The sequence below is a fragment of the Suillus paluster genome (assembly GCF_016628075.1).
Source record: "Suillus paluster strain FC165 chromosome Unknown EDB91scaffold_131, whole genome shotgun sequence".
In the NCBI taxonomy this organism is placed as follows: domain Eukaryota; kingdom Fungi; phylum Basidiomycota; class Agaricomycetes; order Boletales; family Suillaceae; genus Suillus; species Suillus paluster.
Window position 1 is genome coordinate 1 of NW_024537691.1, and position 66,075 is coordinate 66,075.

At 47.0% G+C, this 66,075-nt stretch overlaps 20 protein-coding genes across 20 annotated transcripts; 5 read left to right on the forward strand and 15 right to left on the reverse strand.

The window, feature by feature from the left end:
- Nucleotides 1-1,422: 1,422 nt before the first annotated feature.
- EDB91DRAFT_1255212 (uncharacterized protein) lies at nucleotides 1,423-2,785 on the forward strand (the record flags this gene model as incomplete). Its single annotated transcript, XM_041323939.1, has 5 exons — nucleotides 1,423-1,740; nucleotides 1,873-1,992; nucleotides 2,048-2,153; nucleotides 2,210-2,323; nucleotides 2,730-2,785. The coding sequence occupies 5 exons, from the start codon at nucleotides 1,423-1,425 to the stop codon at nucleotides 2,783-2,785; spliced, it is 714 nt and encodes a 237-aa protein (XP_041170467.1).
- Nucleotides 2,786-2,942: 157 nt separating this feature from the next.
- Nucleotides 2,943-4,474, reverse strand: EDB91DRAFT_1087451 (uncharacterized protein; the record flags this gene model as incomplete). The annotated part of the gene is made up of 9 exons (XM_041316213.1): nucleotides 2,943-3,026; nucleotides 3,294-3,365; nucleotides 3,424-3,495; nucleotides 3,682-3,753; nucleotides 3,941-4,012; nucleotides 4,061-4,132; nucleotides 4,191-4,247; nucleotides 4,315-4,335; nucleotides 4,394-4,474. The coding sequence occupies 9 exons, from the start codon at nucleotides 4,472-4,474 to the stop codon at nucleotides 2,943-2,945; spliced, it is 603 nt and encodes a 200-aa protein (XP_041170468.1).
- A 3,095-nt stretch (nucleotides 4,475-7,569) lies between these two features.
- On the forward strand, nucleotides 7,570-9,302 carry EDB91DRAFT_141253 (ketopantoate reductase PanE/ApbA-domain-containing protein). The gene is made up of 7 exons (XM_041326204.1): nucleotides 7,570-7,707; nucleotides 7,797-7,871; nucleotides 7,928-7,990; nucleotides 8,052-8,347; nucleotides 8,409-8,754; nucleotides 8,803-9,014; nucleotides 9,065-9,302. The coding sequence occupies exons 1-7, from the start codon at nucleotides 7,629-7,631 to the stop codon at nucleotides 9,140-9,142; spliced, it is 1,149 nt and encodes a 382-aa protein (XP_041170469.1). The 5' UTR covers nucleotides 7,570-7,628; the 3' UTR covers nucleotides 9,143-9,302.
- Nucleotides 9,303-9,462: 160 nt separating this feature from the next.
- EDB91DRAFT_1062846 (kinase-like protein) lies at nucleotides 9,463-10,358 on the reverse strand (the record flags this gene model as incomplete). Its single annotated transcript, XM_041314562.1, has 4 exons — nucleotides 9,463-9,933; nucleotides 9,998-10,035; nucleotides 10,088-10,118; nucleotides 10,167-10,358. Coding segments are annotated over 4 exons (732 nt in total), but the record flags the coding sequence as incomplete, so codon positions are not given.
- A 1,208-nt stretch (nucleotides 10,359-11,566) lies between these two features.
- EDB91DRAFT_141320 (uncharacterized protein) lies at nucleotides 11,567-13,003 on the reverse strand. Its single transcript, XM_041326205.1, has 3 exons — nucleotides 12,623-13,003; nucleotides 11,740-12,558; nucleotides 11,567-11,674 (listed from the first exon to the last, which is right to left on the reverse strand). Exons 1-3 carry the CDS (start codon nucleotides 12,869-12,871, stop codon nucleotides 11,615-11,617), a joined length of 1,128 nt encoding a protein of 375 aa, XP_041170471.1. The 5' UTR covers nucleotides 12,872-13,003; the 3' UTR covers nucleotides 11,567-11,614.
- An 844-nt stretch (nucleotides 13,004-13,847) lies between these two features.
- EDB91DRAFT_1087455 (uncharacterized protein) lies at nucleotides 13,848-14,395 on the reverse strand (the record flags this gene model as incomplete). The annotated part of the gene is made up of 4 exons (XM_041316214.1): nucleotides 13,848-13,865; nucleotides 13,895-14,026; nucleotides 14,077-14,279; nucleotides 14,323-14,395. 4 exons carry the CDS (start codon nucleotides 14,393-14,395, stop codon nucleotides 13,848-13,850), a joined length of 426 nt encoding a protein of 141 aa, XP_041170472.1.
- Nucleotides 14,396-15,359: 964 nt separating this feature from the next.
- On the reverse strand, nucleotides 15,360-16,412 carry EDB91DRAFT_1269165 (uncharacterized protein; the record flags this gene model as incomplete). Its single annotated transcript, XM_041324543.1, has 3 exons — nucleotides 15,360-15,877; nucleotides 15,934-16,324; nucleotides 16,389-16,412. 3 exons carry the CDS (start codon nucleotides 16,410-16,412, stop codon nucleotides 15,762-15,764), a joined length of 531 nt encoding a protein of 176 aa, XP_041170473.1. The 3' UTR covers nucleotides 15,360-15,761.
- Nucleotides 16,413-19,352: 2,940 nt separating this feature from the next.
- On the reverse strand, nucleotides 19,353-19,952 carry EDB91DRAFT_1062823 (uncharacterized protein; the record flags this gene model as incomplete). The annotated part of the gene is made up of 1 exon (XM_041314557.1): nucleotides 19,353-19,952. The coding sequence occupies one exon, from the start codon at nucleotides 19,950-19,952 to the stop codon at nucleotides 19,353-19,355; it is 600 nt and encodes a 199-aa protein (XP_041170474.1).
- A 984-nt stretch (nucleotides 19,953-20,936) lies between these two features.
- EDB91DRAFT_1170850 (uncharacterized protein) lies at nucleotides 20,937-21,596 on the reverse strand. Its single transcript, XM_041320193.1, has 2 exons — nucleotides 21,296-21,596; nucleotides 20,937-21,237 (listed from the first exon to the last, which is right to left on the reverse strand). Exons 1-2 carry the CDS (start codon nucleotides 21,556-21,558, stop codon nucleotides 21,126-21,128), a joined length of 375 nt encoding a protein of 124 aa, XP_041170475.1. The 5' UTR covers nucleotides 21,559-21,596; the 3' UTR covers nucleotides 20,937-21,125.
- Nucleotides 21,597-25,001: 3,405 nt separating this feature from the next.
- On the forward strand, nucleotides 25,002-25,705 carry EDB91DRAFT_1062835 (uncharacterized protein; the record flags this gene model as incomplete). The annotated part of the gene is made up of 4 exons (XM_041314559.1): nucleotides 25,002-25,098; nucleotides 25,152-25,285; nucleotides 25,336-25,426; nucleotides 25,479-25,705. Coding segments are annotated over 4 exons (549 nt in total), but the record flags the coding sequence as incomplete, so codon positions are not given.
- A 3,060-nt stretch (nucleotides 25,706-28,765) lies between these two features.
- EDB91DRAFT_141459 (uncharacterized protein) lies at nucleotides 28,766-29,461 on the reverse strand. The gene is made up of 4 exons (XM_041326206.1): nucleotides 29,169-29,461; nucleotides 29,090-29,110; nucleotides 28,966-29,031; nucleotides 28,766-28,909 (listed from the first exon to the last, which is right to left on the reverse strand). The coding sequence occupies exons 1-4, from the start codon at nucleotides 29,247-29,249 to the stop codon at nucleotides 28,820-28,822; spliced, it is 258 nt and encodes an 85-aa protein (XP_041170477.1). The 5' UTR covers nucleotides 29,250-29,461; the 3' UTR covers nucleotides 28,766-28,819.
- Nucleotides 29,462-31,029: 1,568 nt separating this feature from the next.
- On the forward strand, nucleotides 31,030-31,691 carry EDB91DRAFT_1062841 (uncharacterized protein; the record flags this gene model as incomplete). The annotated part of the gene is made up of 4 exons (XM_041314561.1): nucleotides 31,030-31,126; nucleotides 31,180-31,292; nucleotides 31,322-31,412; nucleotides 31,465-31,691. Coding segments are annotated over 4 exons (528 nt in total), but the record flags the coding sequence as incomplete, so codon positions are not given.
- Nucleotides 31,692-34,813: 3,122 nt separating this feature from the next.
- EDB91DRAFT_1351017 (stress-activated map kinase interacting protein 1-domain-containing protein) lies at nucleotides 34,814-36,419 on the forward strand (the record flags this gene model as incomplete). Its single annotated transcript, XM_041326107.1, has 6 exons — nucleotides 34,814-35,439; nucleotides 35,495-35,569; nucleotides 35,616-35,871; nucleotides 35,924-36,156; nucleotides 36,216-36,292; nucleotides 36,348-36,419. Coding segments are annotated over exons 1-6 (1,116 nt in total), but the record flags the coding sequence as incomplete, so codon positions are not given.
- A 4,494-nt stretch (nucleotides 36,420-40,913) lies between these two features.
- Nucleotides 40,914-41,749, reverse strand: EDB91DRAFT_141552 (uncharacterized protein). Its single transcript, XM_041326207.1, has 5 exons — nucleotides 41,400-41,749; nucleotides 41,284-41,334; nucleotides 41,166-41,219; nucleotides 41,047-41,101; nucleotides 40,914-40,991 (listed from the first exon to the last, which is right to left on the reverse strand). The coding sequence occupies exons 1-5, from the start codon at nucleotides 41,497-41,499 to the stop codon at nucleotides 40,949-40,951; spliced, it is 303 nt and encodes a 100-aa protein (XP_041170480.1). The 5' UTR covers nucleotides 41,500-41,749; the 3' UTR covers nucleotides 40,914-40,948.
- Nucleotides 41,750-42,347: 598 nt separating this feature from the next.
- On the reverse strand, nucleotides 42,348-42,731 carry EDB91DRAFT_1062838 (uncharacterized protein; the record flags this gene model as incomplete). The annotated part of the gene is made up of 1 exon (XM_041314560.1): nucleotides 42,348-42,731. A coding segment is annotated over one exon (384 nt), but the record flags the coding sequence as incomplete, so codon positions are not given.
- Nucleotides 42,732-43,077: 346 nt separating this feature from the next.
- EDB91DRAFT_1024821 (uncharacterized protein) lies at nucleotides 43,078-43,403 on the reverse strand (the record flags this gene model as incomplete). The annotated part of the gene is made up of 2 exons (XM_041312620.1): nucleotides 43,078-43,266; nucleotides 43,314-43,403. Coding segments are annotated over 2 exons (279 nt in total), but the record flags the coding sequence as incomplete, so codon positions are not given.
- A 3,374-nt stretch (nucleotides 43,404-46,777) lies between these two features.
- EDB91DRAFT_1062825 (uncharacterized protein) lies at nucleotides 46,778-47,206 on the reverse strand (the record flags this gene model as incomplete). The annotated part of the gene is made up of 1 exon (XM_041314558.1): nucleotides 46,778-47,206. A coding segment is annotated over one exon (429 nt), but the record flags the coding sequence as incomplete, so codon positions are not given.
- A 54-nt stretch (nucleotides 47,207-47,260) lies between these two features.
- EDB91DRAFT_1255226 (uncharacterized protein) lies at nucleotides 47,261-48,118 on the reverse strand (the record flags this gene model as incomplete). The annotated part of the gene is made up of 2 exons (XM_041323940.1): nucleotides 47,261-47,541; nucleotides 47,596-48,118. 2 exons carry the CDS (start codon nucleotides 48,116-48,118, stop codon nucleotides 47,261-47,263), a joined length of 804 nt encoding a protein of 267 aa, XP_041170484.1.
- Nucleotides 48,119-48,408: 290 nt separating this feature from the next.
- EDB91DRAFT_1023468 (uncharacterized protein) lies at nucleotides 48,409-51,014 on the reverse strand (the record flags this gene model as incomplete). The annotated part of the gene is made up of 4 exons (XM_041312600.1): nucleotides 48,409-48,560; nucleotides 48,620-48,694; nucleotides 50,563-50,710; nucleotides 50,760-51,014. Coding segments are annotated over 4 exons (630 nt in total), but the record flags the coding sequence as incomplete, so codon positions are not given.
- A 5,515-nt stretch (nucleotides 51,015-56,529) lies between these two features.
- Nucleotides 56,530-57,692, reverse strand: EDB91DRAFT_1026330 (uncharacterized protein; the record flags this gene model as incomplete). Its single annotated transcript, XM_041312642.1, has 4 exons — nucleotides 56,530-56,591; nucleotides 56,639-56,864; nucleotides 57,562-57,569; nucleotides 57,617-57,692. Coding segments are annotated over 4 exons (372 nt in total), but the record flags the coding sequence as incomplete, so codon positions are not given.
- Between the last annotated feature and the right edge of the window lie 8,383 nt (nucleotides 57,693-66,075).

The window sequence follows — 66,075 nt, forward strand, 5'->3', positions numbered from 1 at the left end:
TGGACAGCCCTTCGGTGCACTTTTGCTAGCGCAGCAGCGAGGTGGGGAGTACAAGAGGATTGCTTCGGATAACAATATCATCGCGCAAGTCAAGGACCTGACTGCTGTTGGTAACATGATGGATGCCAGGATGCTAGAGATGTTGTAACTGTACGTTTCCGAAGGAGGGAGATCTCTGACTTGTTTTCATTCACACTTTGGCAGTACTAGTGCCGCATTTGTATCATATCATATGTTAGCTCACAACATGAAAGCAAACCACCACATTTGCATACTCGATTCGTTGCTGAGTACTGGCTGAGAAGGTCCCTACCGCCCAAGTATCATATCAGTGATGTCCGGTATTCATTGCGGTCGTCGTCGCTTGGTCTGGTCGTCTCTATAGGAACCCTATGCCAGTCTAGCTTTGGAATTTGTTCTGAAGCTCACGAATTGATGGAAGCTCAGCCAATGTACCCCCGCGAAATGCATGTTTAGCACAGATGCTAATGAACCCGGTTATTCCAGGACGAGTTGCCCAATGCCCATGACGTAGAGGATTATATGAGCAAGGGTGCCAGGGTCAGGCCAGTTCCGAGTTCAGGGACATCGCAAGTTTTGTGTAGGTGGCCAATGGCCATCATCCAAGATACAGACGGTTTCAGCCTCTCGTCCTCTCTAGACAGCAGTACTTGTTGTCCGATTCGTCAAGCAAGTACAGGATTAATGCATTACTCAGCTAGTGCCTTCGTTCTCTCCCAAAGGACCATAACAATGCGCAGCACTGACGCGACACGGTTAGACCGACGCGGACGACCGACAGCACAGGAGGCGTCAGAAGCACAGAGAGATAAATTTTGCTCAGCTGCGTTAAGCCATACCATTGGCTCGAGACATCTTGCTCTTCGTCTCCTGTCATCGAACCTGCATGCAAAATGAACACTAAAAATGGTCAGTATTATATATGCGTGTGTCTCATGATATCTTGTCATTATAGACTTCATTTTTCGATAGTAAATTCCTTTTTTCACACTATTGCCCATTGACTTACATATGTAGCTTGAACTTCGGAGTCGCGACGTTGATCTAACTTCTAAGCCGCATGTGTCTTTGACACTTCTCGCACTTGAAAAGAGCTAGGTCTGTGTGCCATTGCACCCTCTTCGAAAAATCACTTCGCCTCATTCCCCCATCTTACCATGCACCCACACGTGTCCAGAGTTGGTCCAGAGGAAAAGTGATATCAATTAGATTTCAACTACATCACTCATCAATAGTAATTTCCTTTTTAGCACTCACATCCCCGTCTCGTCAACTTGAACACTCTTCATCTACAACGCCAAGGTAGGTATACCGTTGTCCCTGCTGACGTCCTCTCACAATAATTTTCTGTCTAGACCGCTTCTAAATATCAACAAGACCCACCGCTAACCACCTCGGATAATGTCCAACACAGATTCAGACAGCTTTGTCAATATATCTTCCTTTCTCGGTTCGGGCAGCGACATCTCTAAAGACCAGATGAAGACGGATGTTGTCTCACCTTCCACGTCTCACGGACACAATGAAGAGCAGCTCACAGACCTTCCTAACGAATGGAAAGTTCCCTCAGATCCCCGCCTTCGGGGCTGGTTCACCTTCTGCGGCTTGTTTCTCAGACAGCCTGATCTGGAGGAATTGTGGCAGGAGGTGAGAAAGGCGAATGGCTGGAAGAAGTATAACCAGCGCTTGCGCGATGCGGTGATGTGGATCCAAGAGGGCGTGAGTTTGCCGTTCATTTATATTCTGTCTTGCAAAACTGACTTGTCCGCTTTCGCAGTAATTACTGGTTATATTTGCGGATCTTGTATTCCTGTTGTTTAAACCCCTTCAAGACCTCGACTCCGCTTCCAGCATGTTTTATTACGCGCTGATATGCATGTCGATCCAGTTCTCCTGCATGGAGTGTGTTACAGTGCGTCGTTCAAGTTCACCAGCGCGATGATGGAGGCAATTGAGGATGCCAAACAGAAGGTAGATAATTTCCCAAAGCATAGAGCACTGTCATTGACCATAAAAATTCGCTCAGGGCGAGCAAGTATCCAAGCTGATGGGATTAGAGGTCCTGTGTCACGTCGGTTGCTTTCGCATGATACGGTTTTCTCTCGCCTACTCTTCAGCGTTTCTCGCGGGTGGTAGGCTCTTTGGTTTTGGAATTCATCTTGGTTCTGACTCGTTGTAATTGTACCAGGTCTCTGTATGGTTGCTCTGGGGGTGAATGGATTTATAGCCACTGGGGTGGCCATCACGGTCGGCATACTCTCAGACGCGACTTTTATGAAGAAACGAGCCAAGGATAAGGTCGGTGTGTCGAGTAGGTGGCATTATGTGGGTTTGCACTGCCCTGCTTTACATTCTACGAAATCGTTTTACCTCTGGCGTTTTTTGGTAAAATCCGCAGCATCCATACGAACCAAATTTTACTACTTTTTGTAGATGTTCAATCGATTTGTACGCTTCGAACCAACGGTCCGTAGCTGTCCCTCTTTCCCCCCTTGAGTCCACCGTGCATACATGCACTGTTAGGGTAAAGCTCACGGGGCGGAAATTACTTGGGATCATGTATTCATGATGAGCCTGCTCTCGGCAACACAGTGTCCAAATGACGGGTGTACTTGCAATATCCGGCAGCCCACTAGTACTGACACAGTCCGCGATCTGTGTCTAAACCATATAGGTATGTGACATACTGAAGGTGCATGCTTGAGTAGTATCGACGACCGATGGCTTTGGTACTCCTCCGGACGAAATCGATGTTGATCTCTGACGCGTGTCTGCCCAAAATAGTCGATGATGCTTTTTTGTCGTACTCCCGTGTGATGTCACTCTAGGCTACCCTCATGTCAAACAGTTAGTGTAATCAAAGAACAAACGTATGTCCATTGGCTTGTGCGTCTATATATTTACCTGATGGTTTCAGTTAGTTAGGTATTGGGCGTTGAACGTTGAACGCTCGAACGTTCAACTTTGTGCTCCCGAGATATCAGGATCATTGGGATGTAGACACACTGATGATCAAGTCCTCAGAAGGTATTTCATAGCACATACTAATTTCTTCATTCGCGTTACACACTAACTCAAATTGCTCTATGGATCTAGAATTTCAAGTGGCGATTCTGCCAGTTCTGCCAGCACAGCCGGAAGAATCGGCCGTTACCTGCTTATCGTGCACCATACCCTTTGGTTTCAGATGCCGACGTCAGTTCAGTCTATGGCTTCTGCGCACATTGTGTGGTGAGGTCAGCGCGACAAGATTCAATGCAGAGAAGGCTTACCACTACGGCACGCTTCTCAAGCTCGACAGCTGTTTTCTTGCCTGGGTCATTCTCTGGCTCTGGATTGTTGCTCTGTGCACATTGTATGGTGAGTTAAACACGACGAAATTTGATGCGGGGCAAGGCTTACCACTACGGCACGCTTTTCGAGGTCAACTGTTGTTTTCTTGCCTGGGTCGTGGTTTGGCTCTGGATTGTTGCCCTGCGCATATTGTATGGTGAGGTCAACACGATGAGATTCGATGCGGAGAAGTCTTACCACTGCGGCACGCTTCTCGAGGTCGACTATTGTTTCTTGCCTGGGTCATGGTCTGGCTCTGGATTGTTGCCCTGTGCAGATTGTATGGTGAGCTCAACAGGATGATATTTGATGCGGATCGAGGCTTACCACTATGGCACGCTTGTGAAAGTCGACTGTTGTTTTTTTGCCTGGGTCGTGGTCTGGCTCTGGATCGTTGCCCTGCGCACGTTATATGGTGAAGTTAACACGATGAGTTATGATGCGGAGCAAGGCTTACCACTACGGCACGCTTCTCAATGTTGATTTTGTTTTCTTGCCTGGGTCATGGTCTGGCTCTGGATTGTTGCCCTACGCACATTGTGTGGTGAGTTCAACAGGATGATATTTGATGCGGATCGAGGCTTACCACTATGGCACGCTTGTGAAAGTCGACTGTTATTTTTTTGCCTGGGTCGTGGTCTGGCTCTGGATCGTTGCCCTGCGCACATTGCACGGTGAATTAATTTTGATGCGGAGCAAGGCTTACCACCACGGCACGCTTCTCAAGGTTGATTTTTGTTTTCTTGCCTGGGTCATGGTCTGGTTCTGGATTATTGCCCTGCGCACATTGTATGGTGAGGTCAACGCGATGGCATTTGATGCGGAGCAAGGCTTACTACCACGATACCAGTACGCTTGTCAAGGTCGACATCTCTTATGATTGCCGATGTGCCCTAGTTGCCCTGCGCACATTGTATGGTGAGATCAACATGATGACATTTGATGCGAAGCAAAGCTTACTACTCCTACGTTGCGAGAAACCTGTGGAAAATGTATCTCGATGTCAACCTGACAAGACTTGATGCGAAGCAAGGCTTACTGGGACTACTCCAGCGTTGACATCCAGAAGGGCCGTCAAGCCAAGGAGAACACAGAAACCAGTAGAGAGGCGGGCGAACATGATAGTGAGTTGATCTTTGACTAGAGAGAATTGTTGGTGCTGTCTGATCTGTGAAGATCCTCGGTTTTTATATTCCATAGAAAACTCCTGAGTCCTAACAGAGTGTTTTGGAATTTTTAAACACATGACAGTGCTGACAGAATTGATACGAGTAGTTCCGGCGGCATTCGTCAAAGGAGTTAACGCATACGTACAGGGCCCAAATCGCGGCAGGGTCATAGTTCGACAAGTGCTTTATGGTATCAAATAAATGTAGGATGAAAAGTCATCGGCAGGCACGGGAACATCGACATTGGCCCACGACATATCTCCTTGCAGAAGGCCTTGAATAACATGATGCCATCTAACCATCGTTGGTCACGAACCTTGACCAACGACGGTCAGGGGTAATTGTTGGTGTTAGTGTCACTGAGTGGATTGTGCCAGTCGATAGAAGCTGGTCTACACGCTATAAACTGCTTGCAGATAAGACATGTAGACTGATGTTGTTTAAAGATGATCGATGGGACTCATCACCGGTTCGCATGATAAAAAATTTTGCGATGTGGAAAAAAGAGCATTGGTAAAAAGGGCCATTCGAGGGACAGAAGGACAAGGTGATATTAGCCCAAGGCGACAGAGGGGTTGTGAGCGGTGAAGAAGATGACGCATTTTTATCTGGGACATCGAGTGCAAGCAGAAAGTATTCAAGCCGCTGGTGAAGCACACAAACTTGGCAGTCCATGTTGTTGGTGTGCTTCTCACGCAATGGAAAGAGACTTGCTCTGAGTGGGTCTAGAGAAACAGGTTCTGCAGCTGTCTGCAGCATCGATGCACCGAACGCTTTCTATGGCCAATTAAAATTAATGGTTTCTCATCATCGTCATCGTCGACAGCATCACGAAAGGGAGAGTACTTAAGAATTTTTAACCATAAAGCAACTCTACTCGCCACGGAGCTCGAGCACACGGTTTGTAAATAATTTTTTTCGCAGTGGCCAGATATACGTGAAAGTATCGAAACGTTGCTTGTGTCAATCAAGTACTGTCTGACGCCGAACGCAAGGTGGCACCGGACCTGCCATGACTGAGCAACTGCCACGTCGTCTTGGATTTCATCACTGGGTGTTGGCATTATCGATGGCTTGCACCGAATTTACGCCTTGAAGGAAATGTGTAGTCGGAGACTCCCGAAGATCGTTTTGAGCGACTGATGCATGACGTCGGAAACAAGATCGCAAAGAGTTCTGCCAAATCAGGTAGCCTATAGTACCATTGTTAACATGTCCGACCACGGTGGACGACAGCTGATGAGACAACGGACCAGCTGTAAATCCTTAAAAATGCAGAAGTCGCTTGAATGACCCTCGTTAAAGTGGCCAAGGGGTTGGTTATTTCTCAAAAATGTGTATAAGACTCAGCACAGCGCAGATATGTCTGAGTGGAATATCCGGAAATAACTGTAGAATGCAATGGCATGATCTAGATGAAGGAATAGGTACGATTTAGAACGCGCAATACCGCAGGAAAGTCATTCGGGACTTTACGATTTAGGACGCGCATATACGTGTGTGATATTGATAGGCGTTGCAAGTGTCTGTCACTCAACCGATCAACATGAGTCATGGTGGAAAGTGAAGACGTAGACTAGTAATGTGTGAAACTTACTTGACAGTGGCTCAAACATCTGCCCCAGGCCAGCGTGATAGGGTTGGAGGTTCCTAGTGACACTCGTGTAACACTACTACATGTGGAGCTGCGATAAAACAAATATCTGCATATTGATGTCTTCTGCGGACCTTCTCCTCATGGTCCTGCGGCAGCTCTCAGACTCGAGTATCAGTACAAAAACAGAGGGGAGTGAAGTCCATCTAGCTTGATATATCTGAATAGGCGATAGCAACATGTGTTCTTTTCTTCTTGTAGAGGGTGAGCTCCCGAACGACTAATTATGTCGCAATTCTTGCGTCGGGCACAGATTCCAAACTGTGTTTATTGTTCGCCGATTCCATTGGATCACGGCTCACGATCAGTTGTAGTCACGTGTAGTGGCCGGTTGGTTCCAATTCGATCCAATTCGTGGTGTGGAAGTGCTCCACGACAGCCTAATAATACATATGATAGAGTGGGATGATGCAATCTACTCGGTCGGGAAACGTACGTGGGGCGGCATTCTTGGTAGCATAGAATCCATCATGACAGCTGGCATGACTATGCTCTCATGGGGAGAACCGCATTTGCTGAGTTGCTAGCGCTGTAATACATCAGTGTTCCCGCAAAAAATGAAAATGACAATCTGGGAGACGATGACGTTCCGTTCAGCACATACACCATGCCCCATGCGTACCTTGTGAGGCAAAAATGGTTCGAAAATTGCGCATGGGGCATGAAGTCGTAGCCCTACGTTCGACTCATGATCCATAGCAACAATGCAGCTCGGTGTTGGGTCAATAGTATTCCTCGAAAGATCTTCAACTCCCCTGTCACGCTAACCAAGGGACTCACATACGAAATATGCCTCCCAAATACCACCACCCCACCCCCACCCTTCTCTTGCACGATCTCGACGCCATGGAAGCCTGTTACAATGGCGTTTCTTGTAGCAGCAGGAGAAACTACAAAGTATGATTATATCGAGTCTGGCTCGGTGAGAGCGCGTGGGACTGGAGTAAGGCGGGGAGGGGAGTTAGATACAACTGTGGATTACATATTCGCCTTGGGGAGGACATCTGCAACATGTAAAGCTGCCCTTATGAACAATTCGTAACCTTTCTTTTCTCCTTCTATTGATTGATGCAGATATATGCCTGGGATGGAGACAAGAATAGATCCAGGAATAGAGGCACATTGGGCGTAGTAGGTGCCAGTAGGCCACGGGTGGGGTAGGCACGGAAACGAGTGGGACCTGGTGAATGAGGTGCGTAGTGGAATTGGTTGTTTGGGCAGCTGGCAGTGCACCAGGCCCCAGATCAACTCTATGTAGAACTCTCGAGTATCACACTCAGGAATCAGAGTAGATCTCACGCAGATGACTTTGAGTTTAACGAACGAGCCAAAATTAATAGCCGATGGGTTCCGAAGCGCCGCCCGGGCCGTAAGTAGTTCTTTGGCTGCAAGATGTCGGCAAAATTCAACTATCCTCCTTCAGACCGAGCCTGCAGCCTGAGACTGTAGTCATGGCGTGTCGTGACCAATCTTGTCAAATGCTTACAAAAGATGTCCTGCTTGTTGGCCTGGGTGCAGTTGGAACAATCTGTATGTCGCGCCTCACGAACTTCACTACTAGCTTGTGACACTATTTCAACATTTCGTATCAACGATACTGATATTGGTATTAATCGTAGATGCGTATATCCTCCAAAGCAGCAAGCTTGCGCGAGTCACTGTCGTTGCCCGAAGTAATTATGATGTCGTGAATGGTGAATTATGTTATCTCATCATCAAGATTTGTCCCGCGATGTTGATCCGACTCCAGCCAAGGGTATGCACATCAGGAGCAAAAAGTATGGCACTCACGAGAGCTGGAAACCCTACCGTCGTAAGTAACTCCATATTGTCTGCGATCTCAATCGCCGTGCATTGACATTATTGGTTGATAGTGGTATCGTCGGTGGCAGAAGCCGCTGACAGGTCGTATTCCTACGTGGTCATTACAACCAAGGCAATTCCAGAGGTGGTCGAAACACCTCGTGTCCTAGAACCACTGCTTTCTCGTCCATATAGTGAAATGCACCCCCAGCCTACTTATGTCATGCTCCAAAACGGACTCGGAGTGGAGCGAGATTTGTATCATAGCGCCAAGGCACTCAATCAAGGTCAACCGAAGATCATCAGCGCGCTCGTATGGATCGCAGCGAATTTGGTGGAGAAGAACATGGTCAATCATAACCGCTTCGTGAGCAAAAATGATTCAATCCTTTCGGATTTCTGACATATATCATCTCTTACGGACACAGGATCGTCTTACCATTGGAATGTACAGACATGGAGATCACCTGACGACTACCAATTCTCCTGAAGAATATGCTATTTTGGCAGACTTTGGAACCATGCTCGAAGCAGGAGGTTCAGAAGCGATCATTGTAACAGAAATCCAGCGCAAGAAATTTGCCAAGACAATGTGGAATATTGCATTCTCCTCCTTCTCGACTCTCACTGGGTCTTCTCCTGCAGCGATGTTTCGACCTCCGCCTGAAGAAGGCCAATCATATAGTCCTTACGTCGCTTCTCAGACAGCAACAGTTGTTGAGAGAAACACTATTCCCGTTCTACGTGCGATTTTACAAGAGATGATTACCCTTGGTGATTTCTAATTGTAAGACCTCTTCGTATATCTTACCTATTTCGCAGGGCGTGCACTGGGCTACGCAGACAATGAAGATGGTCTACCTTCTTCCCTCGTCGACAGTACTATATTACAGACTGCTGAGATACACCGCGACCCTGCACATATTACTCTCCCGAGCATGCTCTTCGACGCCCAGAATGGGCTACCTATCGAGGTTGAAGTAATTGTTGGCGAGGTGGTCAGAATGGCGAAGGAGATGGGGGTAGACGTACCAGTAAGCAGTTTTTGCCGTCTCCGACATGATAACTGATCTCTGCCCCGCAGCGTATTGACACTCTATATGCTTTGTTGGCTGTTGTTCAAAACCAGACTCTTGGTGGGTTTAGACAGTGCAAACTGTAGACGCAGCAGCCCTTCAATGCCACAATATTTTGACCTGAGCTAAGCTGCTTATTGGTTTTTTGAACCTGCCAAGGATTTGGTTCTGCAAGACGGTCGATAAAGCGTACAACATTGCAATACACTGCACAGTTACACTGATGAGTCGGTGAAGATGGAGAACACTGTACATTGTCCCCCCCAGCGCCAAGGAAATTAACTTCTGATGTCTTGAATGTCGTATGCAGTGATAAAGCTGTGAGTGGTGCAATGCTGCAAGGTGTGGTGGAACATCCAGGATCTAGCATAGCGTACCATCAACAGATTGTAGTATAAAAGACGAGTCAAGAGCGGGATAGCGAGTCCAGTTCATCCCTAATCACCCTGGCAATTCCCTCAGCCGACGGACGATCCTGAATTGCAGTTGACCAACATTCCTCAATCAAAGTCCAATACTCGTCAGATAACACAGGATAGCGTGATCGTAAAGGCTTGGCCCCGATGCCTATGCGTTGAATGACTGCAGCATCTCGTAGGTAATAGTAGGGCGTAATGACGTCAGTGGGAGGACGAAGATTTCCTAGACATACATGTAGCATGATACCACCAAAGGAGTAGATGTCGCTGTATTTGCTTGGCCGTGTTGGCAATTCATTATCTGGTTCCCCGAGTAGCTCGGGAGCCAGCCATCGAAAGTTTCCGTGGAACGCCGAGGACCAGGAAGCCAGGGAGGTACTCATGGCTTCAGAGTATACCAGGGACAAACCGAAGTCAGCGAGGCAAGCTGTGCCGTCACCATGAATAAGCACATTCGGCTATGTAGAGGAGACGATGTTGACATCTGAATCGCTTAAAACGCTCGAAAAGGGAACAGCTTACCCCAGTTAAGTCACCGTGAATGACATTATTTGCGTGAACTGTCAAGAAAGCGTTATGAATCCAGTCAGGGGTATCGACACTAATACGTACGATATTGCAGGCCATTCGTAATATCTCCGAGCTAACATTGCCATCAGCCAGTGCTTAAGATATATATTACAAAACTTACAATCTGGAATCGTCTGACCATAGTAAGATGTGCATCTTGCCGCTCCAGATAGGTTGTCAGATTACCATTATCTGCCCAGGGGCTGACCATTGCCATGAACAGGCCGAAGCCATGCGTGTAGCCATACACAGGCAGAATATTGTCATGCTTAAGTCTTGCGCAAGTTCTGATTTCACGTCGTATCCTCTGCAAAACCTCTAGCGTAACTAATAAATGTAGAAATTCATCAAGACACTCACTTTGGTCTTTTTCTCCATTGCTCCGTCAAGTTGATCAGAAGCGTAAAATAGCAATGATTTCACTGCAACCTGCAAAATTGTCAACTTCGTACACGCAGGTAGAAACAATATTGCACAAACGGTGATCGGTCCCTGATCCGTTTGATAAGTACATTTCCATATCTCTCCAAATCCGCCACGGGCAACAGGATAGTCTCCAACCTTGCTAATAGATTGTGTGAGGTCTCGGAGCGTGACAGGGGGGACTGATGAACGGGACTGAAAGTAACCGACTATAGTCGTGACACTGTAAGCACTAGAGACACTCACATCTGACTCCGCTCGCACGAATGACACCTGTGGAGCGTCACGTCGATGTTGCTGTAAAAGGATGCGAGCAGTCAGAGACAGATTCAAGGTGACCTCACAGTAAACTGACTTTCTGGAGGTGAGAAGGAGACGAGTGATAAAGATCCATCCTCGAAACACGATGGTTGCGATGCGGCGTTTATGCACGCAACAAACAACTTGGTTTGGAGTGCCAATCAGAGAGATTGGAGAGATCGAGAGCATAGCTCGTTCGTTGCGAGATGTCAAGTAAAGGTTGGATTACCTTGCATATATTTCAAGCACTACTAGCTTTGGCTGAGGTGCTCGCAGAATACCAGGACTTATGAACAACAAGCTCCTCAGGCTCTAGGTTTGTGTTTTCGTGAGATTCAGCTTGTCTTTCCGACTCTTGTCTGCGTGCGTGGTGCGATATGATACTATCAAGCTTGCTGCGTTACGGCGTCAAGGGTGAACTTACTCAGTTAACTCTTTTTTTTGGGACAGGTTGGTTGAGTCCAATCCCGAGTTCCCTGCTAAGCGGGCTAGGACAAACTTCAAACGATATCTGTACTTGCTTCAAGCTTCTTTGGTGACCACCGTAGATCTCTGATCTGTGTGGCTTCCTGTCGGCGGATTCGTGTTTTATTCTGCCCTCCACGGGCACTCGCGGGACACGTCAGAAGTTATGTGATAACTATACAGCTCTCCAACATGGATGCTGCCTTGTTAGATTGGACTCGTACTGACCTATGGCATATACGAAGATTTTACTGCGCATGTCAAAAGACTTCACTTCTACTCTAGTATGCGATAGATATGTATTGGCGATGGATGTAAAAAAATGCTGGAACGTAGGCGTCGCAGATCATTCTTTTACTAATGAGCAACTCGAGCAATGCCTCACGCAAAGCTATAAACATTATGAAGATCAGGCAGCGGATGTCCTTGCAGCGGATTAGCCTATCAAAAGCATGCATACAATGCATAAGCACTCGAGCACAAAACGCATACATGAATGAACTTACAGGATACGCAACTTCATCCCTTGAAAGGCGAATTCGATGTTGGGGCAAGTACCCCTCAAGCTTTGTCCGTGCGTAAGGCAGGGAACTCACCACCTCCTCCGCAAGCAAGCGACCCGCCCTTAAAACACTCGGGTCCGTCACTAAAGCACCACGCGACCCACGACATGCCTTGGCCTCCTCTCCAGCCCATCTAACACTCGCAGGATTGAAGTCTAGAATGAAAGCTGCAGCTCGGGTCGAGGAGTCTTCTTCTGAAACTTCATCGCATGTATCATGGTCTATGTCGGTGGAAAAAGCCACCCTATAACCATCTACATCCTGCAAAGGCTCTACATCGCCCTGTTCACGGAGGACTTCGTCCATCAAGAAAACGCGGGATATCTTGGGACCCCACTCGTTCCAAAGCATCGTGCAGTCAACAGCATCTTTTCCATGAGTGATGGAAAGCAACATTGCGATATCAATAGCGATGTCCAATTGAGCTTTCTGAATGCCTATTGCAAGGGGTATCGACAGAGCCATGATTCCGCTGTTCAGTGGAAGGATCTCTCGAGGACGCTGATTGGGCTGAAGAATCCACTCCTGAAGAGCTCTGGGGAGAAGCATGCGACTGGGAGATATGGATGCCTCTGCTCGGATATGGGGTAGTTGTAAAGACAACTGAAGCGTCACGCGCCCAGACGAACACAGCTGGCTCGGCAAAATGACATCATAAAGACGGAGCATTAGACGGGAAGGGTTGGCGCTTCTGTGGATGACGGCAAGAGTACGACCGTTTATGAAGTTGAAATCGTCGATCCTGTCGGGATGAAATCCCACCTTCAAGTTACAAGTATAACATCTCAGTTAATTTGATTGTTCGGGCCGGACGATGTAGGCTTACCAATTTGAATAAGATGCCGGTTTTCCAGTTATAAAGCAAGAGCATGTTGGCATGGGGTTCTAGCTTGTTCGAAAATGAATCCCTCGTTATGATCGCGCACCAGGAACCCAGTATTCTTAGACCACGGGCGTCGAGCGGAGCGGAGAAATAGACCATTGGGCAGATGCTGGTGAAGAGGATACGGGTTGGACTAGCAGCTTTTGAATGCGGAGACATCTCTCGCAAGGAGAGGAAGCAGAGATAGGACATGCCAGTTCTCAAAGAGGTTTCTGTCAGTGTTATTCAGTTGCGCGTAAGACTACTCACCCAAGGTGCATCCGCAGCAGAACAAGAAGATCCTGCTGTACATCAGCAGCGTGTAGACGAGTAACCTCATCAGCTTGACTATGAAAGGTTGCACGTTCCAATGTATCCCCAACAACAGTCGATGCATCCCGTTTAGACACATACAAAACTACCTTCTGATAGTAGCTTGTGAAGTGGCTATCATTCAGAGTTGCACGGCAGGATGAAATGATCGGGCGCATCGTCCTCCACCTGTGTTCTCTGCACCTGAGGGAAGCCAAAGCCTGTGGAAAGGAGATGATTGGTGATGCGGATGCGGCATTATACTCAAGACCCTCCCGCTTAAGTTCATGGAGGTATGGGACGCGAACTAGGGCACATATAGCTTTAAGTTGCTTACACGTCTGTGAGAGGGTCAGATGCATGCATACGGGAGACATGAGGGTAGCTACCTTGGAGAGACTCTCGAGGTCACTCATAGTTGTTAAGTCGAGCAGATATACAAGCACGTCATCGGGGAGGTGAAGAAAGTGGGATGCATAAGACATTGGAAAAAAAAAATGGGCGACGTCCAAAGGCTGTTGGAAGAATTCATGTCATATATAAGATGAAACATCGGGTCCTGAATAGGTCGCGAAGAGAACCGTCATGAGCAACGGCCGCCGGTGGCCGGTCACTGTTCCACTTACGCTGATGCCGTAAGTATTGACATGGTTTTGGACGAGAAGCAAAGAAGACGAACTTTATGTAACAGGTGTCTCAACAGCATTAACCGTTATGTATAGATCGTCGTGCTTTAGGCCTGGGATGGACTTGTTGATGGACGTAAGTTAAACTTGTGGGCCCTGGCTGAGACTGGCTAAGAGCAGAACAGGAAAGCAATCCCACCTCCATCCTCGCTTTATTATGCAATCGGAAACCAAAAACGACAACACTATTTCTAATGTGTCCTTAGTACCTGGATAAGGTAGAATGCAGCATGCATACTATCCCGAATAGACTGTAGGGGATAGTATATGCAATTTTACCACCATCCGCCACATCCAGGCACCAAGTTATATCGTGCTTCATGAAAGGGTCTGAAGCGGTACCGGACACCCATCCAACCACGGTGCGAACCTGGAGAGTGCAGAGCCATTTTGCGATATACTGAAGGGAGCGCCACTAACTACAAGGACGTCTTGTCCGACGTCCTCGCGCGCTGCGAACTCGGTGAAAGCCCAATTTCCGCCACCATCAAAAGGAACGATCCTCGCGATATGTTGCATATCTGGGGCTACCGCATGGTCTGCAACAAGTGCCAAGTGGACTGCGGAACACTTGGCAACGAAGTTGCATATGCTGCACCAGGAGGAGTGAAAGAGGTAGCGCACTGTCAAGGGTATGAGGTCAGTGCGTTTATTGAGTAGACTTACATGTAGTGTCTACCTGGAGAGCGAAGAGATCATGCTCGAAACACAACGACGCCAACTGCAAGGATGACTTCATTGTTCACATTTCTGGCATCGTTTCAGGTGGTGGCGCCGCGACCTCAATGAATATATGTCGCATATCGGGGGCTATTACCACATGATATCTGCGACAAGTGCCAAGTGGACTGCGGACGCACACTTGGAAACGAAGTTGCCTATTCTGCACATGGAGGAGTGAAAGAGGTGGCGCAAAACCGTCGACGATACGTGGTCGGTGGATTTATTGAGCAGACCTTGTGGTGTCTCAATTCCGGGACTGCTGCAGACTCAAATACGAAAATGGCGTCAGGTAGGGATACAGATCTTGTTTGAAAACCAAAAACCTTGGCAGTCGCGTCGATGACGAATCATATCGACTGTTGTCGACATACGGGAAAGTGCGAGGTTAATCTCCGATTGAACGTGTGAGGCATGACAGGTTGTTGGAAGGGAGTTAGGTGAGAGAGCGGAAGCTTGGCGTTGGAAGGATGGAAGTGCCGGTTCTAGTGCGTCAACGGAGGAACTTTTTTGCAGCGACTCGTGTCAACGACTGTCCGTCTCTGTCACTGCTTCGGATGACACCAATAAGTAACAACATAGATCGTCGGAGATAAATCATAACATAGTCACCATCTTTGGGCCAAGTACGCTGGGGGTGTTAATAGCACGTTAGTACGGTTCATTTGAGCAAATTTGACACTAATGATCATATACCTTCGTCCATCTCCTGCGTCTCTTCATCATGCGGCACTCCGAGGTCTTCGTAAATGTGTCATGTCCACCTGCGGCGTCATCCCATGCGAGATGGAGTTTTTTGCCTACCGTGACTAGGTAGTAGTTTCGCCGAGGGATGGCGCGTGGCTAACTTATGTAAGTGGGACTGGCATGATTTCACCTGACCTTCCCAATAAGTAAGCCTTACTATACTGAGTGATTACGTGGATGGCTCAGTATTATTAGGCTTAATTACGATAATCCTCGACACCAGCGTTAAATCATGGCCTAAATCCTCCAAGTCCTCCAAAGCTCCAAGGTATTATAAGGGCATATCATTATATAATCTATGCACATATTTCACGGTTCCAATATATGCTTGTATCGTCCGAAAGCGGCAATTTTTAGTACTACCTTCGAAAACATAACCCAATTTGGCAGTTCTAAAATATCAATGTTTTCTGGCTACCCCAAGCTTCACCCTGCTCCTCCCTGTGTAGTAGCCTTGTATATAACATGTATCTTAGCTATCATGCATCCTGTAGAACCTACTGAACCGCTATATATGCTACCAGTCATCACAGGGAGTGCATGCTAGCTACAATACTTTATACATGTGAAGAAAGGGAAAGCATGACAGCAAGAGGACATACCCAGCTCTAGCTACATGGAGGTCATTCAAAAACTCGTCATCGACCTGTCCTCCGGAGACGAAAATTTGATGCCGACCATAGTAACAGCGTGACCATAGCGTCCAGAAGGTACAGGACCGCGCGCATAACTACCCGCATCCACTCTCGTGAAACTGGTGTACATGTACATGAACTATGCTTATCAGACAGTGAAGTAGGATGAACGCACCGAGGTTCAGTAAATATAGCGCATCATCATGCTGTTCTGACCGATCGAACAAGGGGTTTGCGTTGGTCTCGCCTCCCCATACAATAAGAACGCTGCTAACGAATGCACTAGCGTGGCCGACTCTTGGCGAGGGTGTTTCTCCACATGTCTCAACGAGAGTCGCGCTCAGATCATGGGCAGAAAAAATGTATAAATCATTGTGGGCTGTTTCGCGGACGAGACCGCCAAAGAGATATAACTCTCCTGAAGCAGTGGTTGTCGCAGAAAGCGTATGCCCATAGCGAGGGAATGGTGAAGGTGAATCTGGTACCGCCTTGCTAGGCGTAGGGAATATAGGGGGAGGGAGGAGTAAACACTGTATGGACCATGGATAAGCTGACCGCCGTTGACGCTGTTGGGGGCCTTGAAGAGGTTGGTGGTGTGAACTGGGGTGTTATTATCATGATGGGGCTGACTTGGTGTTGTCGAGCGAGGGCCATCGCAGGGTTATGAGGAACATTCGTGGTATTTGTACTGAGTATTTTGGGAAAGCAGCGCCCAATTTGAAAAGGGTAGCAAAGACAGTAAGGAGGGGCAGATCGTGCGTCAAAGACTCTGAGTCAAAGGAGAGACTTTGAAGTTCGAGTTCGAGATCTAGCACTGAGCAACTGTCATGATCGATTGATGTACGGAATGACAACAACTTCTTTGCAGCTACAAGGACGTGTCATTGATGGATGTAGTGCTGCTACACAGAATGCTGAAATCGTTAATGAAAACCAGTTAGGAAAGTACGAGAGGCAACTGAAAGGGTGCCAAGGGTCCGGTCACGCCAGTTCTGAGGTCCCATTATCCGTTTTCCTCTCCACCGAGTCTCTGGCAGACAAGTACAGGGATGCACTGCCCAGCTAGCGCTCAGCTCAGTGCCTTCTCTTTCTCCGAAAGGACCCGCAGCACTGACGTGATACGGTCACACCGACGGGGACGACTGACGTGTATGAGGTGTCAGAAACACAGGAGACACATTTTGCCAACCTCCAGCTGCGCTAAGACTACTCTTGATCTGCCGTATTAGAACCTGTATGCACGCTGTGCACGGTAAAGATGATCAGTACCATATATATATGTGCGCTTCTCGTGATACAATTCCTTTTTCGCACTAATATCAACTGACTTATATGTATGTGGCTTGAACTTGGAAGTTGGGAGTCCCGACGTTGATCTAAGCCGCACGTGTCTCGCACTTGGTTGAAAGTGTCGGTCTGTGTGCTCAATCACTTTGCCTCTTACCACTTGATTCGGGCAGCGACATCTCTAAAGACAAGACGAAGATGGATGTCATCTCACCTTCCACACACGGACACAGCGAAATGCAGCTCACAGACCTTCCTGATGAATGGAAACTTACCTCAGATGCCCACGTTCGGCGTTGGTTCACCTTCTTCTGCGGCTTCTTTCTCAGACACCCTGATCTCGAGGATTTATGGCAGGAAGTGAGAAAGGCAAACGGCTTGGAAGAAGTATAGCGAACGCTTGCGCGATACGATGATGGGGATACAAGAGGGCGTGAGTCTACCGTTCATTTACATTCTGTCTTACAAATCTGACTTGTCCATTTTCACAGCAATCACTAGTTATGTTTGCGAATACTATACGCGTGCTGTTTCCACCAATTCAAAACCTCGACTCCATTTCCAGCATGGTTTATTAATCGCCGATATTCTTGTCGATCCAGGTCTCCTGCATGGGAGTGTCTTACATGGCGTCGTTCAAGTTAGCCAGCGCGATAGCGGAGGCAATAAACAGGAGGTAGGGAACTTTCCGAAACACAGAGCACTGGCATTGACTATTCGCTCAGTGCCAGCAAGTATCCAAGTTGGTGGGATCGGAGGTCCTGTGTCTCGTCGGTTGCTTTCGCACGATGCAGTTTTCTCTCGCTTGTACTCTTTGGCGTTCCTCGCACGCGGGCGGTAGGCGCTTCTGTTCTGGATTTAATTCCGGTTCTGACGTGTTGTAATTTTACTAGGTCTCTGTATGGTTGCTGCTGGGGGTGAACTTGGCTACATCGCCATTCGGGGTGGCCATCACGGTCGGCATACTCTTAGACGCGGCTTTATGAGGAACGAGCCAAGGATCGAGTCGGCGTGTAGAGCGGTTTACCTCTGGTGTTTTTTTGATGACATCCGCAGTATTCATACGAACCAAATTTACCACTTTTTGTAGACGTTTAATCGATTTGTACGGCTTTCGAACCAACGGTCCGTAGCTGTCTCCCTTTCTCCCCTTGATTCCACCATGCATACATTCACTGCTAGGCTCATTCTCCTGGGGCGGAAATTACTTGCGATCATGTATGCATGATGAGCTTGCTCTCGGCTGCACGGTTTAACGTCGGAATGACATGTGTACTCGCAATCTCCGGCAGTCACACTAGCACTGGCGCAATTCGCGATATGTGTCTATATCATATACGTATGTCACACGCTGAAGGTGCATGCTTGAGTAGCGCTGTGCTCGAAGCTCGATTGGATTTTACATATAGATGTCCCTGGTCAATAGTATTCCGAACCTTGTCCTTAACACTCTGGATCCACAATGCCCACATGAGTAGCCCGCTGTTCCCGCTGACTTTCTCTCAGGATTCTTCTCCTTCTAGACCGGTTGTAAAGCTCCTAAAAGGCATATCATTGTGAAGTTTAAGAAGCTATGTGACATCGCGCACGACGGCTTTTTGGACCACGTTGACGCGTGTGTTAATGAGCTCCAAAAACACATTCCGCCACGCTCCCAATGAAAATCGTTTTCTGACCGATGGCTTTGATGTTCCTGCGGATAAATTCGACGTCGATGTAAGCCTGGTGGCTTACGTACACCTACACATATGGTTCATTGCATCGTAGACACCTCTTTCCCTGAGCTTGTACCTTACCGTCGTCGTCGTCTCGCAATCCAGAACGTGGTTCTGTTTTGTTTCGTGTGTTTCTTCAGTGTTTCTCGTCGTTGGCCACGACTTGTTTCCAGTCGACCGCTGACGCATATATATGCCCGGAATGGTCAACGATGCTTTTTTGTTTTCTCCCATTTATTGTCACTGTAGGTTAGCCTCATGTTGAACGATTGATGTAATCGAGGTATGTCCATTGGCTTGTACTTCTGATGGACATACATGTTTCCTGATGATCTACGAAGGTTTCGGTGATTTAGGCGTTGAATGCTCGAACGTTCGGACATTCTCCCGAGATATCAGGATCATTGGGATGTAAGCATGCTGACGATCAAGTACCCAGAACGTGTTTCATAGTACATACTGATATCTTCGTTTGCGTAATACACTAGCTCAAATTGCTCTACAGAATTTCCAAGTCGCGATTCTGCCAGTTCTTCCAGCACAACTGACAGAATCGGATTTCCAGCGTAACCTAGAGTCGTTCAGCATACGTTTAAAACACCGAGGTCTGCTCCGGGTCCCTCTTGGTCTCGAACCCAGAGGTCAGCTCTGCGTCCCTCTTCGTCTCGAACCCGGACGTCAGCTCCGCGTCTCTCTTTGTCTCGAATCCAGAGGTCAGCTCCGCGTCCCTCTTTGTCTCGAACCCGGAAGTCAGCTCTGCATCCCTCTTTGTCTCGAACCCGGAAGTCAGCTCTGCGTCCCTCTTTGTCTCGAACCCGGAGGTCAGCTCCGCGTCCCTCTTTGTCTCGAACCCGGAAGTCAGCTCTGCGTCCCTCTTTGTCTCGAACCCGGAAGTCAGCTCTGCGTCCCTCTTTGTCTCGAACCCGGAAGTCAGCTCTGCGTCCCTCTTTGTCTCGAACCCGGAGGTCAGCTCCGCGTCCCTCTTTGTCTCGAACCCGGAGGTCAGCTCCGCGTCCCTCTTTGTCTCGAATCCAGACGTCAGCTCCGTGTCCCTCTTTGTCTCGAACCCGGAGGTCAGCTCCGCGTCCCTCTTGGTCTCGAACCCAGAGGTCAGCTCCGTGTCCCTCTTGGTCTCGAACCCGGACGTCAGCTCAGTCTCTCGCGCCTGCGCACATTGTTGGTGAGGTCCCATGATGAGATTTGATGCGGAGCAAGGCTTACCACGACACGCTTGTCAAGTTCTGTATCTCTTATGGTTGCATAAAGTGCTGATGTACCATAGCTGCCCTGCGCACATTGTATGGTGAGGTCAACATGATGACATTTGATGCGAAGCAAGGCTTACTACTTCTACGTCGCGAGCAATCTGTGGAGAATGTATCTCGATGTCAACACGGCAAGACTTGATGCGAAGCAAGGCTTACTGGGACTACTCCAGCGTTGACGCCCAGAAGGGCCGTCAAGCTAAGGAGAACACAGAAAGCAGTAGAGAGGCGGACGGACATGATGATAGTGAGTTTATCTTAGACTTGAGAGAGTTGTTGGTGTTGTCTGATCTGTGAAGATGCTCGGTTTTTATATTCCACAGAAAGCTCCGGAGTCCTAACAAGGTGTTTTGGACTTCCATGTCAACGTGAAGGAATTTCGAAACGTATGACAGTGCTGACAGAATTGATACGAATAGTTCCGGCGGCATTCGTCACAGGAGCTCTTTGGCTGTTAATGCGTATGTACGTACAGAGCCGAAATCGACGAGGGAGGTCACACCCGAGGCACGGCAGAGCCGATCCTCGCGTACTTATCGCTGTTCGTGTACTTTGATCTCGACTAAATGAGATAGCTTACACTCATACATTCATAACAGCGCATCCGGCAAAACACATTTTGAATGGATCGTAGCGTCAGGCCAATTATAAACGTCAACAACTCGTGGCTTCAGTCGAACACTGTGTACCAATTTGTCACGGAGAGTCGTGGTAACAGGTGCCTAAGCACCTAAGTAAGTAACAGCAGACACAAGCTTGCGTTTTCACTGGTGAAGCCCAGTGAGGTATCAAATGCACGTTGGAATGTAAAATCATCGGTAGGCACGGTAACACCGCCGTTGGCCCACGACATATCTATTTTGCGTCATACGAAGTTGGGTAATCCCCTTGCAGAAGGTTTTGAACGCCACGATGGCGTCAAACCAGCGTTGGTCACGAATCTTGCTCAACAACGGTCACTGAGGGGCAGTGGTCAGTGTCACTACAAAATTTTGCAACTCAGTGAGACAGAGCGGATGCACCAATCTTTGGGGCGCGCGCATTGCTTACTTAAGTAGGAGACGTCTCAGTCGAGGTGAAGATGGAAGTGCGATCAGGTGTCAGTAAAAACCAAGGGTCTCTCCCCATACGATCAGAGCGCTGCTAACGAATGTACTAGCATGGCCCACTCTTGGCGAGGGTATTTCTACACCCGTCTGAACAAGAGTCGCGCTCAGATCACGGGTAAAAAATACAAATCATTGCGCTGTTTCTCTTTCGCGGACCTGACTCCAAAGAGATAAAGATACAGCTCTCCTGAAGCAGTTGCTGAGGCAGAAAGTGTATGGCAATGGTGGGGCGTAGCGATGGAATGATGGGGCATAGTGAGGAAATGGTGAACTTGGTGCCGCATCGCCAGGCTTGGGAAAAATGGGAGGGGAGGGAGGAGTAAGAGTAAACGTTGTGCAGACCATGGATAAGCTGACAGCTGTTATTGTTGGGGACTTGGGGAGGCTGCTGCTGTGACTGGGGCGGCTGTTGTGTTATGATCATAATGGAGCTGGCTTGTCGTCGTTGAGCCAGTACCGTCGTAGGGCCATTTGAACGGAGTATTTGCAGCAAATCATCGACCAATTCAATAAAAGAAAGAGGTGCAGAGACAAAAAAAAATGACGAACAGCTGTGACTCACTGCCAATTGATATGAACGACTCACGAATCATCCTATAGGTGTTGGTATCTGCAACATTCTCCTTTGCAGCCATTGACAGCTGTGCCGTGCTCTGTTTCCTACTGGACGGTAGGGCTGATGGCGGTAGGGTGGTAGCAGACGTAAAGAGAAAATCGAAAACACTGTTCCTGATATGCGTTCATAGCACATTCTTTCCACATCCAAGCACCGAGTTATATCATGTTTCGTGGAGAGTCCTAGCGGTACCGAACAGGGTACAGGTATCTAACCAAGGTGCGAACCTGGAAAGCGAATAGCATTGCTCGAAACGCAGCGACGCCAACTACAAGAATGTCTTCGAAATGCAGAAAATCGCTGTTAGTGGTGGCGATGCGAACTTGATGAACGCCCGATATGTGCCACAATCATATAAGGGATGGTCGTCGTAGGTAGATATCGCATATCGGGGGCTACCGCGTAGGTTTGCAACAATTCCCAAATAGACTGAGAACGCATTTGGTAGCGGTGTTGCCTAGGTCACATTTCTCCTGCAAGTGACTGGGAGGGTGAAAGAGGTAGCGCAGAACTGCCGATGATCCGTGGCCAGTGCGTTTATAGATCTTGCGATATCTCGATTCTGGGACTGTTACGAAAATGCTATCAAGTAGGGACCTAAAAAAAATAAAAACAACAGCTGCCTAGTCAATCTCCGATCGACCATTTGGGAGATGTGACGAGGATGAGTCGATCCATACTGCTGGACAAGAATTAGAATGAGAAAGCGGAAGCTCGGCGTTGGAAGAGAAGGAAGAGCAGATCGTAAGTCAAGGGAGGAACTTCCAAGTTCGAGATCTAGCACTGAGCGACTGGCATGACCGATTGACATATGGAATAACGATCGACATATCTCGTTTTTTTTGCAGCGTGATAATGGGTAGTGTCGCTAGATGGTCTTTCAGTGAGAAATGCGGTAGCGGATATTTGAGGGGCGCGACTTACTTTAAGTGGGATGTATAATTTGGACGACCCGTGCCAAGGAATGTGATACACTGATATTCTTGAATCTTCACGTACAGGATGGTCATGGGGACGTTCAAGAAGCGACAGTGACTCTCCACAATGGGGAATCGGAGAAGGACAAAGTAGCGATGAGGAAATAATACCGTGGAAGGTGAACTCACATAAGATGATGGCCCAACCCTAGTTGCTACCCCAGCCGCAGTAGATGTTGAGATGGCTTCGTTCGAGTAGGTAGCACTGGGCTTTCATGGAGATGAGCAATCACGAAGTGGTATAATCGAACGACACACCATCGTGAGTTATTCTAGCACAAGCGGCATCGATGTCTGGGGAAGGAGGCCCACGATAGATGGAAGGAAAGTCGTGGGTTGCGTTGAGCCTTACAATCATGGACTCGACAACCCCACTTGCTGGAGCTGTTACAGATCATTCACATTATTTGTCGCATGTTCGACGCACGTTTGTCGCATGTTCGACGCACGTTTGTCGCATGTTCGACGCACGTTTGTCTACCTACAGTGTACAGGAATGTCGTCGTGCAGGTGAGGTGAAGGCGTGCCCGTCCTCAACGCGAAAAAGAGCACCGATGCACGTCCTGCAGCTTTGGACGATGTTCTGTAGCATCTGCACCGAACCTTTCTGTCAATCACCAAATAGTTTGACGTCATGGACATCGTTGACAAGCTCATCAATACTCAGTTGGGTGAGTGCTGTAATTTTTTTTAACCATGACGCACTTGGGGAATGTGGCGTTTGCTCCCTAACGACGAAGGACAACGAAGACTTGAGCGATCGAAAGGGTTGATGAGAGGACAAGTCTTGGTCCGAGCGTCGCTGTTTCAAGTGATCGTGCTTTTTCTATTTTACCTATCTATTTGTTATCTATCTTATCACAATCTTCATACATCGCGATAGTATTTAGAGTCGTTAAACTGTACTGAAAGCTAGTTAGTATTCTTCCAATCCATCCGGACTGGTATCTGGTTACTTGCGATAGAATCTCTAAGTTGTGCCGTCATCTAAAGTCTTACCAACTTCTACCTGCCGTCACAGGGAAGCAACTCCGTTCACCGGGAATCGCGCAATCTGTTAGTATTAAAATAGATTTTTCGTAATGGGCAGATACGGATAATTACGTGACACACACATTAAGATCATGCTGATCTTGCGAAAGCATCGAAACGTTGCTGCGTCAATCACTGGCAAGTACTGTTGTATCTCACTCTTTTGCTTAAACGCAAGGTGGTACGACCTGGCGCGACTTGGAAACTGCCACGTCCAATCCGCATCTTGAATTTCCTCACTGTGGGTGTTGGTGTTATCACCTACTAGTAGCAATCTACGTCCCGAAGGAAATGTATCACACCTCATTCCGACAACTACCTTCAAACAACAGGCCATTTGTGGACGGCTGCGAGCTAGCCCACCGACTCGAGAGCTTGTTTGTAATTTGTCTTGAAATTTACGCTGGTTTCACTGACAGTTGGTATCATACTCCAAAGCCGTGGACTTCTGAAAGGCAATATGTTTTCTGTCCATGACACGTGTATTTACTTGACCTACAAAAAACCTACAGGCCGTAATCTGCCGGGATGGTGGTAGCATTACCTTGGTGTCCAATTTAAGGGAAACAGAACCACGGATATGCCTTCAAATTACGCAGAAAATCAAGAGAGCAGCCGAGGAACGCACATCAACTCACTTCTGGTAAAGGGACCGAAATAACATCTCTGACCTTGTGAAACGTGGCGTCTGAGAGCTGCGCTGAGCAAGCGCCTGGGATCTTGGGTGATTCGATATACATATATAAAGTGGGTGGTAGGAACTTGCATCTCTTGTTTTAATAATCCAGACAAGTTGACCTCCTGTGCAAACTCAAGCCTTGCCGAATCTCGGGGCCGCTATAGCACGAAGAAAGGCGAGTATCATTTTTTTCGTAAGCTTCCTGACTGTCTGATTTATATTAGACGCACACTAACCAAATCTTCCTTTGCAAGTTATGCGCAAGGAATATTATTCTCAGTATTCTCCTGCCGATAGAGTCGACGATGACAATGTCAAGCTCCTTGATAGTGGTACAGAAACCAGATCTTCATCAAAATATCGCTTCCTTAACATATTGCCATGGCTAAGCCATGGTGTGCTGATGTTCATGACTACGCTGTTCTTCACGCTATGGGCACGGGCACCTTTGATTGACAGCGTAGCTTTGTACTGTGGGTGGACAAATAGCGTCAACGAAAGGACCTTACTTAATAGTACCATTCGCAGCTCCAGCGAACAAGGCTATTGAATCCATCGGCATAGTAACATTCAATGGAACTCCGGGCGCTCCTTCTATATATCGTGGCAGTCCATCCCCAGAAGTCGAAGCCGCTTGGAATAATATAGCTGTCGATGGTTGTATCGTGCTTCACTCACGCCATATGCGATTATTAATCGGCAATATTATCCAGCGCCAGTTCGCATGACGCTTGAGGAATTGCTCAGAACAGGGGAGAAACCTTCTCCCGATATGGCTAGATATCCAGATGCATATGGCGGAGGTTATATGGCATCGATTGAAAGCAATCACATGCTCCATTGCCTAGTCAGTTTCAAAACAGGGAAGCTAGACTATCTTTGCTCACTCTCGTATAGAACATGCTTCGCAAAGTCACCTGGGGTGACCACTATGGACCCTCTGGGAATGATGTCCACGAATCCCCCGAATACTTCCGCATTCATCTCGGTACGTATACTGTTTCCTGCCCGGCCCATGTCCTGCTTATTTTGTACCTCAGACCACTGCATCGAATTGCTCAGGCAGTACATCTTGTGTCATAGTGACGTGGTCATGATCAGTTACGATTGGGAGCGATCCGACGCTTTTTTTCCCAATTTCAACGTTCGCCATCAATGCAGAGACTTCGAAAAGATCTTGGATTGGGTAGATGAGCATCGCGTTGTTATCCCTAAATCCGAGATGGTTCGCTTGGAGGATACTGTCGACTTGCTTTCCCCTCCTTGATTTTATTCTTGATACAATTTGCTCCCGCTGATGGCTTCGACACGGTTCACGGTTCACTATATGATGGATATATTTTTGTCTGGAGTGCTGAGCACCAAAGTAAGTAACAGCAGACACAAGCTTGCGTTTAGGAGCTGTAGTCGAGTTCATGAATATCAAGTAACATGTACAACAATGGCATGCGAAGCCCACTGGCAGCGGGGTATCAAAATACCTATGGGGATGTAACATCATCGGCGGACACGGGCACACCACCATTGGCCCACGACACATCTACTTTGCGTGATGTAAGTTAGCTACGACGTGCGTAGCTAGAGGCGATGCGAGTGCGAAGGGGGTAGATAGACCGCTGAAGGAATGATAATGATTAGTGTTAGCTTCAAATGACGGATGACGGATGCGAGAGATATCGTGAATCGGTAAACGAGAGTGACCGCGTTATAGCGATGATAAGAGAAGGTAATGAGACGGGTTCTTCGGGGCGTTCTTCTGGGGGATCTACTGTTCTATTCTGCTGCTTATTAGGAATGTACATGGGCTACTTATACTGTAGGATGAGGAAGGGTCGTCCTAGAATAGTTAAAGGCAAGGGCTCGGTGTACTGTCGGTGAAAGCGGTAGCTGAAGGGAGTGGCGTTTGTATTTGATAGTGTAGCGAGAGAATGATATAAGAGTTGTTGACAAGGTGAAGACGGCGGTATTACGAATGGAGGAACAGTAACGACAGGAAGGGTTTAGCGAGCGATAGGAATTGAAAGGATAGGTACTAATAAAAGGGGTCGGGTATCGTGCTTGACAAACGGTCCAGGCGTTGACGTGGTGGTTGCGGTGAGAGGAGTATCGGCATGTTCCGGCGATAAACGTTTGGTAATTCTTACAGTGATACGAAGCTGGGCATTATATGATCTCCTTTGTAGAAGATTTCGAATGCCACGGCGGCATCGAACCGTCGGAGTGCGTGGTGCCAGTCAATACAACTAGCAATTCCTCGCTCTTGCGGAGGGTGGAACCCCTCGATGTATCCCAGCGGATGAAGGAATTTACCATAGTGTACGAACCGACAGTACGCTTGCGGAAATGTTTAATGGGTGAATGTCGGGTAAGGACTCCACTGAGGAGTATTTAAAGGGAAGGTAAACCGCTTGCAGATAAGACAAATAATTTGTTTCTCGCAGTCGGCAGACCTAATAGAAGGAAGACAAAGGTTCCTTATATCAGGGACGAGACGAAGAGAAAATTGGAGAGGGTGATTGGAAGGGAAGGACATATCCTCGAGATACCGGATCGGCGGCCAAAGACTGGGCAAGAGGATATACCGTAACAGAAGGAACGACTGTGCATGAACAACGGAGGACCGTCGGAGGCGAGCAATCGACTTCGTATACATAGGAGGTTGATTACTCTGATCAACACTAAGTAGTCATAGTGAGACATAGATACAAGTGCAGACCTTCACCTGACCTACACCATGGGTTAACCAGTAGCCATTGCAGAAAATGCGATTCTTACTTGCGTCCCGCTGATGCACTCGGAGGCGTACAATCTCTGAAACATCACCTGATGATTTGAAACCAGACCCCTACTTACGATAGCGCGTAGGTCACTTGCGATACGCATTTGCTTCGAATGCGTTCGCTAATAACGGTTGTGGCAGTTGATCAAGCATCTCTTCAAAACAAGCAGAGAGGAGAAAACTCAGGTCTACATGGAATATGGCCCTACTAGCAGCGCAGACGACATTGATGTGGTTCATGGTAACCTGCCCAGGAAGGTTGTAAGCCAACTTGTGGCTGCCGGGAATGAAATGGCAATCCCACCTATCCTCTTTATCATGTAACCTGAAACTAAAGAGAAAAGCGAAAACACCGTTCCTGGTACGCGTAGTACCTGGATATGGCAGACATGGCCAGGTAGCACTCCTCAATACCCAGGTACCAAGTCATATCATGCTTACGGAGGGTCCTAGTGGTACCGAACAGGGTACAAGCATCCGACCAATGACAAGGTGCGAACCTGGACAGAAAGGAGCACTGCTCGAAACGCAGCGACGCCAACTGCAACGATGTCTTCGTTTACATCTAAGTCATCCATGCAGGCGGTGGCCCTGCGACCTCGATGAATGCTCGGTATGTGCCACTATCAAGATAAATGTATCTCGAATGTACCACGCATCGGGGCTACCATGCGAGTCTGCACAAATCGCAAGTAGACGGAAACACATTTGGCACACCATGAGCCACGTGTCGCCTGCAAGTGATTAGGAGTGAATGAGGTAGCCTAGAACTAGTACTGTCGACGATACGTAGTGCGGTTATCGAGTATCAGATCTTGTGGTATCTCTCTCTTTTCCGAGACTCATGCAGACACGGCAAATGGCGTCAGGTAGGGACTTGAAAATAAAAATGAAGACACTCGCACCGATATATCATCTTGACTGTTGACACGTACAGGACAAGGTAAAAGCAAAGTCGCCGCACTCTGCGAGGTCAAAGTCAATGTTAATCTCCGAGACCATTAAGAATGGGGATGTAATGAGGACAATCGATTCATACTAGTGCTACTAGACAAGAACTAGAATGAGAGAGCGAAAACTCGACATTCGAAGAGAAGGAAGAGCTGACCGTAAGTCGGAGAAGAAGCACCTATGTTTCCCACCATCAGGAAAACCCTCCGCTACAAATGTAGGCTAAGTATGTCAAAATTTCTCTAACTTATGACAATTTCAATAAAATAGACAACTTAGCGGTTTAGAGTGATTTTTTTACTGCCCCATGACACCTGTACCTGTAGTGTTGAAGCTTCAAAGTGTCAGATTAGACACAAGCCTTGATGCAAAAATGGCTCTAAACTTGTGAGAGTTGCATGACATTAGTAAACTACTAGACTTTGCACAGTGTTTGCAAATTTCACAGCTCTCACAGCACCACAGAACCTTCACAGAACTCGGAAATGCTGATGTAAGTCATTGTTCAACTTGTCGAAAATTTCAGAAGTCTTTGTTCTACTAAGTTGGTATTGTGGGAAATATAGGTGACTAGGTAGTACCGTTCTGTCTAGAGACTGAGATTATTCGTTCTTACTAGCTCGCTCTGTCCCACTCTCGCCTAGATTCACTTTAGTTCTGTCCCCATACATACTCGGACGTCTGCTCCAGCTCCGTGTCCCTCTTTATATCAAACCTCGATGTCAGCTCAGTCTCTCGCGCCTGCGCACATTGTTGGTGAGGTCCTACGATGAGATTTGATGCGGAGCAAGGCTTACCACGACACGCTTGTCAAGTTCTGTATCTCTTATGATTGCATAAAGTGCTGATGTACCATAGCTGCCCTGCGCACATTGTATGGTGAGGTCAACATGATGACATTTGATGCGAAGCAAGGCTTACTACTTCTACGTCGCGAGCAATCTGTGGAGAATGTATCTCGATGTCAACACGGCAAGACTTGATGCGAAGCAAGGCTTACTGGGACTACTCCAGCGTTGACGCCCAGAAGGGCCGTCAAGCTAAGGAGAACACAGAAAGCAGTAGAGAGGCGGGCGGACATGATGATGGTGAGTTGATCTTAGACTAGAGAGAGTTGTTGGTGTTGTCTGATCTGTGAAGATGCTCGGTTTTTATATTCTACAGAAATCTCCTGAGTCCTAACAAGGTGTTTTGGACTTCCATGCCGATGTGAAGGAATTTCGAAACGTATGACAGTGCTGACAGAATAGTTCCGGCGGCATTCGTCACAGGAGCTCTTTGGCTGTTAATGCATACATACAGAGCCGAAATCGACGAGGAAGGTCACAACCGAGGCACGTTAATGGCAGAGCCGATCCCCAAGTACTTGTCGCAGTTCGTGTACTTTGATCTCGACTGAATGAGATAAATTACACCCATACATTCATAATAGCGCATCCGGAAAAAACATAGATCGTAGCGTCAGGCTCATTATAAACGTCAATAATTCGTGGCCTCAGTCAAATACTATGTGTACCAATTTGTCACGGAGAGCCACGGTGACAGGTGACTAAGCGCCCAAGTAAGTAACAGCTGACACAAGCTTGCGTTTTCAATAGCGAAGCCCAGTGAGGTATCAAATACATGTTGGAATGTAAAATCATCGGCAGGCACGGGAACGCCGCCATTGGCCCACGACTCCGTTCGCTGGGGATCGCGCAGTCTGTTGGTATTAAAATAGATTTTTCGTAATGGGCAGATACGGGTAATTACGTGACACACATCGAAACGTTACTGCGTCAATCACTGGCAAGTACTGTTGTATCTCACTCTTTTGCTAAAACGCAAGGTGGCACGACCTGGCGCGACTTGGAAATTGCCACGTCCAATCCGCATCTTGAATTTCCTCACTGTGGGTGTTGGTGTTATCACCTACTAGTAGCAATCTACGCCCCGAAGGAAATGTATCACACCTCATTCCGACAACTACCTTCAAACAACAGGCCATTTGTGGACGGCTGCTCGGAGCCAGCGCACCAACTGGAGAGCTTGTTTGTGATTTGTCTTCAAATATACTCCAAAGTCGTGGACTTCGGAAAGGCAATATGTTTTCTGTCCATGACACGTGTATTTACTCGACCTACATAAAACGTACAGGCCGTAATCTGCCGGGACGGTAGTAGCATTACCTCGGTGTCCAATTTAAGGGAAGCAGAACCACGGATATGCCTGCAAATTACGCAGAAAATCAAGAGAGCAGCCGAGGAACGCACATCAACTCACTTCGGGTAAAGGGACCGACATAACATCTCTGACCTTGTGAAACGTGGCGTCTGAGAGCTGCGCTGAGCAAGCGCCTGGGATCTTGGGTGATTCGATATACATATATAGAGTGGTAGGAACTTGCATCTTTTGTTTCAATAATCCAGACAAGTTGACCTCCTGCGTCAACTCAAGCCTTGCCGAATCTCTGGGCTGCTATAGTACGAAGAAAGGCGAGTGTCATTTTTTCGTAAGCTCCCTGACTGTCTGATTTATATTAGACGCACACTAACCAAATCTTCCTTTGCAAGTTATGCGCAAGGAATATTATTCTCAGTATTCTCCTGCCGATAGAGTCGACGATGACAGTGCGAAGCTCCTTGATAGTGGTACAGAAACCAGACCTTCATCAAAATCTCGCTTTCTTAACATATTGCCATGGCCAAGCCATGGTGTGCTGGTGTTCATAACTACACTGTTATTCACGCTATGGGCACGGGCACCTTTGATAGACGGCGTAGCTTTGTACTGTGGGTGGACAAATAGCGTCAACGTAAGGACCTTACTTACTAGTACCATTCGCAGCTCCAGCCAACAAGGCTATTGAATCCATCAGCATAATAAGATTCAACGGAACTCCAGGCGCTCCTTCTATATATCGTGGAAGTCTGTCCCCAGAAGTCGAAGCCGCTTGGGATAACATAGCTGTTGATGGTTGTATCATGTTTCACTCACGCCATATGCGATTATTAATCAGCGATATTGTCCAGCGCCAGTTCGCATGACGCTTGAGGAATTGTTCAGCAACATGGCTAGCTGTTCAGATGCATATGGCGGAGGTTATATGACATCGATGGAAAGCAATCACATGGTCCATTGCTTAGTCAGTTTCAAAACATGGAAGCTGTATAGAATATGCTTCGCAAAGTCACCTGGGGCGACCACTATGGGCCCTCTGGTAATGACGTCCACGAATCCCCTGAATACTTCCGCATTCATCTCGGTACGTATACTGTTCCCTGCCCGGCACATGTCCTGTTTATGTTGTACCTCAGACCACTGCATTGAATTGCTCAGGCAGAATATTTTGTGTCATAGTGACGTGGTCACGATCAGTTACGATTGGGAGCGATCCGGAGCTTTTCCCCCCAGTTTCAATGTTCGCCATCAATGCAAAGACTTCGAAAAGATCTTGGATTGGGTGGATGAGCATCGCGTTGTTATCTCTAAATTCGAGATGGTTCGCTTGGAGGATACCGTCGACCTGCTTTCCCCTCCTTGATTGTTCACTATGTGATAGATAAATTTTTATTTGGAGCGCTGAGCACCCAGGTAAGTAACAGCAGACACAAGCTTGCGCTTAGGAGCTGTAGTCGAGTTCATGAATATCAAGTAACATGTACAACAATGGCATGCGAAGCCCAGCGGGGTATCAAAATACCTGTAGGGATGTGATATCATCGGCGGACACGGGCACACCGCCATTGGCCCACGACACATCTACTTTGCGTGGTACGAAGCTGGGCATTATATGATCTCCTTTGCGGAAGGTTTCGAATGCCACGGCGGCATCGAACCGTCAGAGTGCGTGGTGCCAGTCAATACAACTAGCAATTCCTCGCTCTTGCGGAGGGTGGAGCCCCTCAATGTATACCAGCTAATGAAGGAATTTACCATAGTGTACGAACCGATCGTACGCTTGCGGAAATGTTTAATGGGTGAATGACGGGTAAGGACTCCACTGAGGAGTATTTAAAGGGAAGATAAACCGCTTGCAGATAAGACAAATAATTTGATTTTCGCAGTAGGCAGATTTAATAGAAGGAAGAAAACGGCTCCTTATATCAGGGAGGAGACGCAGAGCAAATTGGAGAGGGTGATTGGAGGGGGAGGACATATCCCCGAGATACCGGATCGGCGGCCAAAGACTGGGCAAGCGAATATACCGTAACAGAAGGAACGACTGTGCATGAACAACGGAGGACCGTCGGAGGTGAGTAATCGACTTCGTATACATAGGAGGTTTATTACTTTGATCAACACTAAGTAGTCATAGTGAGACATAGATACAAGTGCAGAACTTCACCTGACCTACACCATGGGTTAACCAGTAGCCATTGCAGAAAATACGATTCTTACTTGCGTCCCGCTGATGCACTCGGAGGCGTACAATCTCTGAAACATCACCTGATGATTTGAAACCAGACCCCTACTTACGATAGCGCGTAGGTCACTTGCGATACGCATTTGCATCGAATGCGTTCGCTAATAACGGTTGTGGCAGTTGATCAAGCATCTCATCGAAACAAGCAGAGAGGAGAAAACTCAGGTCCACATGGAATCTGGCTCTACTAGTAGCGCAGACGACATTGATGTGGTTCATGGGAAACCTGCCCAGGAAGGTCGTAAGTCAACTTGTAGCCGGCGGAAAGCAAATGGAAATACCACCTATCCTCTTTATCATGTAACCTGAAACTAAAGAGAAAAGCGAAAACACTGTTCCTGGTACGCTTAGTACCTGAATATGGCAGACATGACCGGGTAGGACTCCTCCATATCCAGGTACCAAGTTATATCATACTTCCGGAGGGTCCTAGTGGTATCGAACAGGGTACAAGCATCCGACCAATGGCAAGGTGCGAACCTGGAGAGAAAGGAGCACTGCTCGAAACGCAGCGACGTCGACTGCAACGATGTCTTCGTTCACAACTAAGTCATCCATGCAGGCGGTGGCCCTGCGACCTCGATGAACGCCCAGTATGTGCCACTATCAAGATTAATGTATCTCGGAAATACCGCGTATCGGGGCTACCGCGTGGGTCTGCATAAATCTCAAGTAGGCAAGAACATATTCGGCACACCATGAGCCACGTGTCGCCTGCAAGTGACTATGAGTGAATGAGGTAGCGTAGAACTAGTACTGTCGACGATACGTAGTGCGGTTATCGAGTATCAGATCTTGTGGTTCTGTGGCGTCAGGTAGGGACTTGGGGACAGAAACGAAGACACTCGCACCGATATATCATATCAACTGTTGACACGTACAGGACAAGGCAAAAGCAAAGTCGCCGCACTCTGCGAGGTTAAAGTCAATGTGAATCTTCGAGATCGTTTGGAATGGGGATGTAATGAGGACGAATCGATTAATACTAGTACTGCTAGACAAGAACTAGAATGAGAGAGCGGAAGCTCGGCGTTGGAAGAGAAAAAAAAGCTGACCGTAAGTCACGGAGGAAGAGCAGATCGTACATCAACAGAAGGAGTGTGAAGTTCGAGATTCAGCCCCGAGCGACTAGCATGATCGAATGAATAATGATCGATACATCCCGTTCTTTGCATTTAGGTGTCCTTAATGGATATAGTGTTCTAGAGGGTCTTCCAGTGAGAAAGGTGGTAGAGGATCTTGTAGCGCGTGGCCATGGCTTACTTGTGTGGTATGTATAATTGGGGCGATCTGCCAAGGAACGTTCTACATGGTGTGACGAACCTTGATACACTGATATTATTTGCGTACTTGAAATGAATTGGAAGTAGTCGCACTTATCCTCTTTACAAATGCAATTGGAAACCAGAGAGAAAAACGACAACACTGTTCTTGATGTGCTTAGTACCTGATATGGAAGAGTAGTCCGTTCGAAACAGAACCTTTCCACATCCAAGCATCAAGTTATATCATGCTTCTTGGAGTACTGCATAGGGCACATACATGCATTCAGCCAAGGTGCGAACCTGAAGAGCGAAGAGCCTGCTCGAAACCCAGCGACGCCCACTACAAGGATGTCTTTGAGGTTGAGTACATTACTGTAGGTGGTGGCGCTGCGACATCGATGAACGCCAGATATCACGCACTATCACGAGGAATGGCATCATGATATATGCGACATATCGGGGGCGACCGCGTGGGTCTGCACAAATCCCAAGTGGACTGGGGACACACATTTGGAAATGGTGTTGCACGAACCGCGTTTCTCGTGTGAGGTAGCGCAAAACTGTACGATACGTGGTTGACTTTTATCGAGTAGATTTTATGATGTCTCGATGCTGGGACTGCTACGAAGATGGAGGTAAGTAGGGACATCATTTTTTTAAAACAAAAACGAAGGCAGTCGCATCGATATCAACTGTTGATACGTACGGGAAAAGGCGAGTTGTGCACTCTGCGGGGTCAATCTCCGATCGACCGTTTGAAGGATGAGAATAAAATGAGAGAGGGACACTCGGCGTTGGAAGAGATGGAGGAGCGAATTGTACGTCAAAGAAAGGCTTTTGAAGTTTGAGATTTAATTCTGTCGATGACCGTAGTACTAGCTAGTTTGCTAGAGGGTATCTAGAGGGTGAATACTACAAATTTTGTGCAACTCGGTGAAAAAGAACGGATGCGCCAAGGATGCGCCGCCAAAGTTTGGGGCGCGTGGCTTACTTAAGTAGGGCCGGCATAATTTCAAGTGACCGATATAGCAAAGGGAAGCCTCGGTAGCACTATGCCTCGGTCGAGGTGGAGACGGAACTACGATCGATCAGCTGTGAGTTTGAGCGGGAGACTAACCTGTGCAGGGATTTCAGTAGGGTATAAGTGGGGGGACCTGCAGCTGTCAAGGAACCTGATTAATGATAGTACCAATTGACGATGACTGAACATCGTGCTATGGATGAAGCTCACGAAGGGTCTCTTCCAACTCTTCATTCCGAGCCCCCGCTTGCGTCCGCTCTCACCCCTTCGTCCGGCGGTCTCGCTAACCCGTTCAGTGAACTCTATGGGGCCATATCTGGACGGGGAGAGACGGCCTCGATGGATGTCAAGGTTTTCTTCCCGCATGCGAAACAACCTCGTCATGATCATATGGCTCTACACGTGCGAAAAGACGCAACTATTGAAGAAGTCATTGGTTTTGCATTATGGACGTACTGGGAAGAGCGATGGATGCCCGAGCTGAATGACGGTGTGAAGGACGATGACCCGAAACTCTCTGCGATAGGTTGGATCATGCGCATTGCAGAGCATGATGGTGAGGTTGATGAGGATTTCCCGCGTATGTCTTCGTTCTTCGCTTGGCGTAGGATAAGATTCATAGTTTTTTTGCACAGCACCCGACCGCACAGGCAAGATCTCGAAGTTCGGATCCAAGGCAGTTGCTATGCTAGCTGCTACCCCACTTCAAAGTACAGCACCTTTTCTTTGTTTATCAAAGCTAATTATCTTCCTCAGTACAACACAATGAAGAACTGGAGAGAAATATACAGCGACGTCCTTCGAGAGTTATGGCAGTACCAAAGAAACAGGATTCAGGACCACCAGGCGGATTGGCGTTGCCATCCGTCTCCAGCGCCGCAGGCACCATGTTCGGTACAACTCCAAATTTATCATCTTCTCTTGGTCCTTCGTCAAACTATGGGCCTCAGCTGTTCTTGCGTATTTGCATCGCGATCTCAGATGCAGGTCGTTTCTCCAGCACCATCCCTGTGTAAGTTGGATTTGCCGATGCTGCCCTTTCTCTCCTCATTCAACGAACACAGGTCAGCGGGTATGTACATGCAGGAAGTACTTGAAGTGATTTGTCGGAAGCGCAGACTGGCGAATCACGAGGACTATGCTCTGATCGTCAACGAACTCAACATGCTAGCGTACCTCGACCGCACAGTTGCTAGTCTCGGCGGTAGGCGCGAGCTGACGCTGGTAAAGAGATCGACGTTGCCTCAACTGGGCATCAAGCCCGAAAGCAGTTCAGCACGCACCACGGATCCGAATGGTACTAGTAACCATCCATCGTGTACTCAGTACAGCTACTAAGTGTTTTTGTTTCTCCAGCTTCTATTTCGAAACGGATATCGGATGTCCCAGAGATGCAGTTAAGCGCTCCAGCCGATTACGCAACAGCATATAATGTTTCCCTTTCCTGATGAGCGTCCCTCACGGTTGTGAATGAAAAAATTGATAAAGAAATATACTATTTACCGTAAAATGCCTATGCTAGTTCGTCAGACGTACTTTGGCTATCGATGGTGTTTATATACGTATAAGTTCCTCCATCATCGCAAAAACTCTGCAAGTCTCCTGAAGTAGTGGGTGTCGCAGAAAGTGTATCGCCATGGCGAGGGAATGGTTTGGTGAAGGTAAACTTGGTACCGAGCCAGGCTTGGCGAGGGGGGAGTAGGCGCTGTGCAGACCATGGCTGTTGTTGAGGCTGTTGGGGACTTTGGGGGAGGCTGTTGCTACGACCGTGACTGGGGCGGCTGTTGTGTTATGATCATGATAGGGCTGGCTTGGCGTTGTTGAGCGAGGGCCGCAGCAAGCCATTCGTATATGAACTGAGTATTTCGGGAAACCAGCGACCAATGTGAGCAAAGAAAAGAGTTTAGAATCATCCCGTAGGTGTGGTGTTGATATTGAGCAGCATCAGTATTCTTCCATGTAGCTATTGACAGCTGGCTTGGAGTGTGAGTGACGGCGACTGAAGCAGCGAACTGGCTTGAGCTTGCACTAGGCTGCTTCCTTTAGAAGGTCGTTCTTCGTGCTCTAGTACTATCCTGTGTAGGATGAACGGTATGGCTGGTGGCGGTAGGGCGTGGCCTTAAGTAGGGCCGGTAACTTTAAGTGACCGTTTACTGCTGAATACAGGGACGTCTCAATCGAGGTAAAGACGCGAGTCCGATCATCTCAACTGCGCTTGAAGGTAATCCTACATGGATTTTAGCTCAGATCATTTCAGTGGACTAGTATAATTTGGATGGAGCGATCTGTGCGAAAGAACGTGATTCATGAGACGAACCTTGATACACCGATACTCTTTGCCTGAGGATAGTCGTGAGTCAACCTGTGGCTGACAGTAGATGCAGTAGTCCCGCATATCCTCTTCATCATGCGATCAGAAACTAGAGAGAAAACGATCATAGCGACAACACCGTTCTCGGTATGCTTAGCACCTGCATATGGCAGAGTGGCACGGCAGGAAGTCAGGACGTGTCCACATATCCAGGCACCATGTTATATCATGCTTCGTGGATGGTCCTAGCGGTATCGCACAGGGTCCGAAGAGGCATCGCGAAACCAGAAAGTGAAATGCAACGACGCCAACTGCAACGATGTCCTCATCATCATGAAGACGTCAATTCAGGTGGCGGCGCTGCGACCCCGACGAAAGCTCGATATCATGCACTATCAAGAGGAATGATCTCATGACAGACACATCATATTATGGGCTACCTGTGGATCTACACACGTCCCGAGTGACCGCAAACGCAACTCCCAAGTAGACTGAGAACGCATATTTGGCAGCGGTATTGCCTGAGCCACGTCTTTTCTGCGAGTGACTGGGAGGAGTAGTAAATGAGGTAGTGCAGAACTAGTACTGTCAAGGATACGTGGCGCAGTTATCGAGTAGATGCCTCCTTTCAGGGGCTGATGTAGACTCGGTTAAATACGAAAATAGCGCCAGGTAGGGATATGAATCTCGAAAACCAAGGCACCCGCACTGATAAATCATATCGACATGTTACGTGCGGGGAGAGGCAAAGACAAAGTCGCCGCACTCTGCAAGGTTAATGATAATGTGAATCTGCGAGACCATTGGGGGATGTGATGAGGTCGAGCCTATCCATACTAGCAATGCTAGACAAAAATTAGAACGAGATGGGAAGCTCTGCGTTGGGAGAGAAGGAAGAGCTGACCGTAAGTCAAGAGAGGAACTTCCAAGTTCAAGGTCTAAGACTGAGTGGCTGGCATGATCGAATGATGTATGAATAACGATTGACGGATCTCATTCTTTTCAGCGAGGCGTTGTTGATGAATGTAGTGTTCTAGAGGGTCTAGCAGTGAGAAAGATGGTAGCGAATCTTTCGGGCGCGTGGCCATGGCTTACTTGAGTGGTATGTATAATTAGGACGAGCTGTGCCAAGGAACGTGATTCATGATGACGAACCTTTATACACCGATACGCTTCGCCTACAAGGATAGAGTAAGTAACTTGTAGCTATCAGGAAGGAAGGAGCAACAATCCCACTTATCTTCTTCCACGTGGCATCGGAAACTAGAGAGAAAAATGAAAACACTGCTCCTGGTGTACTGTCGAGACCTGGATATGCAAGAGTGATATTCGAACTTATCCAGGCACCAAGTTATACCATCCTTCATGGTGGGTTCTAGCGGTACCGAACAGGGTACAGACATCCAACCAAGATACAAACCTAGAGGACGAAGAGCCTACTCGAAACGCAACGACGCCAACTACAAGGATTTCTTCAGCCTGGAGAGTACATCAATGAAGGTGGTGGCGCTGCGATATCGATGGACACTCGACATGTGCCACTATCAAGATGAATGAACCTCATGACAGACATGTCATATCGGGGGCTACCTGTGGGTCTGCAACAAATCCCAAACGGACTGAGGATGCAGATTTGGTAGCGGTATTGCCTGGGCCGCATTTTTTCTGCAAGACCAGATTAGGAGGAGCAATAGAAGTAGTACGTTACGTGGTTGGCGTTTATCGAGTAGACCTTGTGATGTCTCGATTCTGGAACACTCGCGTCGATATCAACGATTGTCACGTAAAAGGCAAGTCGCGCACTCTGTGAGGTTCATCACCAGTTGAGGATGTGATGATCATGGGGAGAGTCGATCCATACTGCAGGATAAGAATAAAAATGAGGGAGTGGAAGCTGGGCGGGGGAAGAGATGGAAGAGTAGATTAATATTGTGCATCAAAAAGGCCTTTGAAGTTCGAGATCTAGCACCGGCCACCGGTATGATCGATTGACATACGGAATGAAGAGTGATGTATCTCGTTCTTTGCAGCAAGGTGGATGTAGTGGTAGCTACAGATGATTCTCCAAACGAACATTGTGCAAGAGAGAGCTTGGAGCGGGCTTACTTAAGTAGGGCCGGCATAATTTCAAGTGACCGGTATAGCAGCACGTTTCACTGAGGAGCACTCAGCGCTGAAATGCCTGTGCAGGGATTTCAATCGAGTAGTGTAATTAGGACGACTTGTGCTAAGGAATATGTAGGACTGCGAATCAATTAACTACCCGCATCCACTCTCTTGAAACCGGGGTGTACACGAACTACGCTTTCTCAGACAGTTGAGTGGGATGAAGGTTCAGTAAATACAAATACAACCCCTCATCCTGCTCTTCCTTTCCCGCTGAGCAAGGGGTCCGTTTCCCTGGTTACCCCTCCCAGTACAATGAGAACGCTGCTAATGAATGCACTAGCGTGACCGAATCTTGGCGATATCGCTCCACCTAACTCAACAAAAGTCGCGCCATATCACAGGTAGAAAAACATACAAGTTATTACGCTGTTTGGACCTGATCACCAAAGAGATACAATTCTCCTGAAGTAGTGGATGTTGCGGAAAATGTGTGACCATAACAGGGGAATGATGAAGGTGAAGGTGGACTTGGTGCCTTGGGAAAAATGGGAGCCACGTTTCTCGCGTGGGTTACTGAGAGGGGTGAAAGAACTGTACGATACGTGGTGTCTCTATTTTGGGAATGATGCATGCGGACACGAAAATGGCCCATGGGTCTAGTAGGGGAAAAATCTTGTTTGAAAACGAAATCAAAGGCACTCGCGCCGATATCAACTGTTATCGCGTACGGGAAAACGCGAGTCGTGCACTCTACGATTTGATACCACAAAGCACTTATCGCACCGAACTACGCCCCGCTGGGTTTTGCATGCCATTGTTGCATGTCACATGAACTCGAATGCAACTCCAAAACGCAAGCTTGTGTCTACTGTTACTTACTTGGGTGCTCAGCGCTCAGCTCTCCACCGTCAGTGTTACTGCGACTCTCCGTGACAAATTAGTACACGTAATGTTCGACTGAGGCCACGAAGCACTAGACTGGTGACCAGTCCAACGAGGCACTGACACTTATAACATTGGCACAACGCTACCATTTAATTAGCGATGATGTTTTTTTTGTCAGATGCGCTGTTATCTGTGTGCAAGTATGAATTATCTCATTGAATTGAAAGCAAAATACACGGACCGCGATTGGTAGCACCTGAGGCCTGAGGACCGGCCCTGCCACGAACATTATGACCCTATTATAGAGTATTCGTTCCTCCTCCATTTGGGCACTGCACGTTTGTGTTAACAGCCAAAGAGCTCCTTCGACGAATGCCGTCGGAACAACTCATACCAATTATGCCAGCACTGTCATGAAATTCCGTTACGTCGACATGGAAGAAGTCCAAAACACTCTGTTAGGAGCTTTCTGTGGAATATAAAAACTGAGCATACTAGTCACCCATAAGGCAACACCATCAACTCTCTCCAGTCTAAGATCAACTCACTATCATGTTTGCCCGCCTCTCCACTGGTTTCTGTGTCCTCCTCAGCTTGACGGCCCTTCTGGACGTCAACGCTGGAATAGTCCCAGTAAGTCTTGCTTCGCATCAAGTCTTGTCGTGTTGACATCGAGATACATTCTCCATAGGTTGCTCGCGAGGTAGGAGTAGTAAGCCTTGCTATGTCATCATGCTGACCTCACCATACAACGTGCGCAGGGCAACTATGGTGCATCAGAACTCTATGCAATCATAAGAGATATCGATCTTAGCAAGCGTGCCGATGTCGTGGTTAGTAAGCCTTGCTCCGCATCGGATCTCATGGTGCTGACCTCACCATACAATGTGCGCAGGGAAACAATCCAGAGCCAGACCCAGGAAAACCAATAGTCGACCTTGATAAACGTGCCGGTGTCGTGGTGGTAAGCCTTGTTCCACATCTAATCTCGTCGGGCTCACCTCTGTGCGCAGGGCAACAATCCAGAGCCAGACCCAGGCAAACCAACAGTCGGCCTTGACAAACGTGCCGGTGTCGTGGTCGTAAGCCTTTCTCCACATCGAATCTCGTCGTGCTCACCTCTGCACAGGGCAACAATCCAGAGCCAGACCCAGGCAAACCAACAGTCGGCTTTGACAAACGTGCCGGTGTCGTGGTGGTAAACCTTGCTCCACATCGAATCTCGTCGTGCTCACCTCTGCACAGGGCAACAATCCAGAGCCAGACCCAGGCAAACCAACAGTCGGCCTTGACAAGCGTGCCAGTGTCATATGAGTGGCAAGCCTTGCTCCGCATCAAATCTCATCGCGTTGACCTTACCATACAATGTGTGCAGGAGCCATCGTCTGAACTGACGTCGGGGTTTGAACCTTGGGGAGCTTGGTGCGACTGTTGTGTTATGATTACAATGGGGCTGGCTTGGCGTTGTTGAGCGAGGACTATTCGTGGTATCTGAATTAAGATTAAGTATTTGCAACAAGCGATGTATGTCGAGTATCGTAGATCTTGTGACGTCTTTTCTGCAGACTTAGCTACGCAAATGGCCCGTCAGGTAGTATGGGAAAGCCGGAGCACCGTGCTCGTTTAGTCAGCATTTTTGGTCACGTGCATTGCCTAATAAGGCAAAGAGCTTCGACAGGACTCTTGACACACCTCCAACCCCAGGCTCCTTCCCACCCACTGGTGGAGAGGTAAGGGAGGTGGTCTACGAGAGCAGTAGTGTAATTTTTGGAAACCGGAAACATCCACAAACCTTTCAAACCCAGCCCAACCTTATCCTCCCAACCTCTCCACCAGTGGCTGGAACAAAATGTTTGTAAACAAGGTCAGCCACAGTTGCACAACCCCAGAAAGAGACAGTGGAGTTGAATTAGATCAATGAAATATTGTAATGCTAATGAATTAATATATATATCAATATGTCATTAACTGACTCAGTGGACAAAGTTCTTGAAATGCTGCAGCGCGTTGGCATTTCAGCATTGCAATTTATACTGGTGCTTCTCTCAAGTGAAAAACCTAGCACTCATCTGGCTGTCAATGATATTCTCTCTAAGTTGTAAGGGCGCAGTGGTATAGAGTGAAATTGGAATGACGCGGTGGATTATGGCAACAACTTCCCTGGCCAAATTGTTGTTGACAGACTAGTGTGTCTCCTTGTGGAGATCCTGGATAACTCTGATTTTCTCATGATGGGCGCAGTCAATGATCCGGTCAAGAACTGAGTCACCCATTACAACAGTTGGGCCAAGGTCAATAAGGGGTGAGCGTCCATAAATCTCCACTGTCTTCTGGTCTCTCCAATCTTCCAGTGCCTCACATAACTTGTACTCCTGTGGGCCCATGGTATATTTCGCAAGTCGTGAGTGGATGGGAAGTCTGGGCGGTTGTGGGATGACAGTATCAGATGATGAGAATGCCAAAGGGTGATGGATGTCACAGCACACAATAGGAATTACGGGCGCACAATGTGAGCAGCCTTCTGCATCTGATGGGTCACATATAAGGTGACTCAAATCTACAAATATTATCACATTAATTTATTAATGCATTATAGGAAAGTCTCACCCACTGATCCATTATTGAATTGGATATCAAATACCTTATGACGACACCCAGTGCCACGAAAATTGGCATTGATTAGCAAGTCCATTGCCCAATCCAATTCCTTCTCTCTCTTCTGCTTAGATGTCCTCTCTGATACACCTGCCAGCATTCTCATTGATTCCCTCAACTGCGCATCAGTAACTATAGGTGCATTTCCTGCTGAACTACTAGTAGCCTGACCGCCATCCTGTGTAATACTAACAGCAGTTGAACTATCAACTAAGCAGCGTTTAGCAGCTGGTTGATTATCGGGTGCACTTGTTGCCTTTTTTTATGCTCCTGATGCTTGCACTTATCTTCACGTACATTGTCAAAATACTCCTTTTCTGCAAACAGCAATGCAGTCCCTTGCAATGTGCAGTCTCTTGCTGCACGACCAAACTGCTGCCAAAGGGCAGACAACTTGCACGATGCTCGCCACTGAATGACCAAAGTCATGTCCGGTACATCCATTCCCTGTGCAGTGATCAATATTTGCTGGACATCATGCTTGCATGCCTCACCATTCCAAATGCCTCTGTGGTGCACAGACCCCATGTATCTCCAGCAATGAGGTTTGTGACTTCGGCCTCTTTGAATTCAGTAGTCATATTGGGTGGGCTGTGAGGCAGGTGATGGCTTGGTGACAGAAGTTCTGTAGCAGTAAAGTGATGGGGAGGATGTTAGCATGCACTTCGAGTAGGTCAGTAGTGGTACTTCTCATGGCTCCAGTAATGGACAGTAACACATTGTGTTGTACTGATGATAGGCATTTTGCGACTCCCAGTGAACCTCTTTGTGGAATATCCAATCCATCTTTGAAGGTGGGTGAGTACCACAAGTCGGCGGCATATAGCATCTTAGGGATGGCGACTGTGTGATAGATCTGATGCATGAGGCGCATTGGAATACCTTTTGTTGTTGTGGATAGGCATTTGATATGCATCACATATGCCGTTCCCTGAGCTATAGTGTTATTGACTTGGGCCTTCCATCTTAGTTCATGATTGAGGATGATGCCTAGAAATTTGTGGGTTGGAGATGGTTGGACAACAACTCCTTGTATGTTCATATTCAGGCGAGTTCGTTTCCTATTCATTGAGAAGTCCATTAATGCAATTTTACTAGTTTCAAATAATGAGTTGTGATTACATGACCATTCAAAACCACCCCCTTGTCTTTCTAGCATGTCTTGGAGTATCTCATGCATGGTGATAAAGTCTTTTGCAATCGCCACAAAGGTTGTATCATCTATGAATGCAAGTGTTAGTTCTTTGAGCGCTTCTCTACCTTTCCTTTTCTTGGCAACCTCAACGAGATCAGAATTATAGTTGATATAAAGTATCATGGACAGTGGATCCCCTTGACCGATCCTGTTATTGATCGGTATCCAATCTGATGTGTACCCATCAAATCGAAGTTGAGTTTTCCTACCTGTTAATAGATGTTCCGTGAAATCTACCAGTTCTCTTGGGATCTTGTGCATCTTCATATTATGAAGCAGGCATTTAGTCACCGCGTTTGGAAAGGCACCCTCTATGTCCAAGAAAAGCACCAAGGCTACTTTATGAGAACGCCAGGCATTTTTGATCGTTTCCTCTAGGAGATGTAGGGAGTCTGTAGTGGACCTCCCTGGACGCCTGCCAAAGTGGGTATTTGGCAGTAATTGATGTCTCTCTAAGAGGTATGTCAGTTGCTCTGCAACTACTGCTGTCAGCAGTTTGCATGTGGTGTTGAGTAGTGTGATTGGTTGGTATGCTTTCGGAGTGGTGTAGTTGGGCTTTCCGGGTTTGCGGAGGACGACCGTTGTGAATTTCTGCCAGGGTTCGTAGTATGTGCAGTAGGTGAATACTGTGTTGAAAAGGTGAACTAGGTACAGGGCGAGGATTTTGCTGCATTGTTTGAAAACGATGTTACATATTCCATCCAGCCCCAGCACCTTGTATCCGCTGAGATTGGTGATTGCGTGATGGATCTGTTTGAGGGTGAATGGTGTGTGATTGACTATGGGATCTGGGTAAATTTGGTCAGCTGGGACTGAGTCATTAGGAGGAGGGGTGGAAACAAAGCCTCCGCTATCATTTTTCCCTTCTCTGTGTTGGTGTTTGCGGTGACTATGGTACTGTCTGGTCTGGTTTTTGATAGGGTAGGGATGCGAGTTTTTCCTCTGTCGCTAGGAGCAGAGGTGACGTATTTGTTGGCAGTCCATATGTTGTTTCCTTCAATATCTTCTAACCATTCCAGCCAGTGTTGCTTCTTGGTAGTCGTGATTGCATCTGCATAGACCTTCTTCGTGGCCTTAAGCTCGTCATGTGAGTGGTGCGTGGGCAGGCCTCTCATTTGATATGCCAGGTTATGCAGGCGGTTGACATTTTTGCGAAGTTTTGTGAGGTCGCGGGTCCACCAGCATTTTGAGTGAGGGCAAGGTTTGGACCGTGGTACATGTTGGTCCCTTGCCTTGGTGATGGCATTGGTGAGACGTTCTGCCACTTGTTGAAACTCCTTGTCAGATGCTAATGGTAGGGGAGGATGAGGGGAAAGGAGATCACTTAGTGTTTCATTGAAGTTTTCCCATTCTACATCTCTCCAGTTCCTTCTAGGTTCGTCAACAGATTTGGAGGTCTCAAGTTCTAGATCGAGTTGGATTGGAACGTGGTCGGTCTTGGGCCCTCGGAACGCCAGTGCTGTGTCACATGAGATGATGGCCTCCATTCTGTGTTCAGATCCAAACACATTATCCAGATGTGTCCAGTTGCCAGTGCTCGTTGATTGAAGGGTAGGGAGACCGAGAGGGAGTAGTTGAATCATACCATAGTCAGTGATCATGTCAATTATCAGTTGTGCCGCTGGATAATTGAAGAGATGTTGATTATGTGATTCCTCCCATATTGGGTGATGACACTTGAAGTCCCCCATCCAGAGCATGTGGTCGTCTGCTGATGGGTGAAGCATTGCAATATTTTGTTCAAGGTGGGCACTAAGAGTGAGCAGGGTGTCCTGTTTCTCACAGTCATTGTATATATTGAGGATTGAGCAATTGCCAAAGGTTCCAGAGATTTGTAGAATGACGACGTCGGATGATGGGAATGGGAGTTGAGACCATGAATTAGTGTCTAGTGTGGAGTTAATGAGGGTGATGGCCCACAATCATTTCTGTGGGTGGGTATAATGGTGCGATGGGTATAGCACGTGCCAGCGGTGGTTCACTTTGGTATTACAGAGGAAATTAATATATGGTTCTTGTATCACGAGTACATCCCAATCAGTGATCTGGGGGCTGTTGAGAAGGGATTCTTGGGTGACCATTGAGGTATTCAGATTTTGCTGCCAAATCTTTAGCCTGATGGTGTTGGAGTCTGGTTGTTCAGACATTAGAAAGGTCTGAGGGGTTCTCGCTAGATTCTTCATGTTCTTCGGATGGGAGTGGCACAAAGCAGTTGTTATTGGAGGGGGGAGGGGGAGAAGGGGGGGTGGGTGGGTTCGGTTGGGATTGGGATTGGGGAGGGTGAGAATGGTGGCGATGAGGAGAGTCGTGTTGATATGAGAGAGTGGTTTGAAGTAGAACTCGCTGGTTGGATTCCGAGGGATGATGCAGCATGTCAGAGGGTAGGAAGGGGGGAGCAATTGACAAGTGCCTGGTTTGTGGACAGGAGGGGTGTGCGAGTTGTGTCCAGGGAGTTTCAGTTGGGAAGTACAGCATATGGTTTTCTGGGAATTTGTCATCTAGTAATTGACATTGCTGTTTGAATATTTTGCATTTTCGGCTCCAACTGGTATGATAGGTACTTCTGCAGTTGACGCAGTACTCTGATCTGAATGCATTGCAGTTGGAGGTGCGGTGTTCTCCCCTGCAGGTGCTGCAGATGTCCTTGGGAGCCGAGCAATTGCATGTGATGTGTCCGTATCTCTGACATTTCGCGCAGCGTAATGGTTCCTTCCTGTCCTTGCGGATTGGGAAGTGTTTGTTCTGGATGCATAGACCATCCTTGATGATGGTGTTGGCTGTAGGTGTGTCAGCTACTTGAATGAGTGCAAATGCTTTCTGTTGTTCCTGAGATCTCCTCATTGGAGATTTGATCCAACAGACTGATACTAGTGAGTTCTCTGGGAGGCTGTTTTCTTGTTCTACTGCCCGAAGGAAGTTTTCTCCCTCAATCTGCATCTGGATGGGTAGGTACTCTGCTACAAGGGGGAAAGAGCGAGTGCGGAATGATACTGTTGGTCTGAGTTCTGCTAGTAGAGCTGATCTGCCTTCAGGTATCCTCAGCCATGCTGCGAGGGTTTCGCTTTCCAATTCTACTATGACACCTCCATTGTGAAAGGTAGATACTGCTCTAATGTCGCCTTCCGGGGTGGAGTCATTTCGGATCTTCGCTAGAGCTTCCTTGATGGCTTTTACGACTTCTCTGTGTGACATTCCTGGCAGGAATAGGGTATTGCCTGGTATTGGGTCGAGCAAGATTTGGCGCGCTCAAATGGCTGCCCTCGCCATTGCCTGATCAACGGATGGTGGGAGATGGGTGGCTGTGATTAAGCTATAGGATGGTGCTGGGGATTGGGATGGTTGAGAGGCGATGGGTCTGGTGGGTCTGTCTAGGAGTTGGGTAGACAGGGTGTTAAGACGTTGTTGTGTGGTGTAAAGGGAGGGTGAAAGAAGTTTCATCGCATTGTGACAGTCCTTGACTGATTCATAGAGGGCATCCACTGCTGTTTCTATTCTCTCTGCTGCCATTTGTACTTCATTCTCTTTCTCTACACGCTCCCGTTCCATAGCACTTCATAATTGCTCTGCTTGATTGATAGAACCTGCCATAGTCTCGGATGCATTAAGGACCTTCCTGATTTGTGGTGCTAACATGGCGATTACGTGATCTACTATTTTTGGGGTCAGGCTGTTGACTAGCTGCACGGTAGTGAGCTCAGCGATTTTGCAGGCTGCATGTTTCTTCAGGATGAAGGCTACTGCTCTCATGGCAGAGGCGATGGGGAGTGGGACACCTTTGAGTTGGGTAGCATGGAAAAGGACTGAGGTTAGGTGTATTAATGTGAATGGCTGGTCAACATGGCACAGGAGATTCTTGGTGAGGTAGTCCTTTGCTGAATCAATATCCATTACAGTGCTGGGGGTTATTTTGATTTCTTCCTGGGTTAAGGTGGGTCTACTGGACTGTCTAGTGGTTATGCTTGTTGCTGGGGGGGTTATTAGGTTGGCCAGTGCCTGTATGGGTGTTTTTCTTTCCCATGGACATGTGCTGAGTTGATTTGGTGGTTTATTCATGGTTTGAAGACTTTGGGCGCGCCTTGGGGCGTCTTCAACGCCTTTGGACATGCTGTTGAGAACTTATTTTTCAGGGTCTTAGTTGGGGTGCCACTTGGCATGAGACCAAGAGGCGATTTGGTGATGAGGCTTGTCCTGTTCATCATCAGTATCAACAAATTCCACACTCTTATGCACCATCTTCCTTCCATTCTGAGTTCCTGCAGGCTGTTTGTGTTTTTTCCCTTGTCAGATCGAGTGTGCTGGCATTGATCAACAATATCACCCCTTTTGAGCCCTTCGTCACGCTCCCAATGAAGCCACTCAAATTCTTCATCATCATTGGCCTTCCATAAGAGCATCTCAAGGTCTGGAATAGCACTCGATATATTACTAAGGTTGGTGAAGGGAATGTTGTTCGGCCACCCTTCGACCACCACTTGGTAGCATTGAATAACATTGTGGAAGTAGTGAACCCACTGCATCTTGGCACAATTGTTACTGGTAAGGTCCTCTGTTGACGAAAATAGGTTAAGAAGCACACTACTACCAGCAGAATGAAATAAAACTTACGTAGCTTGCTGTTCATGATATCACAGATTGATGAACACAACCCAGAGACACGCTGTTGGTGATTCTTGGCAGCACCTGGATATCAATATTAGAAAATAGATACCAACTCAATGTGCAAACACAGACCTTTTATTCCTTGGACTGCAAATCCTTCCATCTTGCTTATCAGATCCTGACTATCAATTCCCATCACAGAACCCATGAATTGTTGAATGCCCTCAGTGGCAAAGGTAAGTCCTTGAAGGGGAAGGTTTGTTGAGCCTCATGTTGTGTACAGGATGGTTTCTGCACCTGTATGACATTTAAGACTGCTAAGCTGGTATGAGTTAGGATTAGTGAAACCAAAAATCAGTAGAAATGATCACTAACCTCTTCTCAATAAGCTTCAAAGTCTGTGTGATGTCATTAATCTTCAACCTTATAGAGATACACAAGCCTGTAGTCCTGGTCTCCTTTAAGTCAGCAAACTCCTTCATAAGCTTGTCTTGCTCCTCCTTTGACAGTGGATGATATTCTTCCTTGTGGTCAGCCTTACTGAGGCCACTTGTTGAGGTGTCATATTAGGGTGTGTTATAGCAAGAACAAATAAACTTACTATTTTCTTTTTCCTGATTTTTCTTCCAGCAAAAAGTGTTTCAGAGATTAGGCTTCACACGCCTTGAGCACAGTGCACCAAGACCAAAGTATAAATTATTCTGGGCACATTGAATACATTTATGGTGGGAGCCTGCAATGGTCTTGGTTAGCTGATCAATCTGGCTCCAAGCATCATTGAGGGCATCTTTGAATAGGTGAGACTTCTCGCATTGCTTGAATCTCCATGCTGCTCAAGCTTCTTTGCTGAGAGAGACCATGGGATGAGTGTGAAGTGGCATCTGAACACAATGTTGACTGCCAGTGCACTTAGTGGCATAGAAGGACTGGCCTGTAACCATGATGGGTTAGTGTGTCTGTGAACTTTTCAAGGTTGAGCTCCAGCTTTTAAACATACCAAAGGTGTGTTTAGTTATGTGGGTTGATGATCTATGAAGCAAGGAACCATCAATGCATATATTGAGTCTATGGCACACCTTCAAGATCTACATGAATAAAAACCCAAACGAGTATAGTGCACATAAAAAAACTAGAATGCCAAGGATGTTCAAGATGCTAGTGAGAATGGACATTGACAGTGACTAATTAAAGAAAAATTAGAATGGAAGTTAGACTATAAACAAATTACTGACCTTGACAACATCAGGGTTGAGTGGTACACCTTGTAACTCAGCAAGAAGGGCCTTCAACAACAAGGAAGCTTGCTCATAGGATAAATCCCACTTCAGAGATCTGAAGACAGATTTCCATTGGCTGCTATGGATGGTGCTGGCTAAAACTTGCAGCTTGGGCAAAATCTCATCCCCAAGCTTGAATCAATCAAGCACTACATCAGTGTTTGGTCCAACACTAATGAGCATTGGCCCAACCAAATTAGTACTATCACACAGAATATCCAATTGACCTTGGCACAATAAAATCAGAGCCACTAAGCTATCGCCAGTGTTCCTGCTACTAAGAAATACATCTGCAGGTCACCATTGACGGATCTGATGTTGTGTGGCACTTGTTACACTATGGCAAATAGTGGCCAATGGTGTGTTGGCCACTTTTGCATCTGAGGGAGCTTGCAAGGCACTCACAAACATATGAGGTGCTTGTGCAGAGCACTGGGTATGAGCACCAGTAGCAACCATGGGTGCTGGCAAATATTGTGGTCCATTGGGACTGATGTACGCAGCAGGGACTATAGTATCAAGTCAGTGAGGCTCAGAAAAACACAAGGAATAAGAACTTGCAATACTTAGGCAGTTTCACTTTCTCAGCAGTGCAATGTTGCATGAAACGATGGAGATGTGAAACAGCAAACTCCAGCATGAAGGCCTGGACCAAAATGGCAATGACTCCACCAATGTGCTGGCCAGTTTCTTGCAATTCATGGGGTGTGATATAAAGGTCGATGGGCACTTGTTCTGGTGAGATGTTGGGGCCTGCTTCATTGCCAGCACAACAAATCAGAAGGGAGATGCCACCATTGAGATGGTCTTGCATGGTGATCTAGAAAGCAAATGAGATTTAACAAAGAAAATTAAGAAATATAACTCACTGTATCAAAAACATCCTGCAGTGTCGCTTCTAAGAGGTCATCCTGGATAAGAACCCTCTGATCTGTCTGTTCCACAGCAGGGTTGAATGCAATGTAAGACAGATGAAGACCCCTGGCTGTTTTCATCTGATAATGAGTGCCATCAATGTGTGCATTATGCCTGAGTAATGCCCTCATGGATGCTTGCTGTTCATTATTGCTGAAGCCCTCCACAAACTGTGAAGTATAAAGAGCAGTAATGCCACACATAGAAAAGCAACTGGTGAAGCCTGCAGTTTGAGATGGGGAGTCAGACTGCAGGGTGACAGAGGGTGTTTTTCTTCTTCCTTGAAGCAGTTATACTCCTCACCACCAATTTCCCATTGTGCATCTACACAGAGCTGAGATTCCATATGAGCCACTAGTGCCTCCACATGCTGTAGTTTAGCATAGGATGAATCAACCCAAATACAGGCAACTGTGAGAGCTTGGTTGATCTGTGCTAGTGTTAGGAACTGTGCTCAGACAGAGAAGTGGAGGGGTCAGGGCTTGGCTTCAGCTCTTGCACTGTGCCCTTAGCTGAGTACATGCCTTAAATTTGGAGTGGGTCCGACGATGTCCGATGATAGGATAGGCAGACCGCTTTGGTCCACTTTGTGGGTCAGGAGGTAAATGCTACTAGCGGTGATCCGACTAGAAGCGGAGGAAGTGCATTGGGATGGAGGGGAGTAAGGGGATTGATTGGTTGGGTCGGAGAGGTAAGAGTGAATACTTAGTGCGTGGCTCTAAGTCGGAGTGGAGGGTCAGAGGTGATGACAAGGTAACTTTTGTCCAGAGAGAGCAAGTCCTATGGAGAATTCCCACTAGTAGTGACTGTGGGAAGACGAGTAATATTAAGACTGAGGAGTAGCTAAGTACATGGTATGTTTTTATATACTTCTATGTAGGAGGCAGTGACTAGTATTCCTTGGTATGAGGCTATGTACTGAGTAAAACAATCTGTAAGTAAAACACAGGTGAAAACATAAGTTGGAGCAGATATCAATATGTACACGTCATATCAGTTAGTCGAGCGGTTATAGGAAGTACCAGTGATCCGGGAAGTAAGTTCTATGTGTCAATGGAGGAAGTATATACCTAAATGGGGAAAGAGGTTACAGTGGAGTGGAGATGATATGGAAGGTAACCGATGAGGTGGTCAAGCGGAAGGGCATGGGTCGATGCAGGAGCCAACTGGATCAAGCAGAGGGCAGACGGAGTGGAGGTGATAGGAAAGTGGGAGGAGTGTAAGGTCGGGCGGAGCAGATATCAATATTGTTGCAGCAGTTGGATCAGGTATATGACAGCTAGGCTGCTTGCCAGAACTTTGGAAAGTGCATTATTGGCCGCTTGATGAGCCAAATCCCAATCAGCCCTAAAAAAAACACTGGACATTAGAAATGACCATAAATTAAATGAGGTTAGTTCACCTTCGTTTGGCAAGTTCATCATGTGTCTTAAAGATATTTTTGCTCTTCATCAAGAAAATGAATGAAATCATCATCAGTTAGTTGAAGCTCATGTTTAATAGCTGTGAGTTCAGTGGTGAGATTGTGAACTACCTTCAGCACTTCTCAATAGTGGTTCCATAAGAAATTACCCATTGGAGTGCTAATCAGCACTGAGCTAAGGCTAAAGTGGAATATACAAACTAAGGGCGGCATATTTGTCTTGATCCCAAAATGAGAAGTGTTCCTCAATAGATTGGTGCCAATGGAAGGAACTGGCATGTCTAGTACTATGAGCAAGCTCATTGGAAGCACAGAAAATGTGTTCACAACCTTTGCCTTCAGTATGTCCTATTCCAGGAATATACATTGGATGCCAATGTAACTGGCATTTACAGTTGTGTGTGTGGCCATTGAAGGCCCCAACCATCATCTGAAACCCAAGATTGTGCACTCAAGGGCCAAAGGAACTATTGCTCAGGGTCTTTGAGAAGGCACATCCAATATCATAAGTACAACCCCCATTCTTTCTGTAAACGGTGAGGAGCTTGTCAATGAGCGTCAATGGATATTTAGCTCTGTTTGACTGATCAACAAACATGAAGCCATGACAAAAATAGACTAACAGCTCGCCACTTTGGACCATGTCACAAGCTAGAAGTATGAAGTGGTGGCATCAAGCAGCAATAAAAATCCCAGACTCATGAAACACAGAAAACATTTTTTATGAGTCACAGGGCTGGCATTGCACCATTGGTCAACACAAGTGAGCATTCCATTAGAAGGGTCAGCACTAGCTTCAACTGGCTCTTCCTCCCAGTTATCATTGTGTGAGTAAATCTGCACAATGCCATCAAAAATTGCTCATGTTAAGTTAGTTGACCTACATCACACAATTTCACTTTGTGTTTATATTTGTCAACGGTTTCAGAATCAACCCAGTAGTCTGAACAAGCTTGACGAGAATCCAATTGAGCAGTGTTCCTAGTGTTGTGGGCAGAAGTCCGCCATTCTGCCAGCCAGTTCTGCCAAACCAGTTCTGCCCGGCAGACAGCAGGATTCTGTGGGCAGAATCAGGCAGAATGTCACACTATGGGGGACCACAGTGAAAGATGTTCTAATAACTTTCTTCACCTTATATGGCCATAATAACCATTTTCGATTGACTTAGAGCAACTGCACTTCCTTATCTGTAGAGTAGAAAAAAAATCCAGTTGTACAGCCTGTACTACATAGTCAATCTACAATTGCACAATGTCTGCTGCCGCACTCGCTGGATGCCCTGTCTCATCCATCATAACCAACAATTTTAATCATGGCGAGAAGGTCGACAACAAATCTGGACACTACTACTGGTCCTGCAAACACTGTCCAGATGCTCTTCGCATCCAAGGTTGTGACAACCAACTCCCAAACCACCTTATTCACAAGTGTAAAGCATGTCCTGCGGAAATACGAAAACAGGTGCGCATGTTTGTTATGGGCAAGGCCGGTGGAGAAGATGCCATAGAATTCATTAATTCTGATAAGATTGATGCCTCTCCTACCCCACAAGGCAGTTCAGAACTGGTTGTGCTTGGTAAACGCCAAAAAAAGTGCACTTTGAATGGCTTTATGGATTACCCCCTGACAAAGGAGCAGCATTCTCGTGCAAATGTCAAGCTGTTGCAGTAAGTACGGCTCTATCAGTCAATCAATGATACTCAAAGCGTAATGAACTGGCTTTAGGTTCATAATTGATGCTAATATAGCTTTTTCCATGGGCGAGAATGACTACTTCCTTGAATTCCTCAATGAGATTCGACCATTATATACGGCACCTTCCCGATATGTGCTATCACACACACTGATGGACACTGAATCAGTGCGTGTCCAACAAGAAGAAATTGACTGGCTCAAAGTATGAAACCGACTCACTCTTCTGCTCGATGGTTGGGAAGACATGCTGAAGAGAAGTCTGTATGGGTCAGTTGCAGCTGAGGTGAAGCAGCTTCCTGTGGTCCTCGCTCTTGAGGACATGACTGGCAGCCAAGGTACCGCAGATAACCTGCTCATTGCATCAAAAAAGGCAATGAGGACCATGGAGATTGATGATGGAAAGCGAGTCATAGCTGTGACGACGAACAATCCCACCGTTATGCAGGCTTTCCGCCGAAAATTTCAGGAATCTTACTTTTGGGTTCTCATAAGTGTTGTCTTCCCTGCAGACTTTGTCGTGGTTTGATATGTCAATAATATAGACATTCCCATGTTTCCTCCATAGCTTAAACACCCTCATCAGTGAGATATGCTCGTTCCCACTGATGAAGCAAATTGTATCAAAGTCGACACGTATTGTGAACTTCTTCAATTCATCTCACTACTGGGGTGGGCAACTCAATGGTGAAGCAAAGAAGCAGGGTATCAATTGGAAGATGAAACAAAACTGCGAGTCTTGATTTTATGCACTCATGTTACAAAGCATGAGCGTCCTTGCCTACCGGTAGGTCAATTTCAAACTTGATGTTCATATCCTGACAAAACCACACCTACAGGAGTCCACTGTCGCATACATGTTTGCGTCCCGATGCCCAGAAAAGAACCAACAATCAGACGCCAGTTGCCCCTGCAGTTGTTGCAACGGTACTCCATGATGTTCAGTACTGGAAACTGCTCGATCAGCTCATGAAGACAGTTAAATTCTTGGTTGACACAATCGGGAACTTGGAGTCACATGAAGCTACACTTGCTGATTGCATGTTGGAGCTTATCTGCTGTGCAAGGCAGATGTCCCAGCTGAAACTCGATGCTGAGGATGATGACACTGGCTTCTGGATGCACGCAAAATCTGTTTTCAACTGTCGGTTCCATGCAATAAACACTGACCTCCATTCTCTCGCACTCTTCCTCCATCCAATGTGTCGCAAACTTGCTGTGACAGATGCCTCAAAAGGAAGACCATTCGATTTCATGGTTAAAACTGCACTCGCCGTCGCTAAACAATAGCAATGGGAAGAGCAAAAGGCCAAACTGCTCGTCGATGACCTCAAAGCATATAATCTGTGTCATGCACCATTTTCAGGTGGACATGCCGATGGATTAGCATGGTGGGAAAGTCTCACAGTCAGCGCTAACAGACATCCTCTGAAAGTACTTGCAATCACACTCTTATCCATCGTTCCCCACACTGCTGATGTTGAATGCCTCTTCTCGGATATGGGTAGCACTCAGTCTCCGAAGTGTTGCAATCTCTCAGTCGACACATTCGAAGCACTGGCGAAGATTCGAGCAAATCTTCGCTACCGCAGTCATCAAAAGGCCGTGGTTAATGGCAAACCAATTCATCGACATCATGCACACATGCACACCAGTGCCCAGCCAGGCATCAACATTGATGTAGCTGCTGATCTAGAAGTCAATTTTGCATGGGCGCCACCACTTCCACCTCAGACTCAGAACCTCGATGATGATCTTGCAGGTCCTGAATCTATATCACTCAATGAGATCGACGCTGCATTTACACTACTGGAACACGAGAAAGAAGCCATGGAACGAGTGCTGGTTGACGGAAATGAAGTGTTGGAGGGCTGAGTTTATGATTTTGCAGAATTGGAGCATGTCGACCAAGGTCTTGCACCGAAATCTGTCGATGACGAGATAATGGTAGTTGATCACACCTCACACAACAACAGACTGTGGGATGTGGATGCGCTGATGTGTTCTAATGGTGTTTCCTAGTGACGCTTACCATACATTGTCATACACATAGCCTTGTAGCGCTTTGAAAATTTTGCCAACCAGCAGAGGTGGCGATTCTGCCACTTCTGCAGGTTATGCTGGCACAATTGCCCGCAAATAATTCTGCCCCCAGCACTAAGTGTTCCCATAGATGGAGGAATCCCATCTCTTTAAGCTATTGTTTCCATCAACACACACAAGCCAATCAAAATCAAGGGTTGGCTCATACTGGAGTTTATAGAAGCAAGTGGGACAGGAATTAAGTAAACACCAATTGGGAATGTTGTGTTTGAGCGCCGCCTGGAGGCGCTGGTCAATGTGATGAATAATTTCCAAATAAATATCATAAGTGGCTGAGAATTTCATATTGAGGTAGGGCTGATAAGGAATCTACCAATTACATATCAATAGACAGGCTGCTGAGAGTATTGTCCCATACATACATCATGAAGGAAACAAAGTGTCCTACACTGTGCCTGGATACTGAAGCAAGGACAGGCTCAATGAGATTGCCGGAAGGCAGCAAGAGTATGGAGTGAAATGGCAACAGTGGGGCACATTGGAGCACATCCAATGTAGCCATGACAGACAAGTGTCTTGTTAGGGAACCTGTGCGACACTATTGGTTGGAGAGAGGAGCAGTGCTGCCCTATGGGAGAATGAAATAATGCTTCGAAATGGTGCAAAGATACTTACTGAAAATATCAATAAGCTCAACGTTGTTGAGTGAAGGGCAGTCTGTCATGTCCATGTCCAAAGGTGGGACTGAGGGCAAGTCTTTGGAGTTTGGCATGCCATTGCCAGAATCTTGAGCACAGTAGTCAAGATAGGTGTCCACAAGGAAGTCGATCTGGAGATTCCAATGAGAGGTCTGATCTTCTGTATGGTCTTGGCGAATGCAAGAATCTATGTAGTGACGGTACTCAAGTATAAGCAAGATATGTAAGGATTGTTACGTGAAACCTCTCGGATGAGATCCAGCGGCGCTAAACCCAGCAAGGGGTCTTTGTAGCATGGCTTTCAGTGCTAGCCCAGCAAGGAGCTTGCCTGCACTTGGTCTGAGTAAGGATTGATATCCTTACTTGCATAGAGTCAATAGGAATTCTCAAGGATACAATCCAAGAGAGTGGGGTTTCTAACTTGAGAGTATTGTCTCAAGAGAAGATGGTTCTTTGCAAAGAGGGAGTTCTCTTAGGTAAGAGAAGTTCAGACCCAAAGACAAGTGTAAGATGAGAACCGAGTAGATTCAAGTTAGAGAATCTATCTATGAGATGACTGGTATATATATGTAAGTGACTGTACCGGTTGAGCAGTAAGGGTACAGGGTAAGCGGAGGTAGTGCTGACACAGTGGTAAGGGTCAAGGGTCTGTATGAGTCACAATCAAGAAAGGGTAAGAAGTACTGGTTGAATGGTAAGGGTAAGTGTAGGGCATATGGTTAGATAGAAGCAGCAGCTTCTGTGATCCAGGGGAAGAAGCAAGAGCTTCTCATGTTTCAAGACAATGCAATCAAAAAGAAAGAAGATATAAATGGAAATGTAACCATGGTCCAGGTCTAGATGAGTCTGCACAGTTTAGCCACATGTTGGTGGTCGAAAGAATGAAGAAAATGAAATAACATGTAACACTCATGTTACTGTAACAAGGATGAAGCGAATAGGACTTACTATCCACCAATGTCGGCCACTGGATGTGCCAGTCCTTCAAATGCTTTGTGTTCCCCACCTGCATGACTCGTATCAAAACCTTCCTTCTCCAGGAGGAGCAGTGGATGGTAGTGCCTTGACATCCATGCCATGGTTGCCAATCATGGTCTCCACTGTGTTGTGGTCCTCTGCAGACACTGTTGCAAAAATTATAGTGAATGGGGTGAAAAGTGATTGGGAAAATGTACCTTGTATTTCAGCCTGGCAGCTGGTATCCACTACCATCCTTCAATGCTGTTGTTTGCCAGCTGCAAGGACCTCTGATCGATGATTGTGTCCTTGAAAGTTGTGGGAAATGACTGACTTAGACAGCCCAGTAACCTTGAAAGCAGTAGAGCCACGAGGCATGACAGGCATTGATGATGTGTATAAGGGCTGATGGTGGGCTATGTCAACAACAGTAGTTCATGCACTGGGAAAGAATGGGAAAGAATTGGAATGGTGGGGTCCCCTTGTAGGTGCACATCTGTGTATATGGTGGGGTTGTGTTAATGGGTGAGCAGAAGGTACCCAGAGGGTGGCAACAGCGGATAGCAGACAATGTGGAAGAGGGCAAGGAGCGTGAGAATAGGGTGGTTTGGGGGATAGCCCTTCTAGGCGCAGGCAGGAGGGGTGCGGGAAGGCTTACATATGTTTTTGATAGACTCTGAATACACACCCAACCCTAATAGCTATAGGTACAAAGGTTGAATAGGTGAAGGCCATAGGTAATTTGGGGCAGCATTTAATGCTGGTGTTTGGTTTTAGCACAAATGAGCCTAATCAGAGTTGCCGAGCCACGTAATCATCAAGTATAATAAGGCTTCCAAACTGGCAACCCAGGTGCAAATACTAACTCTTAGTAATCAGATACTCAAGGACACCACCTTGTACTTTTCCCATTCTACACCAAACCTGCCAATGGTGATCCCTGCCATGGATCACATCAACAGCATTTTCACAAGCAGCATGATCAAGATGCACCAGCTTGACCCTGCAATCCATGCTGGCCTTGGACTGGCAAAACAGACCCTCAATTAATACTACTCACTGACTGATGTGTCGAAGGCTTACCATATTGTGATGGATGCATACTAATGTTTTCTTTTTTTTTCACTAAACTAATGATGTTGTAGTTCTCCATCCCTCCCACAAGCTAGCCTATTTCTGGGCTGCAAGCTGATAACAAGAATGGATCGACACTACCAAGGAACTTGTACATTCAGAATTTAAGCACTCATATGCTTCTGGTTCAGTGGCCGAGGAGTCCCCTAGTGATTTGGTAACTGAAGACATTGACAAGGTGCATACTAATACTTGTCATTCTGTGTTGTGCTACTAACTAGTACACACAGGATGACAATGCAAGCAACATCTTTGATTGCCTACCAACACTTGCATGTGTCAAGACCCTTGCCAGTGCCAACAAACTCAAAATGTACCTCAACACTGATGTTGAAGACATTGGAGATGTGATTGCCTGGTGGTGCAGACACTGCAAGACTTACCCCTGTTTATCTTGGATGGTGTTGAATTATCTCACTATTCTGGGTACAGTTGCTCATGTTTTTTGTTTTGTTTTTGCTTTAACATGTCTCTGCAGCAACATCTGTTGACATTGAACAGATTTTCAGCCGAGGGCAGCTACTTCTATCACACGTCCAAAACTGTCTTTCTGCCCAGACCACCCAAGCTCTACTTTGTGTAGGATTATGGAGCCAATTAGGATTAGTAAAAGATACAGACATTAATTCAGTGGCAAGCCTCCCAGATGTGGATGGGGAGGATGAGGAACTTGACAATAGATGAGATAGCATTACCCTTCGTTAAAATTTTACTACTACATTGTTATTACAGCAAGCTAGAGACTTGACAGGTATATGTATACCCATGGTACCCATTACCTGTGAATGACCCTTGTATTGACCTGCACCCCTGAGGACCCTTGGGTAGATGGGTATAGGTAGTTGATGGGTGCGGGTGCAGGTTGAGGTTGTTGCACCCACAGGTTTACCCCTGTTGAACCCTAGTAGTGGTACAGGGTGTGACATAATAATAGGTATGTATCAGTAAGCACATGCATAAATAATGAGGCATCTGAGTAATACTGAACTAAATATAGACCAATAAGGGACATGCATAGTAAGTGTGTATCAAGGGATAGAAAGAAAAAGAAGTTCATAGAAGCACAACTGTAACAAGTAGGTACCAAGAGTAATGAGGCTATTTGGGCTGAAAACCCAAAGGGTTTTATGACTCAAAACAACATTTTGACCCTGCACAAAGGGTCCAGGGTGAGCCATGAGGGTGGGTGGGCCTCAGAAGCTCACAAGTCGGAATTTTGGTGGAAATTCTGTGGTTGAAAGTGTTGTGTTGAGTGTTTTTGGTGGGAATATTATATGACACAGTTTGGTGCAAGACACTTAATACTGCTGAAAGGGTGTGGTGGGCAGGTGCAATGAAATGAGAGTGGAGTCAAGCAGAAGAGAAGTTGCAAGTGGTACGTGGTTGTATGAGTCAAGAAAGATGAAGTCACAACTTGAAGAAGCTGTGTCCCCATGTAGACCTCATTCTATGTGAATTCTCATGCCTTGAACTTACATAGAATATAATCTCTGTCAAGGTGAAGACAGGAGAGTGATCAACTGATGCTGAAATACCTGTGCAAGGATTTCAATGGAGTATTATAATTGGGACAACTTGTGCTAAGGAATAGGATCACATATACTTAAATTAACCACCCGTATCCACTCTCTTGAAATTGCTTTTTTCAGACAGTGAAATAGGATGAACGTACAGAGGTTCAGCAAATACTAAATACAACCCCTCAACCTGCTCTCACTGATCAAACAAAGAGTCTGGTTTGTTTTTGGTCACTTCCCCTCCCCATACAATGAGAACGCTGCTTACAAACCCATCCACAGCAAAGGTGCTTCTCCACCCATCTCAACGAGAATCGCGCTCAAATTGCGCTTATTGCAGGTACCGTACAAATAATTCCGCACTGTTCTGTTTCGTGGACCTGACCTCCAAAAAGATAAAGATACAACTCTCCCGATTCAGAAGTAATGGATATTGCAGAAAGTTTATGGCCATAGCGAGGGAATGGTGGATGTGAATGTGAACTTGGCGTTGCCCCACCAGGCTTAGGGAAAATGGAGGGAAGGGAGGAATAAGCGCTGTACAGACCATGGATAAGCTGACAGCTGTTGAGGCTGGCGCAGTTGTTATGTTATTATCATGGTGGGGCTCGCTTGGTATTGTTGAGCGAGAGCCGCCGCAGAGCCATTCATGGTATTTGAACATAGTATTTGCAGCCAGCGACCAATTTGATTGTCGCAAAGACAGCAAATGATGAACAGCTATGATAGGGACGTGTCGATACGTACGAACGACTCGTGGATCATCCCGTAGGTGTAGGTATTGAACAGCATTCTCCTTCGCAACCATTGACAACTGTGCCTGGCCAGAGGTTGGCTTGGGGTGACGGATCAAGGAGCGAGCTGTGCGCTAGGTAGCCTAGGCTGTGTATTCTTCGAGAAGAACATTAATATTCTTCGCGCTCTGTTTCCTGCTATCATAGGACCTAGAATGCTGAATGGCGGTAGAGTAGAAGGACGTGGCCTTAAGTAGGCCCGATATAATTCCAATGGCGATTTACCGCATAAACTTCGGGCTGAACCGGCTCACAAAAAACGGTGAAGACGCTAGTCCGATCAACTGTCTGACAGCTTCTGACAGCTGCGCCCAAGGCAATCCAGGTGATTCCAATTCCAGTCGATTAGTATATTTGGGATGGGGTGACCTGACGAACCTCGATACAGTGATATTCTTGAATCTTCGCGTACAGGATGTCATAAGTCAACTTGTGGCCGCCGGGAAGGAAGGAAGTGGAAAAAATCCCACCAATCCTCTCATCCTCTTCATCATGCAATCAGAAACAAAAATGACAGAAAAACGAAAACATTGCTCCCGGCATGCGTAATACCTGGATAGAGCATACAGTTACCATTTCCTACACCATCCAGGTATCAACTTAAGTATATCATGCTTCGTAGGGGGGTCTAACCAATGGCAAGGTGCGAACCTAGAGAGCGAAGAGTGAAGGGCAGTCCTGTCCCGAGTGGAAATGCAGCAACGCCAACTACAAGGATGTCTTCGAGGCATATAATATTAGTGTAGGTGGCGGCGCTGCGACATCGACGGGCGCCCGATATGTAACACCATCAAGAGGAACTACCCATGAAGATATTCCATATCGGGCTACCGTCACATGGATCCGCACAAGTCCCGAGTGAATTGGGGATGCACACTTGGTAGCGGTCTAGGTCACGTTTTTTCTTGCAAGTGACTGGGAGGAGTCAAAAAGGCAGAACTAGAAATGTCAACAGTACCGGTACGTGGTGCGTTTATGGAGTATCATAGACCTTGTGGTGTTCCGGGACTGATGCAGACAGCTACGAAAATGGCGTCAGGTAGGGACTTGAAAACGAAATTGAAGGCACTCACATCGATAACAAATCATATCAACTGTTGTGACGTACGGGAAGAGGTAAAGGCAAGTCGCGTACTCGGCGAGGTTAAAGTTAAACTTAATCTAATCCCCGAGACCATTGGGAGATGTGATGCGGACAAGTCGAGCCGTACTAGTACTGCTAGACAAGAACCAGAATAAGCGAGCGGACACTCGACATTGGAAGGGAAGGAAGAGCTGATCGTAAGTCAAGGGAGGAACTTCCAAGTTCAAGATCTAGCACTGAGCGACTGGCTTGATCCAATGACATACGGAACAACGATAACAATCGATACATCTCGTTCTTTGCAACGAAGTGTCGTTGACGGACATGTTGTTTTGCATGGTGAGTTGAACCTCGATAGATAGACTGACATTCTACGTACAGGGATAGAGTAAGTGACTTGTGACTGCCAGGAAGCAAGGGGAAGGAAGGAATCCCACCCACCCTCTTCATCATGCACCTGGAAACGAAAACGCTGCTCCCAGTATGCTTATTACCTGGATATGGAAGAATGTTCTGAATACATACTTTCTAAATCCAGGCACCAAGTTATACCATCCTTCGTGAAGTACGGAACAGGGTACATGCATTCAATTAATGGCAATGTGCAAACCTAGAGAGCGAAGAGCCTACTCGAAACGCAACGACGCCAACTGCAAGGATGTCGTCAGCCGGGAGAATAGGTCATCGAAGGTGGTGACGCTGTGACATCAATGAACGCCCGGTATGAGGCACCATGAAGATGAATGCGAAGCTAGATGACCACCTCATACCGGGGGCTACCGCATGGATCTGTACACATCCCGAGTGGACTGAGAACGCACGATTATATTTGATGGTGTTGCCTGAGTCACGGTTTTGGTGTGGAGTTACTGGAAGAGTGAAAGAGGTAGCGTAGAACTGTACGATGCGTGGTTGGCGTTCATCGAGTTGACCTTGTGGTCTCGATTTTGGGACTGGTGCAGACAGGTACGAAAATTGCGTTGGGTAAGGGCTTGAAAATGAAAAGAAGACACTCTCGTGGACATCAACGATTGTCACGTACGGGAAAAGGTACTCTGCAAGGTTCATCTCCGATTGAGCATTCGGGGGATGTAATGATCATGAGGATGAGTCGATCCATACTCCGAGATAAGAATAAAAATGAGAAGCTCGAGATCAGCGTTGGAAGGGATGGAAGAGCAGATCGAACATCAAAAAAAGGCATTTGAAGTTCGAGATCTTGCACTGGCCGCTGGTATGATCGACTGACACACGGAATGGAGAGTGATATCGATATATCTCGTTCTTTGCGGCGAGGTGTCATTTTAGTGTTGGTACTAGATGGTTCTCCAAACAAACTTTGTGCAAGAGAAAGAGCAAACTTTTATTTTGGGGAGGCTTACTTAAGTCGGAGCAACATAATTTCAAATGACCGGCATAGCTCACAAGGGACCGGAACTGTCAGTTCTCGATACCTATGTAGGGATTTCGATCGAGTGGTATAATTGGGACGACTTGTGCTAAGGAATAGGACTGCGTATAAATTAACTACACGCACCCAGATTCAGTGAATAAAAGCCATCGTCATACCCTCCTCTGATCGAACGAGGAGTTCCGATACAATGAAAACGCTGCTAACAACCCCACTCTCAGCGAGGAGATTTGTATTTCTACACCTGTCTCAACAAGAATCGCGCTTATCACAGGTAGAAAAAATGTATAAATCATTGTGGGCCGCTCCGCGGACAAGACACGACAAAGAGATACAACTCCCCCGATTCAGAAGCAGTGCATGTAGCAAAAAGTGTATGGCCATGGCGAGGGAATGCAGAAAGTGAAGGTGAAGGTGAACTTGGTTCCGCCTCGCCAGGCCCGGGGAAATGGGGGGTGGGAGGAGTAAGGCCACGGAAAAAACAGACCACTATTGAGGCTGTTGGGGACCTTGGTGAGGCTGCTGCTGTGATCGTGCCTGGGGCGGCTGTTGTGTTGTGATCATAATAGGCTATCTGAGCATCGTTCCGCGGGGTTGTGAGAAAGTATTTGCAGCAAATTAAAAAGCCAGCGAGCGAACAGAAGAGTTACGAAGACAGAACCCAATGAACAGCTGTGAGAGTGTTAATACGTACGGACAACTCACGAATCATCCCGTAAGTGTAGATATTGAGCAGCATCCTCTTTTGCAGCCATTGACAACTGACCCTGTAACAGATAATGCAACGACCTGTGCTAGGCTGTTTCTTCCTTGAGAAAGACATTCATATTCTTCGCGCTCTGTTTCAAATTCCTCCTATCCTAACACCTAGAATGATGAGTGGCGGTAGAGTGGTAAGTCATGACCTTAAATAGGCCCAGCATAATTCCAAATGCTCATTTACCGCACAAACTTCGGGCTGAACCAGCTCACAAGGGACGTCTCGATCGAGGTGGGGACGCAAGTCCGATCAGGTGCCAGAAAGTAATCCAGGTAATTCCAGTTTCAACCGATTAGTATAATTAGGATAGGACGACTTATGCCGAAGAACGTAATTAATGACGACGAACCTTGATAAACCGATAACCTTGAATCTTCGTAAAGGATGATCCCAAGTCGACTTGGCTGCTAGGAAGCAAACACCCTCATGAGCACCCATCCTCTTCATCGTGCAATCCGAATCCCCGACTCCAAAAACGACAATACTGTTCCTGAGATCACGGTGATGCCTAATACGATATGGAAGAACGGTGCGCATTTAATAAAACAAGCATCACCGTCTATATCAGACATCAAGTTAAGTATATCATGCTTCCGGAGAGACCGAACAGGGACCGAAGAGGCATCTAACCAATGGCAAAGTGCGAGCTATGAACCTGGAAAGCGAAGAGTGAAGAGCAATCTTACTCCGAGAGGAAATGCAACGACGCCAACTGTAAAGGTGTCTTCATAATTCCCACCGCTGGGCAGCGACATTGACGAACACCCGATATATGATTCAGACACTATCAAGAGAAACTACCCATGAAGATATGCCATATCGGGGGTTATCACGTGAATCTGCACAAGTCCCAAGTGGAACACTTGGTAGCGGTCTGTGATTTCCTGCAAGTGATTTGGAGGAGTGAATGTAGCACAGAACTAGTACTATCGACGGTACCGGTACGTGGTGCGGTTATCGAGTATCTTGTAATGTCTCCTTTCCGGAATCGATGTAGACAGCTGCGCAAATGGCGTCAGGCAGGGACTTGAAAACGAAAGAAAGGTACTCACGTCGATATCAACATGTCACGTACGTGAAAAGGCAAAGGCAAGTCGCTGTATTCTGCGAGGTTAAAGTCAAACGTTAATCTCTGAGACCATTGGGAGATTTGGACAAGTCCCAAGTAGACTGGGGACGCATTTGTATGCGGTGGGTCACGTGTCTCTTGCGTGTAGCGCAGAAGTGTCAAGGATACGTGATTGAGTGAATCTTGTGATGGCTCAATTCTGGAATGCAGCAGACAGCTACTAGCGAAAATGGCGTAGGTAGGGATACAAATCTTGTTTGAAAACCGATGATAACTCATATGAACTGTTGTCACGTACGAGAAAAGGGGAAGTCTCCACAGGCTGCGAAGCTCATCAGTGATTGAGGATATGATGAGGAGCGTCGATCCAATGAGCGGGGAGAGGGAATGAAGGAACTGAGATACTAAGAATAAATGACGATGCAGCGACCAGAGCGCTCACCGGCGCTTACTTAAGTACTAGACCCGGTATAATTTCAAATGACCGATATAGCAAGGGCTGAACCGGCTCACAAAGGACGTCTTAGTGGAGTTGAAGACGGAACTACTACGATCAACTGTCAAGTTAAGCCTGTGCTGTAATTTCAGCTGATAGTGGACCTGTGCAAGGTACGATAATGAGCATTGATAGTCTTGGCCTAGTAGGTAACTTTGCAGGGAGAGTATGGATTGAATTATATGGTTTATT

Bases quoted from the DNA above. Each gene is read 5' to 3' on its own strand.
- EDB91DRAFT_141253 (XM_041326204.1), top strand. From the start codon at position 7,629: ATGGCGTGTCGTGACCAATCTTGTCAAATGCTTACAAAAGATGTCCTG. The intron at 7,872-7,927 runs GTGAATTATGTT...ATCCGACTCCAG, and splicing joins TAATTATGATGTCGTGAATG to CCAAGGGTATGCACATCAGG. The intron at 8,755-8,802 runs GTGATTTCTAAT...CCTATTTCGCAG, and splicing joins ACAAGAGATGATTACCCTTG to GGCGTGCACTGGGCTACGCA.
- EDB91DRAFT_141320 (XM_041326205.1), bottom strand. From the start codon at position 12,871: ATGTCCTATCTCTGCTTCCTCTCCTTGCGAGAGATGTCTCCGCATTCA. The intron at 12,559-12,622 runs GTAAGCCTACAT...TGTAACTTGAAG, and splicing joins CCGGCATCTTATTCAAATTG to GTGGGATTTCATCCCGACAG. The intron at 11,675-11,739 runs GTAAGTTCATTC...TGCTTTTGATAG, and splicing joins GGGATGAAGTTGCGTATCCT to GCTAATCCGCTGCAAGGACA.
- EDB91DRAFT_1170850 (XM_041320193.1), bottom strand. From the start codon at position 21,558: ATGATCATAACACAACAGCCGCCCCAGTCACAGCAGCAGCCTCCCCAA. The intron at 21,238-21,295 runs GTCAGGTCCGCG...CCGTGATCTGAG, and splicing joins TGTATCTTTATCTCTTTGGA to CGCGACTCTTGTTCAGACGG.
- EDB91DRAFT_141459 (XM_041326206.1), bottom strand. From the start codon at position 29,249: ATGTCCGCCCGCCTCTCTACTGCTTTCTGTGTTCTCCTTAGCTTGACG. The intron at 29,111-29,168 runs GTAAGCCTTGCT...CATTCTCCACAG, and splicing joins TCAACGCTGGAGTAGTCCCA to ATTGCTCGCGACGTAGAAGT. The intron at 29,032-29,089 runs GTAAGCCTTGCT...CAATGTGCGCAG, and splicing joins TTGCTCGCGACGTAGAAGTA to GGCAGCTATGGTACATCAGC.
- EDB91DRAFT_141552 (XM_041326207.1), bottom strand. From the start codon at position 41,499: ATGCGGAGCAAGGCTTGCCACTCATATGACACTGGCACGCTTGTCAAG. The intron at 41,220-41,283 runs GTGAGCACGACG...ACGTTTGTCAAG, and splicing joins GATTGTTGCCCTGTGCAGAG to GCCGACTGTTGGTTTGCCTG. The intron at 41,102-41,165 runs GTGAGCCCGACG...ACGTTTATCAAG, and splicing joins TTGTTGCCCTGCGCACAGAG to GTCGACTATTGGTTTTCCTG.